Source organism: Lactuca serriola, chromosome 6 (assembly GCF_051521515.1).
Source record: "Lactuca serriola cultivar US96UC23 chromosome 6, Lser_US96UC23_V15, whole genome shotgun sequence".
Classification (NCBI taxonomy): domain Eukaryota; kingdom Viridiplantae; phylum Streptophyta; class Magnoliopsida; order Asterales; family Asteraceae; genus Lactuca; species Lactuca serriola.
The window spans coordinates 59,696,948-59,769,036 of NC_136413.1; the positions used below are offsets into that span (position 1 = coordinate 59,696,948).

At 34.9% G+C, this 72,089-nt stretch overlaps 4 protein-coding genes across 9 annotated transcripts; 1 reads left to right on the plus strand and 3 right to left on the minus strand.

The window, feature by feature from the left end:
• Window positions 1–3,899: 3,899 nt before the first annotated feature.
• LOC145059402 (ATPase complex subunit) lies at window positions 3,900–5,669 on the minus strand. Of its 3 annotated transcripts, none has more exons than XM_079007251.1 (7): window positions 5,421–5,669; window positions 5,197–5,237; window positions 5,029–5,092; window positions 4,758–4,946; window positions 4,567–4,638; window positions 4,261–4,439; window positions 3,900–4,159 (listed from the first exon to the last, which is right to left on the minus strand). In XM_079007251.1, the coding sequence occupies exons 1-7, from the start codon at window positions 5,562–5,564 to the stop codon at window positions 4,042–4,044; spliced, it is 807 nt and encodes a 268-aa protein (XP_078863377.1). In that variant the 5' UTR covers window positions 5,565–5,669; the 3' UTR covers window positions 3,900–4,041. The 3 variants fall into 3 exon arrangements, with proteins under 3 accessions (XP_078863377.1, XP_078863378.1, XP_078863379.1); XM_079007252.1 differs by having other exon boundaries at window positions 5,197–5,315; window positions 5,421–5,561; XM_079007253.1 differs by having other exon boundaries at window positions 5,029–5,097; window positions 5,421–5,515.
• Window positions 5,670–8,008: 2,339 nt separating this feature from the next.
• On the minus strand, window positions 8,009–14,598 carry VPS41 (vacuolar protein sorting 41). The gene is made up of 19 exons (XM_079006515.1): window positions 14,163–14,598; window positions 13,229–13,498; window positions 12,970–13,149; window positions 11,851–12,111; window positions 11,623–11,755; window positions 11,469–11,559; window positions 11,205–11,307; window positions 10,937–11,040; window positions 10,756–10,849; window positions 10,528–10,683; window positions 10,382–10,444; window positions 10,236–10,301; window positions 9,941–10,141; window positions 9,395–9,472; window positions 9,187–9,306; window positions 9,025–9,105; window positions 8,860–8,945; window positions 8,695–8,776; window positions 8,009–8,613 (listed from the first exon to the last, which is right to left on the minus strand). The coding sequence occupies exons 1-19, from the start codon at window positions 14,418–14,420 to the stop codon at window positions 8,203–8,205; spliced, it is 2,838 nt and encodes a 945-aa protein (XP_078862641.1). The 5' UTR covers window positions 14,421–14,598; the 3' UTR covers window positions 8,009–8,202.
• A 14,895-nt stretch (window positions 14,599–29,493) lies between these two features.
• LOC145058631 (uncharacterized) lies at window positions 29,494–35,906 on the plus strand. Of its 4 annotated transcripts, XM_079006516.1 has the most exons (25): window positions 29,497–29,954; window positions 30,192–30,362; window positions 30,451–30,525; window positions 30,606–30,684; window positions 30,781–30,845; window positions 30,935–31,024; window positions 31,124–31,213; window positions 31,310–31,396; window positions 31,478–31,561; window positions 31,655–31,774; window positions 31,884–31,915; window positions 32,007–32,139; window positions 32,219–32,719; window positions 32,802–33,322; window positions 33,570–33,633; window positions 33,747–33,852; window positions 33,944–34,128; window positions 34,205–34,330; window positions 34,479–34,549; window positions 34,651–34,713; window positions 34,788–34,860; window positions 34,942–35,061; window positions 35,162–35,239; window positions 35,347–35,397; window positions 35,513–35,906. In XM_079006516.1, exons 1-25 carry the CDS (start codon window positions 29,706–29,708, stop codon window positions 35,630–35,632), a joined length of 3,354 nt encoding a protein of 1,117 aa, XP_078862642.1. In that variant the 5' UTR covers window positions 29,497–29,705; the 3' UTR covers window positions 35,633–35,906. The 4 variants fall into 4 exon arrangements, 3 of the variants coding, with proteins under 3 accessions (XP_078862644.1, XP_078862643.1, XP_078862642.1); XR_013686442.1 differs by lacking the exons at window positions 34,788–34,860; window positions 34,942–35,061; window positions 35,162–35,239; window positions 35,347–35,397; window positions 35,513–35,906 and having other exon boundaries at window positions 29,494–29,954; window positions 34,430–34,549; XM_079006518.1 differs by lacking the exons at window positions 34,651–34,713; window positions 34,788–34,860; window positions 34,942–35,061; ... (1 more) ...; window positions 35,347–35,397; window positions 35,513–35,906 and having other exon boundaries at window positions 29,494–29,954; window positions 34,421–34,552.
• Window positions 35,907–46,846: 10,940 nt separating this feature from the next.
• Window positions 46,847–50,266, minus strand: LOC145058632 (serine carboxypeptidase-like 51). The gene is made up of 13 exons (XM_079006519.1): window positions 49,705–50,266; window positions 49,505–49,599; window positions 49,300–49,407; window positions 48,977–49,217; window positions 48,665–48,708; window positions 48,513–48,580; window positions 48,335–48,440; window positions 48,008–48,210; window positions 47,842–47,911; window positions 47,702–47,752; window positions 47,563–47,615; window positions 47,340–47,472; window positions 46,847–47,130 (listed from the first exon to the last, which is right to left on the minus strand). The coding sequence occupies exons 1-13, from the start codon at window positions 49,838–49,840 to the stop codon at window positions 47,056–47,058; spliced, it is 1,383 nt and encodes a 460-aa protein (XP_078862645.1). The 5' UTR covers window positions 49,841–50,266; the 3' UTR covers window positions 46,847–47,055.
• Between the last annotated feature and the right edge of the window lie 21,823 nt (window positions 50,267–72,089).

Below are 72,089 nucleotides of genomic sequence, written 5' to 3' on the forward strand. Positions count from 1 at the left end.
AATAGAAATCAAAACCATGAAATGGCATTGCCACTCTTTAGCGACATTAACTGTCGCTGCTGTAGGAATTGCCTGAATAAATACACACACACACACAAAAAAAAAAAAAAAAAAAAAAAAAAAAGCCATATCAAATTTTTGTTGGGTTATAGTAATACCTTTAAAGAAATCATTTTGATGAACCTTGAATAGAAGTACATACGTATCTTAGAAAAACAGTTGAATACAACCCATCTCAAACAAGCATATCCTTCCGAACAAAGATAGTTCCTTAAAAGAATATGAGATATTATTTCAAATCAGCCCATCCAAAAATCAAAATGTTTATTATTATCATTAATATATATTAATATCATCCTTATTAGTATTAGTATTTTTGTTCATATTTTTATTACTTGTATTTGCATCATGTATTATCATCGTTAGCATTAACTACTCAATTTTAAAGGTAATAAAAACTGACACTACATAAAATAAAAACTAACACTACATAAAATAAACGGATTTGGTAAAAGATTTCAACCAGTTTTAATAAACTAAAATAAGTTGCCATGCATATTTTTACTCATAATATCTTCATATTTGTATTTTTTTACCTATATCAACAACTTTACTTTATTTTTACCCATAATAACCTTGGTTTAAAAAAGTGTGCATCAGGCGCGATGCGCAGCTAAAAGTGCGTCAGCATGCTGTTGCGATGCGAAGTCCATGTTGCGAGGTGATGCGTGCGCATCCAAGCGCATCACGCTTCTGTGCATCCCGATGCATCCTGGACAGGCCCAATTTATTTGAAAATTTTATATAAAATCCAACTAAAAAAGCCCATGCATTGTTTAATTAAACTAATCGGCCCTACTTTTATGTACCCTAGATTATGAGATAACGTGTAGCCGTGTACAATACTCCTAACCCATACCCATGCATACGTTCTTCTTCTCTCTTTTCTCTTGCGACTGAATCTTCTTCTTCTCCCTTTCTTCTGTCTTTCTTTATCAGTGATCTGATCGACATCTTCTTAGATCATCACTCGTTAGTTCATCACTCACCTCTGTTTTATTCTACACTTCTACTCTTCTATAATGGATACTCGATCTAACATTGATCCGGCAAGAAGATATGTGTAACAGCCCGGAATCTCAGGTATTGTTAAATTATGTTTTTGGGGTGATTTAAGAGGGGACTCGGCGAGTTGGAGCCTAGACTCGCCGAGTAGGGTCGCAGACTTGGTCGCGGGTTCGCGACTGGACTCGACGAGTCCAGATATGGACTCGGCGAGTCTACGCTGTTTAGCGAAAACCCTAACCGTTCAGGTTTGGGACGTATAAAAAGGACTCATTGGCCGTCATTGTTCATTTTAGCCTTCTGAGAGGAACCCTAAATCGATTGTGTGCATCTGGAGCAAGGATTATAGGCCATTGTTAATTATAGAAGAGTGGTTGTGCAAGGAAGAGAAGGGATTGGCTAAAGGAGCAGAAAGGGAGTCATATTCTGAGGATTGGGGACACAGAGGATACATCACCCAGGTAAGAATTCGAGTATACTCTGCTATGTTGATGTGATTATGGAATTAGGGTTTATGGAACCCTTTTGTGAATAGATTGAATGTTACCCTAGTCCTCTAAACGATTGTAACCCTGTATTGGGACCTATGGAGGTCCAGAATGTCCCATGTCTGTGCATTTCGGGAATTGATGAAGGTTTTGGATTGGAATCCTTATGCCTTAGGTCAAAATGCAAATTATGAATCATATGGTGTATCATGAGCACTGAAATGAGGACTTTACGTGATGGATCAGCCTAGGAAGGCCAGACCTAGGAATGGTCGAAGCAGTTCTGACCTTAGGATGCAGTTTGAGCGGTTGCATGGCATGGACTCGCCGAGTCCGATGAACAGACTCGGCGAGTAGCTTGAAGATTAACTGGGACTCGTCGAGTTGTTCTTCAGACTCGGCGAGTTGAGTCGGGGTGGCCCCGCGATTCTTCCAGGAGTAACTCGTCGGGTCAAGGAGGATACTCGACGAGTAGATAGGGAATCTCAGAGAGTTGGAGGACGTCTAGACTCGCCGAGTCGCCATGGCACTCGCCGAGTCCGGTCGAGTTGACCGTTGACCGTTGACCGTTGACCAGAGTTGACCTAAGTCTGACTTCTTAGGGATAGTCACACTTAGAAGATATAAGTGTTAATGAGAGATGTGTGATGTTATAGGGAGGTTGTAGCTCGTCGGATTGTGCACGAGTGATTTCAGGATTTGCTAGCTTCCAGCATTCACGAGGTGAGTCTTCTCACTATACTGTACCCGGAAGGGTTTGACTGTGTGACCGGAAGGTCAGATATGATATGTGCTATGTATGTTATATGTGGTAAGCTGTTTGTTATATGTGCTATGTATGTTATGGGCCGGAAGGCGATTATATTATGGGCCGGAAGGCAATATGTTATGGGCCGGAAGGCAATATGTTGTGTGATGGACCGGAAGGTCGGCGTGGGTAGGACCGGAAGGTTTACCCAGCAGGGACGGAAGTCCCCTGAGACACATGGACCGGAAGGTCAGGGCCTGGAAAGGCGTATGTGCGTAAGTTGTATATTGGGGAACTCACTAAGCATTTATGCTTACAATTGTTATGTATATGTTTCAGGTACTAGCGAGGACCGTGGGAAGGCGCTGGCGTGATCGATACACACTGAAGGATGTTTTTATGATCTTGGGGTTTAGACAGTTTGTATTTGACATGACACTTAAATTAGTTATGCCTTGTTTTGAATGAAAATACTCTATTTTTTTAAAATGAAAAATTTATTTGAAAATTTGCGTTGTTACAATATGGTACCCAAGACCCTAAGATTAGAAACAACTTCACATGCACTTTCTGCACAAAAGTTGTTAAGGGAAGAGGATATTGGCTTGTTTGGTGATGAGGATGAAGATATGGTGCTTGAGGTTGATGATTATGATGATGATGATGAGTGATGGAAATGATATTAGGGTCTAGTAGTTTCATTTTGCACAATTAGACTATTAGTTATTTAGTTATTAATATTTGCTATTATGCAGTATGCACTACTTTTAGGGTCTGTTAGTTTCATTTTGCATTACTAATAGACTATTAGTTATTTAGTTATCAATATTTGCTACTATGCACTACTATTTATATATATTTATGGTGTTTTAGTATATTGGTAATCATGCATAACACATTATGTTTCACTAATGACTACTTGTGCACCTCATCTACGTGATGCACGTGCATTCGCATTGCGCATCACGCATCGCACTTCGGGACCCTTATCGCATCGGAGCGCATCTCGCTTTTTAAAACCAAGATAATAACAACACACTTACATTTCACTACCAATATAGGTAAATGTACTTTGTTATACATTCCTATCATCCCTTAAAATTGTAACTATAATGGACAAACAAATTAAGCATGTCACTATTTTTGTAAAAGTGATGTAACTATGTTGATATTATGGAACTACATATTGCTATTATCAGTAAAAAAAATAAGTATTCAACTATTATGGGTAAAAAATGCAAGTACATTGTAATTATGGGTTAAAAAAATAAATACATTAACCATATCGGTAAAAAGAGTAAAGCAAGTTATTACTCCCGATTATTTACCCAATATTTATCTATTAACCATAATAACAAAGAAATGAAATTACAGACAATTTAAAAGATTACAATTGTTTACATTTTGATTTCATAGATCAACCAAACACACTCGATCAATTTCATTCATTTCAAACAAATATTCTACAAAACAACCACCCTCGCATATCATCAATAATTTATTTATTTTTTTGCTTAAATTTGTTATTTAAAGAGAAAACAGAAACATAATGTAACACAAGTGATAAAGAAAATTATGATCAAAAGTACAAGACTTAATTTGAGATGCAATATGACTCTTATTATCAAGGCCTTGTATCAAACAGTTTAATCCACACTTCTCAAATCTCATGAATGATGATAAATAAATCCTCAAAAAAAAACAAAACTTTTTGTAACATTGCTGACCTGGCATTTAGCATCATTCTTCTTTCAGCAAAAGTGAAGTGCATGATAGAAGTGAAGACAACTCGTCTTCTGTTGCCAATCCAAAACCTTGCCAACGTATTCTACCAAATTTGTCCACCAAGAATATATAACTGTTGACCATTAATAAAAACAAGATTTTATTTAATGACATGTGATATTTTTTTATAAACCTAAGTTATAAGATACATGAAAATGAAGAAAAGATTGATACCCAGTTAGAAGGTTGAGTATTTTGAGCTCTTTTCTGAAGTAATAATGGTCACCAAAAGCATATGCTATTTCTCTCTTCAATAAACCATCACTTTCATGGCGTTTTGGCTTTTTTAACATGCGTAGTAATAGTGTCTTTATAGGGGCGAGAGATAAAAACCATGATTCAATGAAGGAGATCTGAAAACAAATATAAGAAGCTAAGATATGGAAGGTGTTAATTAAGTCCCAAAAAATGGAATTTAGAAGACATGCAACACCATTCATATGAAAGGACATATACTACTATTATAATCTAATATAATACCTCATATAATTGAACTTTCTCTGAGTCCCTAAAAGCTTCAACAAAAGGAAAACTCCAAGAATCAGTCATTGCCTGTAAAAAGATGGTGTTTCAGTTCTTATTCAGCTACCCAAATGGAAAAAACATCATGATATTATTTCTCATTGTGGTTCCTTTTACTAAATGAATGAGGAAGGCAATGGCATTAGAACCTGTGAAGTTGCACGGAATGAAAGACACATCAATGTTGCTTTTGGGGTATCAGTCTTCATTGATTCATTGATAGTTCCAAAATTAGTGATGGGTAGTTTGAAACGTTTTCCATTTGAGTAATTTACTTCTAGCTGAGGAAACTTCAAAGCTTCCATTGCTGGAATAATAATCTTATTTGCCATGGCAATCTGCAAATCATGATCAAAATCACGTTTATTCAAGTAAACAACTCATCTTTCTGCTTCAATAATCTATTACAACTTGTCTTACCTTACCACCATGTTGTTTGAGTTCAGCCATATCAGCAAAATATCCCCTATTCATTTCATCTTTACTGCCCTAAATCGCACAAATTTCAACAAAAATTCAACCACAGCTTACACGATAATCCACTGAAGAATCAACTACAGTTATGCAACAACAAATCGTCATACTTACAGCCGAGCACGCTCTTTCTCGATCGCGTCCTTATTTCCAAGCTGCATTCAAATTAGGCTTCGTTATGGATTACAACATGGTAACCCTAACAGTATAAGAAATCGAATGCACAGCAATTGCTGCTCAACAATACCAAAAATCAAGCTCATGTAGCACGATTACACGACTTCATAATGTCTAGGATCTGGTTTCAGCGAAAACTAAATTCAAATTAATTTACTTACCTGATAGAAATCGAGGAACCGATTGGAGGTGAAACGCGTGGGGATGTTTGCTGGTAAAAACATTTTATCTTCTTGTGTGAACAACAGCCGTGAACTGAGAGCAACCGCCGATCTCGAAGAAGTCAACTGCTTCAACTTCAACATCTTCCCTACAGCTCCGTCACCGGTGAGGTGTATGAATCAGTGTGTTGGGGAGAATGTATAATACGAGTAATCGGCGGAGGGTTTTGAGTCTTGCGGATTTCTAGCTGAAGGGTCGGGTCGGGTTCGCTTTGAAGTAGGATAAGCAAACTACCTAATATAATCGAATTGGACCGAACTAGAACCGGATATGCAAATGGATTTGGTTTGCGGTTGTTTGAGTTTTATTTTTCGGTTTTTGGTTTTCTTGATTCCGGGTCGGTCTGGTTCCAAACCAATCTCATTCGAATACAAAGGAAACAAAATATAAAATCGAAACGAACCAGAATCGGAATCGTATAAAAAGTTTCGGTTAAATTTCCATTTTCAATTTCGGGTTGGTTAGGTCTGGTTATAGAACCGATCACATCTTGATACAAAGAAAATTAAATATACAACCGAACTAAATCGGAACCGAAAACATATGGAAAACGAATATGTAAATCGGTTCGGTTCTCAGTTCCTTGAATTTTTATTTTTCGGTTTTGAGTTGGTTCAGTCATGTTTTACGACCGAACTCATCTCAATACAAAGGAAGTTAAATATAGAACTGAACCGAACCTAAATCGGAACTATATAGGAATCGGATATTTAAATCAGTTTGGTTCTCGGTTCCTTGAATTTTCATTTCTCAGTGTCGATTTTTTTTTATTCGTAACCAGAATCTGTCTCTAGATTAAATTTTGAAACAGTTGAATACTGACATAATATGGATAAATGACCTGCTTTTTTGACATTTGTTAAAATGAACACTAATAATCAAATTATCATTAATTTTGAAACATTCCAAATTTCAACCCAAACTTTTAATTTTTAAATAAAAAAACAATTATAAATCCATTTCTCAAAGCATATCAAAACCAACATTTGTTCCAAAACATGCCACAATATTTTCAAAATCATAGTAATAATAAAAATAGTGAAATCATATAAGTGGAAATATCTAAAAACATATTCATGGATGTGATACAACCATGTCGCACCCTTCTCCTACTACCAGAACAACCTGAGAACACTGAAATTCAACGAGTAAACACACAGCTTGGTGAGTGCCCGAAGATACCACATACCTAAAAAAATATTATATTTTAACCATAATCATGTCTGCTATAAGCCCAACTATAGTCTTTCATGCTATAGTCCAACTATAGTCTTTTCTGCTATAGTCTAATTATAGTCTTTCATGATATAGTCCAACAATAGCCTTGTCCGCTATAGTCCACAACTATAGTCCAATTTTAGTCTTGCATGGTATAGTCTAATTGTAGTCTTGCATGTTACAGTCCAACTATAGTATTTCATACAAAAGTTACAAAGACAGTCTATCAAGCAAAGACATCTAATGTCTTACTCTTACATAGTATAGTGAAAAAACTCACATAAGTCTAGTAAGAAAAAATTCAATAACAGCCTCAACAACCATAAGAGTTAGTACCAATCACCTACCACTAATCAAAGACCAAACATCAATCTTGTAACATCCAAATTTCCAAACCAAATTTTTCGTTTTAAAATATAGAAAGCATCTCAAGAAAATCGCAAGTGTCAAAACACACACACACACACACAAAAAAAAAACGACAAAAAAATGTCAAATCAAAGGGTTTTATTTATGATAATTCAATGGGGTATGCAAAGCAATATCTCTATATGCACCCCCAAAATTTTCCTTTCTACCCTCTTTTTTCATATTTTTCTCCTTTTTGTAAATAATGATTGAGAGAAAAATGGGATATAAATAATAGTACAGAAAACAATAACATTTTTTTGTTATCTATTTAAAAAGTAATAATTTGAAGGGTTGAGTTATGAAAAATGGGATATCAATAATAGTACCCTTGTATATGTTGTATAAATGTGATCTTCTATTCATGTCCAAGAGTGATAGATAGGACTTCTTTGTTTGACTGATGTTGAGGTAATGGGATTCAACAAGCACCAAGAGCCAATGTGATCCCAAATAGTTTTGGCAAATTTGCAAGATACAAAAGGTGATCTGTAGATCCACGTAGTAGACAAAGTGTAGAGTTTATGTCCACTCCACGTTTTGAGAGTGCTATACATGTTGTGATATTATTAAGAGCAGCCCTCCAACCAAATCAGTTTTAATTTAATATTTAATGGTCACCTAATTGTTCCAATCAATAACATAAGAATCCATAATGCATCTTTTTAACTCTTATCGTTTTTCTCAATGAGTTGGATAAGAACTCACCCTGATATTTTGACCTTGAATTTCATCAACTTCAAGTGAACATGATAAAAAATTGACTCTTATCACTCATAAAAACTTGGAATCTACACAAAAATCACAATTATTTCTTGAATATGAACATCAAGTTACTTGTTTAGTTGCAAATACACATTTAACCTGTTATTCAAAAAAAATCAAAAGATGAGTTACACTGTTGACATGAATTTTACTTGTATAAAATTCCTTTCTAATGTTGGGAACTCAAGTATTACACCCACAAACACCTCACCATCTTCTCACTCAACTTCAACTACAAAAAACCCTCATTTCCAATAACACCAATACATATAATAATAAATAATATACAAACACAAACTTTCTTTATAAATAAATAAATAAAACAGATTATCAACCAGCAGCAGCCGTGGTACACAAAACGCATCGCATCCGGGACCCAGCCGAAGGGATATCTTGGTCATTTTCATCGTCAATATAATCACCATTTTCATACGAGTCACTAGATTGTTTGTTGGTGGTAATAGAATTGGTGGAGTCAATGAGACAGTTTAAGTGGTAGGCATGACAACAAAAGAATACAATGACTGATGTCTGAATGGGTAAAGGCTCAAAACATATGCAACACCTTCCGTCTGCTCGTGTTTTTGACTTTGTCTCCATGGTTTTTAGGACGGGGGGTCGATCCATTGGATTGCTGTCCTGAGGGTTCGTGTTTGACCGGGTCCCGCTTTCTGCATCGGTTAGGTATATTGCACGTCTTGCTTCTTTGTAATATTTGACTAAAAGGTTGACTATATCCGCCTGTGAATTATAATCATGTTAATGAGAATGAGATAGATTATATTATGGAATAAGTTAGGAAATTGTAGTATAAAATAATACCTTGAGTATATCGTTACAACCATGTCTTAGAGATGTTTCAGTTCTGTAATCTGTGATGATTTTGACTAAACGGTCCCTCAGCCTGAAATTGAAATAAATAAATATTAAGAAACAAGAGATTGAGCTACCAAAAACACGAAGCAATGGTTATAGTTTAATACTAACCGAGGGATCTCCAAGCCATTGGGTACAATATTCACAATATAAAGAGGATCAAGATTACCAACAGTATGCTCTAACAAAACACCAACCTGCCAACCAAAAAAACATAATAAAAACATTTCTTCAAAAAGATTATTTAACTATGGTTAAAAAAAAACAAATTACTACCATTTCAGGTTTATCAAGACATTGTCTAATAAGTTCTTCCCATAGGTCATCATCATGCTGCATACTGACAAATTCTACAGCCTGTAAAAAATTATGTTAGAAAGAAAGCCATTTAAACCCATAAAGATAGAAACTTCTTTTTCTTTTTTCTTTTTTTTTTACCTCTTTTATGTCCCCTTGTTTGTCGATAATAACAGCAAGGGCTTGTTTTGCATTTCCCATTCTTCCAAGGATGAAAACTTGCTCGCTTAGTAGATTTTTCTTAAGACAAACTTCATATGCCTAATTCGAGAAGATGATGTCAGCATCAATAAATAAATAAATAAAAACCCTGAAAATTTATAAATTCAGAATCGATAATTTCACAAACCTTTTCAAGCATGTAATGTTGACTACTCCGAAGGAAAGGAAGCAGCATTTTTATATCATATTCCGCATAGAGCTCAACCTGTTTTTCAGGATGCATTTGACAATGAGTAACTTACAAATTTGGTCCCTCAGTTTAGCACAATTTTGCAGTTTTGGTCCCAAAAGGAATTAGTTTGCAATCTTGGTCCTTAATTTGAATTTACATACCTTGTTCCAATTAAATGACTATATCTCCCTTTATCCCATTTATTATAAACATTTGTCATTTATTAAGGTAAATTACATTTTTGGTCCCAGGGTATAGCAGATTTTTTCAATTTTGGTCCTTATTTGAGGTTTTTGTAACATTTTTGGTCCCTGATCCAAGTAAAATGACTACACTTTCGGGACCAAAATTGCAAAAAACAGTTATACTCTGGGACCAAAAATAGTCATTTTACTTAAAACAGCAACCAAAATTTTTACAAGAACCTCAATAAGGACCAAAATCACAAAAGAATACTTTTTTGGGACAACAAGTGTGAAATGACTATATTGCCCTTTATACCTGCATGTCATGAAAGTCTCTACCAGCATGAGGGTTGGCTTCAAATAGCGCATGTAAATACTCATGAAGAAAGTATCTGGAATCCACTTGTTTTTTTGCAGCAAGAAGTTGGGAAACAACTTCAGCAGGGGTAATTAAGTCCCTGTGCTGGATTAACATTGAAACTGTACGTTTATGATCAATCGACATTAGGTGGGCCACCTGTAAATAACACATGGCGGATTCACAAATGAGACTACCAAACAAAAGAACACAGAACAAGGGCAATTTTGTAATTAGCCATGACACAACACACCTTCTCAGGAATGGCATCGTGCAAGTTATGCTTCTCGATAAACTCAAACAGATCTGGCTTCATAAGCTGAAAAAAACAGAATTTGATAAATTAAGAAAGCAAATTAAAAGCCAAATTAAAGAAAGAATGGATAAGTGAGTGCTTACATCAGCATAAAGTGTAAAAGCTTTCTCATACTGCCCATCAATTTCATACAAAACCGCCAGTGCCTAAACAAAGTGGAAGATTAAGTATGTTTAATATAGCTCAAATAATGACACGTGGCGAAAAATTACTGGTGTTCACAGTTCACCTCTTTGAGTTCATTAGTCATGGATGAGGTGTTAAGTTGGGGCTCTATAGCTGCAATTATAGGAACTGCTGAGTATATTGCAGGTGGCCATGTTTTCACAGCAGACAGAAGATCTTTATGGGAAGATGGAATAGTTGCTAGAGCTACAAGAGCAACCTGCAATTTTTTTTATTTATAAAAAATAAACCATCAAAGTAATCAATAATTATTATTTAATATAAAGCTTACCTCATAAGCAGTATCACGAAGGACTGGATTCTCTGTTGGGATGTATGGGACTAACACAGGGAGTTGGCGTAGATGAGCAAAATGGAAAACCCATCTGTGAAAAGTTGGAAAACATTTTAATTTTTCTTTTTCCTTTTTTAGACTTCAGTTTCTAGAATATTCTAGAAGAAACATTTCCTACCTCTCCCATGCAGCTGCAGAACCTCGCAACACTTTGGGACATAAAGAAGCTGCTTCTGCATATTTCCTTTCTACAATTAAATGATCAAGATACCTCGACCCCACCTAATAAAATAGTTTACAAGTTACAATCTATAATTTGTGTACTTCATTTTTTATCCATAATAGTAACATATTTACTTTATTTGTTAGATAATGCTATTATCAGTAAAGATATGTTGCTATTTCTTTTACTCTTAAAAGATTAAAAAGAAAGTAAAACAAAATACCTCATCAAGAAGCTCACTACGCCCCTGCCCAGCTTCAACTGCTTCTAAAGCTTTCTCATGCCATCCATGTTGAAGAAGCCAATTAATATGATCTTCTGCATCTCTGTCATTCACATGCATGTCATTCATTTGTAATTGAAAAATTATTGTATGTGTACTTCAGTCTTCATATATGAGATTGATTATGTGAATTTGTTTCCACTATCAATCAAGATGATTGTTAATCAATTTGTTTCCACAAAATTGAAAAAGTGTTGGAGATACCTAGGTTTGGCAATAACTACATCTTTTGGGGATACAACATAGTATAAAGGTTCATCACCAGCTGCCCATTGTCCCCCTGCATAGCTGCTACCTACATCCAAATTTATAAATATCTTATGATATATATAAAAAATAAGTAGAAATGAACATGTACCTGTAAAAGGAACATGAGCAAGAGAATAATCTTTCGCCTTGTAATGCTCAAACCCAAGTACAGGTAATGCATCTGTCGCCAGCTCATCATTGTTCCATGTCACTACATGCACTTCTGGTCTTTGTGCATTCCCCTGTTTTGATTGTAAGAATGTTGCGATTATGGGTTAAAAATATAAAGAATCAATCTTGAAATCATTGCAGAATGAGAAAAAGGTGAAAGAAATACTTGTCGTGAAGGAACACTGCTGCTAAATTCCTTTTCTCCATCTTCTTCACCGGGTATATAAGCAAGAACAACCAATGAGTCACCAAATGGGGCAACTCCCGATATGAAATAACTTGTTTGAAAAGATGCCACAATATCAACTTGGTTCATGTTGGAAGTTGTGATTTGTCTATATGACCCATTCACACCTCTTGCCTGATTAGTTTTTATTGATGCAATCTTTATAGCTGTCCCCCAGCCAATAACAAGAAGGGCATCATCCTGTATAATATCATAAAACAGGGTTTAAATGTTGCAAAATGCAAATATTCCACCTCTTAGATCTAAATGTGATAGTGTTAGATGTGAAATTTGCTAAGTCATGTGTAGAACTAGAATCACCTTCTGAAGTAGTGTTCAGAAGGCTAGGCTATAAGAGTTATAGAATGTTCAAAAAAGTAAATCTTCTGAAGTGCTTCTGAAGTTCAAAGATCAGAGATTTGGACTCTACACTTAGGGGTTGTTTCTTTTTACTAAATGGGCTTAATGGGTTAAGCACTTAAGATATACATGACTGTTTCTTTTTTACTTAGTCTACTCTAGACCATATGACTTAATGGGTTAAGCAAAAAAAAAAACCTGGCTTTATGTATTACGACACCAACCCTTTACCTATTTGCCCTTCTTTTTTCCTCCCAACTACTCATGTGAAAAACAATGAACATTGTTATATTTGATGAATATTGTTATATTTGGTGAATATTGTGATATTGTTTTTTGGAATACGAGGGTTAAATGGTCATCTAGTCTCATTCAGACAGTTTATTCAGAAATGCATCACCCATTCAGCCACTTTACCCACACAGGACAGTCAGGACTTAATGGGAAAAAGGCCCAAAGAGATTCGTGGAACTATCAAGACACATGTTTCATTATGTTTTTAGCAAATTGCAAGCACAACTATTGTGACAAAATACTCTCTGTAATCCTCTCATGTATCAATATATGTGGGCCAACATCTTGGATACTAATTTCACTGTATGAATTGGGTCTTTTTGTTCATCTACATTCTTAATTCAGCATCTAGCCATTTAAATCTACTGGAACAACACTATCACCAACCAATATTTTATCAGTTACCTGCCAAACTAAGTGGGGAAGTAGAAGCTCAGGGCGTGGGCTTCCTCTTGGTCTTTCAATAAATGTAACACGTTGATCATTAGCAGCATCATAAACTTTTACTCCAGCATCATTAGCCCATGCAATTAAACTTGTTCTCCATTTCACAGCATGGATAGGACCTTCCCCAGAATGTAAAACCTACACAAAATGATGTATTTTGTTTTATTTTCTTTGTAAATATGAAAAGTATACCATACAAAAAGGCATGAAAAAATACCTGATCACGGTATCCTAACCATTTTTTTGTATTGAAATATAAGTTTCCAGCCAAACCACCAGTAACAAATCGCCTGGATGCTTTCCTTGCATAATCTGGGTCAATTGCAATGGCTTTCATCGGGCGATGATACTCAAATTTCTGTTTCTCATCTGTGAATAGACTTATAATCACAACAGACCCATCATCTGAACAGCTTCCAATGAATTCACCATCTAGGTCAAAGCAAAGATCATTGACAGCAGCAGTATGAGCCCGAAATTCCTTAACCTGACAAGAACATTAGATACTACTCTTTCAAACTTCAAACTTGTTACTCTTACTAAAGAAAGCCATCACATAGTTTATGGAGATTGGATACAGAGGAAATGATACAAATGTGAATAACAATTAGCTCACACAGCTTTGGCAACTCAAAAAAACTCTATGAATGCAATCACAATCCCACAAAACAAGGGGCAAAGAATTTTTTTATGAAATTATCCTTATATGTTAGGTAATTCTGCCTTATTCTTTATGTGACTTAATGCCCTAATTCATTGATAAAATCATATCACCTGAAAAGCTTCCATCCAAATGAAAAAAGTCAACAAGGACTCTTTTCAATTGTGAACAGATGTTGTATTTGATCCACACAATGAGGAAATGATCTGATTTAAGCAAACGGTGCTTTCGATAGAAGAAGCAAAAGGCATCTAAAACTAGTCGTTCGTTCCCACTACCACGTTCATATGGAAAAAAGAGAAATGCCAAAACACTACTGAACATAACAGCAACTGAGCTGCAGATCTCGTATCAAACTACCAATCGATTGAATTTCCCTAATTGAACATACAGTGTAATTGATTTCAAACCTAGAAGACCTCCAACAGTAAACAGGTAACAGAACACAAAGAACTGACGTGATCGGGTGAAACAAAACACAAAAATTTACCTGATTCCCAAGGAAATCGAGAATATGAACGGTACCGCCATGAGTACCAAGAGCGATCATCCGTTCCGCAACCGCGACACAAGATGCGGCGTCACTCGATAAAAGAGAAGGCACGTTGCCTCCCATTCTCTGATACTTAAGCCTCGGCTCATCTTCCTCCTCCTCCTCTTGTTCCTCCTTGTCCTCTTCTGTATCTTCTTCGCCTTCTTCTCTTTCATCGTCGCCTTCGGTTCCGTTCTCTGATGGTTTCGGAGACATGTTCGTAGCTGTAGAGAGAGAAAGAAAGAGATGAGAGAGGGTAATTGATTGAGTGTAGTGCGGGGTTCGGTTTATGTTTGAGGTCTGTGGACCAGATTGGGATCGTTTGTGTTTGGAGGGTTGCGAGTTTGGAGTGTCAGAAAGAAGAGAATCTTTGAAATAAACCGTGGGAGCCCTTTCCCCTACATTCTTGTTCTTGTTGGGGATTCACAAATATATACTTCTTTAATAATAGTAGTTATCTTTCCCTAAAAGGATTATAATTTGTCTAAAAACTTTCACCCATAAATAATTTGTCTAAAAATTTTCACCCATAAACGTGGATTTTCTTTTCTTATATGTTTCTTATCATATAATTAGGTCATCATTATCATGTTAAACTCATGTTGTCTACTTGTGACTTCCATCTATCTTATTCTTTTATAAACAAGTTCTCCGTGTTGATAAGTAAAAACTTATATTTGTCCATATTATTGTTTTTCAACATTGATTATACTTTGTAAGTTAAAGGTTTTTGTCATGCATATCAAAACGCTACCCCCCCCCCCCCAAAAAAAAAAAAAAAAAATCCCCCAGACGCTTTCAGTGTCGTATTCATCGAATCCTCGTAAACCAAACGCAAACTAACCATATATTTCTATAGCTATATTTATACAGTCTTATAATCGAGATCATCCAAATAAATATGGTTATAGATAGATCTTATTCTTGCACTATATTCATTTGAAACTTGCAAGACTTTTCAACTTTTAAGTAATCAATCACAACGATTCAATAGTTTTTAACTTATTATTTTAATTGATAATTGCTACACCTACAACTCAATGGTTTTTTAGCTTATAATACTTTTACTTATGACATATAATTTTTTAATATAAGAGTAATATATAAATCAGTAAATCACATGTGTATATTAGATTCTAGCTTGGAGAATGAGCAAAAATGATGTTGGACAAAATTAATTCACTTCAATGTTTTAATCAAATCTGACTACTCAATGCTCCGATTTATATGATTGAAGTTGTTGCGGAAAGAAGCTAAATTTACCTATAATTTTCATGTTTTGCATTTTTGCTAAATTTGTCATTATTATAGTCAAATCAACGTTTAAGTTGGGCTATAGAAAAAAAAATGATGTGTAACACCCATTTTCCAAAATAGATTTGTTGAGGACTCATATGGATCAAAAGTAAAGTTTTTGGAAGAACCTTGTGTCACGACGTGGAGAATGGAATACCACGTCGTGACATACCAATTTCAAGAACACGTGTCTGGATGGTCGTCACGGCGTGGCAAGAGGAAGGCCACGACGTGGTAGCTAATGCAACCTAAGCCCATGATTTTTAGGCTTTTCTCCATGTTTAAGCACCTAAACTCAAGGTTTAGGGCATCCTCTTCAGCCTCCAACCCTTCCATGTGAAACCTTGGCCTCTATGCATAATTAAAGGCTTGATTTCTTGATTTAGAGCTTAATCCTTGGATTTTGGTGAAGCTTGGGGAAAAAAGAGGTTTATCTTGGTGCAAGGGAACAATAAGTAAGCTTGAATCCAACATTCTCTTCAGAATTTTGAGTTGTTGGAGGTAACCTTGACACTTCTTCTTCTAAATTTAAGTTTGAGATCATGATTGGGTGGTTTTTGTCCATTCCATGGATGCTCTTGGATTTTGAGGAACTACAGGGTTTGGTAGGGCTCTTTTATGATCAATATGTTCTGTAGAATAAGAAAAAGGAGCCATGTTGGAGTCATATTGTAACGTCTCAAAAATAAGACCCAAAAAAATCATTTTAAAATTTATAAAACAGTAACCCAAAACATTGTCATACAACCAAGATGGATCAAAGTGTATCACTATATCATAAAAATATTAAAGTAATCATATGAATGCGGAATAAAATAGTGTGTGCATTGCAATCACCCCAAGCTCTTCCGCTTCGCACCAGAAGTACCTGAAACATAAACTGAAAACTGTAAGCATGAAGTTTAGTGTGTTTCCCCCAGATACCACATACCACACATATCAAACATATAACAGGCCCCACCTTAACTAGCATAACGGGCCCCGCCCACTGAGTATAACAAGCATCACCCTAACTCGCATAACGGACACCGCTCACTAAGTATAATGTGCCTCGCCCTAACTCGCATGGCGGGCCCTACCCACTGAGTATAACAGGTGTGACAACCCGAAATTTCCATTCTGTACAAACTATATCACTTCGATAGAAGTTATAGCAGTTACAGTTAATTTTCAGACTTTTTCGCGTAAGTTTGAGTAATTCAGGGTTTACACTTCAGGAAATATCAGGAGAGTGGGTGCACTAGGGTTTTGTGCAACAATGTTATTCCAACACTCTATTATATTAGAGATCATTTCAGGAATAAAAATATTTTCTGCCAAAAATATATCAGGACTATAAATAGAATTATGAACCAAATTCATTCATTATTCACATTTCCTACTAGAGAAAAGTCATTTTCTCTCTCACGGATCTTCGGGTTTTTTATCCCAAATCGTGAGTACCTCTTTCTAGTAGTGTTAGAAAGCTTTATATGTAGTTATAACATGATTTAGAAGGCTAAATCACTAGATTTAGGAGTTTACTCCCCAAGGTGTTCTTGGGCGGTAAACTCCCGAAACAAAGCCGAGACTGACCCTTGTGTTATGCTACTGCCTTAGACTCATTTATATGTGTGTTAGGGACATGAAATCAACCAAGAACCACCCAAGTTTGGGAGTTCACGGCCCAAGAGTTTCTTAGGCTGTAAACTCCAAATTCAAGCATCAAATGGTGCTTTTATGGCACCTAAAGCCTTGGACTTTTACCTAGACTTGTTCCCAATAAATCAAGGGCCTTAAACACATAAGAATCACCTTTCAAATTGAGTTTACGGCCATGACATGGTTCATAGGCCGTAAACTCCTTAAAGGGGCACCAAAGTGTGCCTAATGCCTTCATATGCTTTAGATAAAAAGTCTAGAACCTATCCTTCATATGCAAGAGACTTGAAAACAACAAAAACACCATTCCAAGGGAGTTTACGGCCGTAAAATCCAAAGGAAATGGCCTTGGGGCCGTAAACTCCTCTAGGGAGTGTTTCTAGGCCTTAAACCCTTTCAAGAATTGAACCACCAAGTTGGAATAATTCTAGGAATCATTTGGAACTTCAAAACACACAATACACCCATGTTTGGGAGTTTACGGCCGTAAACTCAAGAGTTTACAACCGTAAACTCCATGTGTATTGGTATATGAGGAGTAAACTCATATATGGGATCCTTTGGAACCCTAAACACAAGTGCCTTGTCCCACAATAGCTTAGATGCAATCCTTAGGGCTTAAAACACTTATATAAAGTGTTTATCATGTCTAGGATGTCTTAACTTTATCAATTAGTAATTTGAGAGTAATTGAGTGCATATATGTGTGATTATATGTTCATTAGGATCGTAGTGTGGGTACAAGTCCTCGCTTGACACCTAGCAATCCTACACCGTCTAGTTCATCCGAACCACCAACTACAGGTGAGTTCATACCCCTTAATCAATGTTTTAAATGATTTTAAATACTTTAATGGGGGGATACAAGTAGAAAACAGTATGTTATTAAATCAATCTTATGTATTTTATAACTGTGTTTTCACTCAGTAGATTTTCACATATTTCAAAAGGTGTTACATGAAATGGTTTTCTATCTTAAAATACCTTGATAACAAAAGTATTAGTTTTGAAATGTTTATTAAAATGACATAAAGTCATTCTTAATTATTGTTCAAAACTCCTAGATATCTTGCAAAACCATTATTTTTACCTTCTTGAACGAAACTACACTTATACGCATATGTTCTTATATATGTATTGATGTTATAGTTTCCATCCTTCGTTCAGTTTCCCACACCCTGGTGTATTGAGGGTGCATAAATCTACTTGAACAACCAATTACTTTCCAGTAAATTATCATAGGGATAATTTGAAGATATCAAACATTATTACTACTACAAGGAATCACACAAGAGTCAGTTCATTCATGAGTCGATACCAATACCTTACATGATACATGAGTACATGTACTTAGGATTACATGATACATGAATATGTTTACATATACTTACCTGTTACATGAATACCATACAGAAACACTGTTACTTAGGTGCATTATCATGTATTTACTTACCTGGATACTTGTACTTAGAACTACGAGGATGATTTATTAGTATTTACTGTGTAAATTATCTTTCCTATCCCAGTTCAATGGGATAATTCGGCGAGACTTACCATTCTGAACCCCACTGATTAGCACCAGTGGTCGATGAATGTCTACGGATGTTTAAGGTTGTTACTTACTTAGTAGTCAGTGACGGGACTAACCATCCCTCTGTCCAACTGTTGCAACAGTGGATGAGATGTGAATCTTCGGAGGATCATTAGGTTAACGATCGATATTAGGAGATCGATGTCGGGACTAACCCTCCCTCCACCCTGCTGCCGCTACAGAGGATGAGGGGACACTCTTCGGATGTCCATAGGGTCTATCTTTCGCTTCGGCGATGTCGTGTTTGTCCTGGTAACCCGAGACAATAACACTTACATGATTATATTTTTCCTGTTTACTTTATTTTGTGATACTTTCACATAAACGAGGAGTTAGACTAAGTACTCTAGTACTAGTCAATAGAAAGGAAAAGCTATCATATTACTTACAAAACATTCGGGTCTTGGTAGAAGACTACACTTCATTCTTATAGAACATTCGGGTCCTGGTAGAAGACTACATAGTCATAACAAAACATTCGGGTCTTGGTAGAAGACTACACTTCATACTTATAGAACATTCGGGTCTTGGTAGAAGACTACATAGTCATAACAAAACATTCGGGTCTTGGTAGAAGACTACACTTCATACTTATAGAAAATAAGGGATTTTCTAGGGTTTTTCATACTTACATCAACATTTTCATTTAAAGGTTTACATGGCCTTCATGATAGATTTTTCATAAGCAAGACAATGACACTTAATTAATTATGAATTCACCAGCTTTAAAGTTGATACTCTCTTCAAAATAACTTGTGTTCCCAGGTCAACAGTAGACAGGTACGATGGCCAGGTTTTGAGAAGACGGAGCAGACAAGACTCGTCTTTTATTTTGGTTGTATATTTTTGGTGTCTTACTACAATGAAAGAACACACATGTATTAAAACTCTACTTGTAATGCAATGGATGATGTTGTTGCTTGTTTATTATATTACACTGTTGTGATACTGTACATGACGTCCTCCACCCCTGAACGTTTCCGCCGTTCGTGGTTTTGGGGTGTGACAACAGGCCTTGCCCTAACTCACACAATGGGCCCCACCCAGCATACAAACATACAAGTATAACAAGTAATAGCATACATAATAACCATTAGTGTAGGTCGGATCCGATTATTGATTGATGATTATTTTGGTGATTAATAGTGCGGGGATTTTAGTGGGCCAACAGCCAGAGATTCTTTCTGTGAGATTCGGCAGTGCGAGGTGAGTTTCTTTACTGTGTTTAGCGGGTCGAAGGCACCAATGTCGGCCCATAGTTTGTCATGTAGGGTGCTAGATGCCTACGTGACTCTTGCATGTGTATGTGCTCGTATGCTTACTGGGCGGGGCCTAATGGTTATTCTATATGCTAGTATCTTGTTATGCTTATATGATTTGTATGTGGGCGGGGCCCGTTATACGAGTTTGGGTGGGGCCCGTTATATGAGTTTGGACGGTCTCGTTACGCGAGTGTGGGCAGGGTCCGATACACGCATTGGGCAGGGCCCATTATATGAGTTTGGGGGGGGGGGGGTGTTATTTTGGTTAGGATCTATTTTTGATGGTTGTGAAAATGTTGTATGTGTTTTGTGTATAGATAAGAAAAGAATGATGTAAGAAATGAGAGTTAAAAATTTGGTATATAGGTAAAAAATATTGTTTAAAAAATTAGCCGTTGAACGGCTATTTCCATTCCAAATCGAGAGAGGTGTCCTGATTGGACGTTTGGTTTCGTGGTACGCACCACAACCAATAACGAGCACACCCGACCACGAATGGTCGGAATTGTATGCATGTCGGGATTTCGTGGCCACGTCGACAACGGTGGCTTTCGTCCAATGTATATCGTATGATTTTATAAGTTTTGGGATGAATCGTGTTAGTTAAGGTTTGGATATAACAACGGAGAATTTGTTATAAAAAGTATTATAATATTAATAGATATTGAGTGAATGTATCAAAAAGTTGAAAAAGGGTTTTTATTTTGTTTCTTCTATATTGTTATTCAACATGTAAAGTAAGATGAATGATAAAGATAAGAAGGAAATAAAAATATAACAAATTGAAATTACACATTAAACATGTGACTTACAACCACGTAAATAAGGTTATAAAGTTCAAAAAGTGTATTTTCCAAGCTGATACGTAGTTGCTGAGCATTATTTTATGTGTTTTGCTTTTTATGTCGTGAATATTAAATATTTTGTAGGATTGTACGAAAATTTTGGTATCATATGGGATGGATAAGTTTGGGGTTACCATTTATTCGAGTTTATACAGAAAAATCTTATTATTTTAATAAATTTTTAGATAAAATCTTAAATGTTTTAAACAAAAAAGGCATATTATTTTGGAAAAATCATATAATTTGTTATTTTTATTAAAATAAAAAAAAAATCGTTAATTTTGCAAAATTTTAAATAATCGAGATTTTTTTGTTTTTTAAAAAAGAAAACTAAGATTTTATAAAAAAAATTCAAAATAATAAGAATTTACTGTATTAGACCCTGACTTATTAGGTACATCATGTTCAATGTATTTTTTTTTTGGCAAACCAAGAGTGGATTATTCCTTTTGTAAATTTGAGGTATTTTTTTTTTTGGCAAACCAAGAATGGATCGTTTCCTTTTTAAATTTAATATTCACTCCAAGTCTCAAAGTTCATCATAGCACATTGGTTACATACATCAAAGGTAACTTAAAGAAGAAAAATTATATATATATATATATATATATATATATATATATATATATATATATATATATATATATATATATATATATATATATATATATATATATATATATATATATCCCTATTCTAATAAAAGAATAGTTTTATTCTTCTTTTGACATGTGTCACCATATTAGGCTTCATAATTAATGCATATTTTATTTTTCTTTTGTCATGTATCACTCTATTATGTCTCCTAATTAATGCATGCCACTTGCTAACCTATTAAATCTCCATTTCAAATTTAAAATTTTTCACTCTAATTACATTAAATTAATAACATTAAAATGCAAATTAAATAAAATTAACACAAATTATAAAGTGATATAATTTAAAGCAATGATTATAAATTTATATAACTAAAAAATCTCTTAATTAATAATTTATTTAAAATAAGTGATTAATAATTTTGAGTTTTTAGTATTAAAGTTTAATTAAGTTTGTAACCGTGGTTCCCACGGGTTATAAACTAGGATACTAATAAAAGAGTAGTTCTTTTGTCATGTGTCACCATTTTAAGCTTTGTAATTAATATTATGTCACTTGTCAATCTATTGATTCTCCTTTTAAATTTCCAAATTCAAAATTTAAATTTCTCATTTTAATTACATTAAATAATAACATTTGAATAAAAAATAAAATAAAATTTATACAAATTATAATAAAATAAAATTTATACAAATTATAAGATGATATAATTTTACATATTTATTTGAATCAACGGTTCTAATTTTATATATTACTAAAAAAGTATATCTTAATTAATAAGTTATTTAAAATAATTATTTAATAGTTTTGAATTTTTACTTACAAAGTTTAGTTATTTTGTAACCGTGGTTCCCACAGGTTATAAACTAGTATATATATATATATATATATATATATATATAGAGAGAGAGAGAGAGAGAGAGATTCAAACGTGGATTGACATCTATTGTGTGGTCGTGTGGACAATGCTATTCTGTGAAAATGACAAAGAAAATAAGTTGTTTGATAATATGAATACGTTCAATCTTACATAACTATTATCATTAACACGCATTCTCACTAATTAAATCGTCTATAACGTTATTATAGACTTTTTTATTATTATTCTCATTCTGTCAGAATGTTGTCAGAATGTTTATTTAGTCGTATTCTGTCAGAATGAAAATGAGTTAAAAACGATGTTTGAGAACAAAAATGAATAAGAATTAGTGAGAATGCATGAAAATGACGATATTTTTGTAAGGTTTAACGTATTCGCATTACTTATTCTCTTAGTAATTCTCATAGAATAATATTGTCCACACGTTATCACTATAATTGTTTATCCACATTATAACCTAGCCCAATATATATATATATATATATATATATATATATATATATATATATATATATATATATTCATCATCCTATCTATATTAAATGGTATAAGTGTCTTAAAATATCATTTATTTTATTAAATGTGATACTTGTCATCAATTAAAATGGATCAGAAAAAAAAATTAAAAAGATATTTCATTTCTCTTTAGAAATTTCTATGAATCAATGAGTGGCAAATAACTGAGTGACAAATAACAACAACAATGATTTGATTAATTCCAATTTATTTATAAACACTTATTAGACGATTGTAAATATGCATAAGGGTAGTTTAGTAATTTTGTAGATATAAAGCTGTAACCACTTGTTCTAGTAGTTTTTTTTGTACATATACAATAGCAGTTATCATTTTTTTTTTCAATCAATGAGAAGTTTTTGTTTCCATCTCTTCTCTCTATCTCTAAATACAAAAACACTCAAATCAAGGATGATTCAAGTATTTGAATTCATAAATTGGAGTTATAGATCAAATTTCACCATTGATAGGGAATAGAAGCTTCAAAATAACACTTAAATTTAAATACATGTAAAAATCTTGTATAAGAATTTTGAAGCTATACAAATGATATAATAAAGGAAACTAAATAGAAATTAAGATTGAAATTTGATGTGAGGTTTTTATACTAAAATATTTAAGTTTTAAATTTACAAAACATTTATCTAACACATCTTAAACAACACTCACACATATAGTTAAGGATGTCAACAGAGGTAAACGGGACGGGTAGTGCACACCCCCGCCCCCCACCCAAAAAAAAAAAAAATTCTAGCCTTCTTATCCCAGCCCCCGCCCCTGAATCCCCCTTATTACCCCTGCCCCTGCCCCCGTTCCCCTACCACCGATTGATTTTGAGCTGCATTTTTTTGGGCTAAAAGAATTTGTTGTTTGGGCTAATTGGAGCTATTTTTAGGTAAAAAAATATTTATTTATAGAAAAATTTTATATGTTAAAAAAAGTTATAGCATTTTAAAAATATTATACTAACTTAGAAACATGTTTTTTGTTGAATTTTGGAAGCTCAAAATCATGTTATTGTTTATTATATTTATATAATTAATATATGTAAATATATGTAGAATCTATTAACGTGGGCCCCATGGGGTTTCGGGACAGGACTGTCCATCCCCGCCCCTCGTCCTCTAAATTAAAATGGGTGTTAATCTTGCCCCCGTCTCCGATTTTTTTTAATAAATACCCCCAAACGGGACGGGACCCCCACAGGAACGGGGTCCCATGAGACTTTTTGACATCACTACATATAGTAAATTTGATCGGATATAGTATAGTTGTCGTAAATAAAGGTGTCAAATTCTCGGGGAACATGTATGAATGATAACATATTATTTAACTGAAACAAAAAATATTAAGGGGGGGGGGTTGTTTAATTGAAATCTTAAACAATCAATCTGAACTATCGAACATAATAAATTAAAGATAATGATTTTTAAAGCGTTTCCACTTAAACTTCAAATCCCTATTTCCTATGGTGAATAGTTGATAGTGTAATGAAATATAAAGCGTTTACCAATTAGACTAGCAATTATCGATTTGTTTGTTGCCATTGAAAATGTCAAAATCGATTCAAAGAGTTCTTCTATTAATAATGGTGAGAGGCTCACTATAATAATTATTTTAGAAGAATAGCACATCCCTTAGTCTTCTCTGTTGATTTTGTTTGGCTCCATTTTTTTTTTTCATTTTTCTCTTCGCCTTGTCTACAGTGGCGGACGTAGACATTTTTACTAGCAGTGCACAAAAAAAAATTCGTCCAAATATGATAACATAGTTTTTTTTTAAAGTAATAGTACACTAAACCGATTATTACATCTTAATATTTAAATTTGACATTTGCGAGTACACATTTTTTGGAAAAAAAAAATTATCTTCCTGTTGATGGTTCAGTCACAGCTTCACATAGAGGCAGAGATGAGCTATCTTTTTTTTTTCTTGTTTTGTAGGATTGTTCTCATGGCTACATCCATAATTAGAGAATTGGTTATTGGGTTTAAGTGGGTTGTGAGCTAACTTGGTGGTGGGCTTACCTAGCCTTAAAGATTAGATTTGCACCTATAATTTTTTGTAGACATCAGGTGCATCTATATATAAAAAAATTACACTTGTGGAAAAAATTGGAGCAATGGCCCGGGACCCCAATTTGCTCCATACATGTCCGCCACTGCTTGTCTACACGATATGTCAATTTATTTTCCTATACTAACATAATAATGTATATAAAATCGGGCCCTAGAAATTTGGAGGCCCTGAGCGACACACCAAGCTGCCCACCCATTGGCACGACCGTGCATATACTTTCTTCAATAATTCTTTAACAATTCTTCAACATACCACATCTGCAACTCTTAACAAATGGTTGTTTTTTCATAACTAAGAAGGTTTCTTTTCTGCACACTTTTTTAGGATGTGAAAATCTCGTATTTATAGGAAAAATAACTTGATGGCGTTAAACCTTCATCTTTGCATTGTTAACAATTATATTTGAAGATTATTCCTGAAGTAAAAGCTTGTTTCCGATTGCAATCCCTTATCCTTAGCGGCACTAACCCCATCTTTTTATGGTATCTTTGAAATCTCCCTATCTCCCTATTCTAATAAAAGAATAGTTTTATTCTCTTTTTGACATGTGTCACCCTATTAATCATTCTAATTAATGCATATTTTATAATTCTTTTGTCACGTGTCACCATATTATGTCTTTTAATTAATTAATGAATGTCACTTGTCAACCTATTGATATTTCATTTCAAATTTCAAATTTTAAATTTTTCACTTTAATTACATTAAATTAATAATATTAAAATAAAAATTATAAAATGATATAATTTTACATATTTATTTAAATCAACGATTATAATTTTATATAACTAAAAAAATCTCTTAACTAATAATTTATTTAAAATAACTGATTAATAATTTTAAGTTTTACTATAAAAATTTAATTAATTTTGTAACCGTGGTTTCCACCAGTTATAAATTAGTTCTTCAATATCTAGATTTGTGCAGGGGAGTACATGCGAAAATATATATTTTCAATGACGTAAACCTACTAAAATGCATTGAGACATGCAAAAATGTCCTACAATTTTTTGGCTAAATAAACGTAGATAAGGATAAATAACTATCCGACTTGAGAAGATCTTCATCGTTGTTAACCATTGTCTTCATCGTTGTCAACCATTGTCTTCAAAGAGAATTTGGTAGTAATTTGCAAAAGTGAAGTGGGAAACATGAAGACTTTTTTTTAATAACCACCTTTGATCTATAAGATTTTTGCAGCCCATTACTCATTTTCGTAGTGAACCATAAAATTTCCATAGTCAACGTCTCAAAACGACATCGTTTTGTAAAAATAATATAGGCGATGTCATTTTTCACATATCGTCATATGAGAAAATCATGACTATTTTGGTCAATTTTTATTTTTGTGGAAAATGTTGGGGAAAAAAATATGTTTTGGTTATTTTTTTTAAATAATAAAGGATGCATTTAATAAAGTTAAATTAAGAAAAAAAAAGTTTAGTTAAACAATATTTGATTTACTTGATATTACGACAAACAATTAGGGGTGAACATTTGGACCGGACCGGACCGGCTCTTGGACCGGACCGGTTATGGAGAAAATTGTGGACCATGGACCGGACCGGATGCATCGTGTCCGTGTCCGTGTCCGGGTCCGGGTTTTCCGGTTTTTTGACACGTTTGGACCGGTACAACTTTAATTGCATAGAATATAAATAATGTAAATTGATGTATAAAATTATAACTTGCAAAATTAATTTTCCAAATAAAAGTAACTAACATATAATTCAAGTTCACCAACAAAAGTTAACAATTTTAACACAAACATACAAAAGTAATACCGTAGCAACAAAAATCATAATTGAAACTTTAAAATCAATCAAAATAACAAACTTCATAAACTCATAATCTAATCTTCCATTGGCTTCTTCCCCATATCATTGTCATCAATATGTAACATATTTAAAGCTTGTGCAATCTCTACATAAACACAAATGAAAATGTTGTTAGTATTTAATAAAAAGTAATAATTGTATAAAAAAAAGAACAAAGCTTGTAATTTTTTTACCCAAAGCTATATCATCATCGTTCAAGATGTCATCAACGTTGTCAATTATCGGATTTATAGACTTTCTCACCCAATCTTGGGTGCATAACAAAGCTTCAACTATCAACGTCGATAAACTAGTCCGATACTCACTTACAACTCTACCACATGTGCTAAACGCGGACTCGGACGCTACACTTGAGATTTGTATTGCCAATATGTCTAACAACAAAGAATTAAATTGTAACAACATTAATTTATAAGGAAATTATGAAAGACTAAAAAAAAGTAATCACCTTTCGCCATCCGAGCAATTGTTGGGAACCTAATTGCGTTTACTCTCCACCACCCGAGAATTGAGAAATCTTTTTTATAATTAACTATATTCTCTTTCAAATAAGTTCGTAACTCGTTATCCGTTAGATCCGAGTTGCTACCTCCCGTACAAAGAAAATCACCGAAAAAATCGTTATCATCATCAACATCAATGACTATTTGACTCGCTTCTTGTTGAGATGATCCACCACTGTCAAATCGTTCCAAGTAGGCCATAAATAAATTTTTCATCCTATTCTCAACCTCTCGGGCCATTTGACGTGCTTTTATGTCCATGCTCGCGGGGGTCAATGCTGGTTCCATGTACCCGATCATTTTTTTAAAAGCATGTAACAAAAAAAGTGATTTGGTGGTAGGATCAAGTAAAACTGCAAAGTACATAAAATCGTTCATCTTGTTGTATGCACCCCAATACTTGTCGTATTTCGTCCTCATATCTTTTACCATATCGAGAAACATTGGTTTGGTTGACCACTTTCTTAGATGTATGTCCACATCTAAGACTTCCCGGATAAAAAGATTTACCAAAGGTTTTGATGTAGACGAAACAAGCTCTGTTTTTGTTTTGAATTTTTCAAAGAATTTCACCATTTCGGTTACAACTTCAAAGTCATAATTTTCCCGTACTCTACCGAGATCCCTTTCATATGATTTATCTGTTAAAGATACATAAACAAACAAAATTATAGTCTAAAACGTCACAGATTACAAAATCTTAATAATTTTGATGAAAAGCTGATATATAACTTAAAAATAAATACTACCTCTTATGCCAAATTCCGTAAATGCCTCTCGTAACTGATATGCGGACTTCAATAACTCGAAAGTCGAGTTCCATCGGGTAGGAGTGTCACCACATAGAAACTTCTTCGTTTGTAAGCCACAATCTTTCATCGCCTTCTTGAACTTGTTTATTCTTTGTGGTGACAATCTAATGTACCGTACCGCCTTTTGGATACAATCAACATGATAGTTTTGATATTTTAGTCCATCCTTTACGATAAGATTTAAAATGTGGGCCATACACCTAACTTGGAAATGCTTTCCACCCTCGTAAAGATTGGGCAACTTTTTGACTAAAAAGTCAATTGTCTTGTCGTTTGTAGCGGCGTTGTCCAAGGTAATGGTCATGACATTTTTCATTCCGATCGCAATCCCTTATCCTTAGCGGCACTAACCCCATCTTTTTATGGTATCTTTGAAATCTCCCTATCTCCCTATTCTAATAAAAGAATAGTTTTATTCTCTTTTTGACATGTGTCACCCTATTAATCATTCTAATTAATGCATATTTTATAATTCTTTTGTCACGTGTCACCATATTATGTCTTTTAATTAATTAATGAATGTCACTTGTCAACCTATTGATATTTCATTTCAAATTTCAAATTTTAAATTTTTCACTTTAATTACATTAAATTAATAATATTAAAATAAAAATTATAAAATGATATAATTTTACATATTTATTTAAATCAACGATTATAATTTTATATAACTAAAAAAATCTCTTAACTAATAATTTATTTAAAATAACTGATTAATAATTTTAAGTTTTACTATAAAAATTTAATTAATTTTGTAACCGTAGTTTCCACCAGTTATAAATTAGTTCTTCAATATCTAGATTTGTGCAGGGGAGTACATGCGAAAATATATATTTTCAACGACGTAAACCTACTAAAATGCATTGAGACATGCAAAAATGTCCTACAATTTTTTGGCTAAATAAACGTAGATAAGGATAAATAACTATCCGACTTGAGAAGATCTTCATCGTTGTCAACCATTGTCTTCAAAGAGAATTTGGTAGTAATTTGCGAAAGTGAAGTGGGAAAAATGAAGACTTTTTTTTTTTAATAACCACCTTTGATCTATAAGATTTTTGCAGCCCATTACTCATTTTCGTAGTGAACCATAAAATTTTCATAGTCAACGTCTCAAAACGACATCGTTTTGTAAAAATAATATAGGCAATGTCATTTTTCACATATCGTCATATGAGAAAATCATGACTATTTTGGTCAATTTTTATTTTTGTGGAAAATGTTGGGGAAAAAAATATGTTTTGGTTATTTTTTTTTAAATAATAAAGGATGCATTTAATAAAGTTAAATTAAGAAAAAAAAAAGTTTAGTTAAACAATATTTGATTTACTTGATATTACGACAAACAATATTTATTTGGAAAAAGATGTAGAAAGAGGCATGCATAGAAATGTAGAATGACAGCGACATGAAGGTCAACTGAGTTTGTCAGACTCACAGATATGCGAAAACAAAAACAAACCGAATCAAACCAAACGATAAACAGTTTCTACACAAAAACAAACAAATCGACATAGACACAGACACAGTAACCCGTCTGCTCCGACAAAACTTTGATCTCACTTTTCTCTAAACCCTCAACCATTCACCGATCTCAACAAATGGGGTTTCAAATGCACCTCGCCAGAGCCCCGATTTGAAATGCAGCCAAGTAATTTCCACGCATCACCATTGGCGTTGATTCCAATTGCTTTCAATCATGCCAATTTGAATCCTGAAGGTTTCGAGCTTTCTAGGTTTTTCTTCTTGGGTTCGCTTCTATTCTCTCAAGGAGGAGCCGGTGATTGCGGTGGAGGTATGGATTTATCAAAGGTTGGTGAGAAGGTTCTCAGTTCAGTCCGCTCCGCTAGATCCATCGGCTTCCTCCCTTCCACGTCCGATCGCCCCGAGGTAATTCAAGACCTGTAGTGCTTATTTTCACACATTTCGTACGTAACATACTTTCAGATCACTCGTTTCGTATTGTGTGATGTGAGTATCTGTAAGAATTGATCTGTTTCTCGTTTTCAGACATTCATATTTAATGATAAATCTAGTATTGCATCGCATTTAGAGTTTGTTGATGTCAATTAGGTATTTCGTATCTGCAATATGATTAGATGCAATGCAATACATTTTTTCTTTCAGATTCCACCTCGGGCTGCAACTGCAGCAACTTTAGCCCGTGCACTTGCTTCAATCCCTCCCCATCATAGGCAAAGTCTCTCTTCAAGTTCTGAAGAACTGAGTTCAATATATGGAAGCAGGCTTCCTCGTGGTCCAGTTGTGGAGGAGCTTGAAGAAGAATTTTATGAAGAGGTTTAACATCTTTGAGTTTAAGGGTGGGTTAGGGATGTTATTTAAAATGTCTTGCATTGGCTAAGAACTACTGAATTTATGTGTCTAGATGTTTGATCCTGTTCGCCACACTTTAGAGAAGCTTCCACCAGAAGAAAATGAGCTCACATATTTTGAAGCTAAGGTAATATTATGATTTGTTTCCTCCATATATCTAGATTCTGTTGATGTTTATCATTTGAATCTATAATTTCTTGCTTATAGGCTGCTCTTAGGTTATTACAGCTGGATAAAGTAACAGAAAGTCTGTCACGCCAAGTGATGGATCACCATGAAGTAATGGGTAAGAATAAGATGAATAAAATCATAAATTCACCTTCCATTGTTTATTATAAAACCTTCTATTGAACAAGATTCTAATAGTTTTCCATTTCATCAGTGAAAGGAATGCATTTGGTAAAGGAGTTGGAGAAAGACATGAAGGTTGCAAACATCATTTGCATGGTAAGCAGGTGATGGTGTTTGCATTTATATGCCATAATCTAATTCAGTTCAACCATTAACTCATTATGCATGTAAACTTGTATTTGCAGAATGGAAGAAGACACTTAACTTCTTCAAGAAACGAAGTATCAAGGGATCTTATTGTTCACACAAATTCTAGAAGGAAACAAGCTCTTTTGGTATCACCCATCCTCTAAGTCCCCTAACATCATTACTTTTTGTTATATTAATTAACATACACATGTTTCTGATATATTCACACCCCACAAAAATTTCAGGACATACTCCCAGTTTTAGCAGAGCTTCGTCATGCACAAGACATGCAAGTAGCACTTGAAACCCATGTCAATGAAGGGAACTTCTTTAAGGTCACAAACTGCTTTTTCTATATCATGATAATTTTTCCACTTCAAACATGCAAAAACCATTATATATATAAATATCTCTATTGGTTCAATCTACAGGCATTCCAAGTCTTGCCTGAGTATCTTCAACTTCTTGATGGTTTCTCAGAGCTTTTGGTCATACAAGAAATGAGTCGTGGTGTTGAGGTAAGAATCTTCTAGCCACTAAAATAGATGCTATTTCAGTTTCTTGTGTCTTTGTTTAAAAATATCTTCTTGTGGACTCAGGTATGGTTGGGTAAAGCTTTACAGAAATTGGATTCACTTTTGTTGGGAGTATGCAGAGACTTCAAAGAAACAAGCTTTGTAACTGTATGACATTGCTTCATTAGTTATAATTTAGAGTTGTAAAAAGAGCTCTTCTTATAATTGTTTGTTATGTCACTCTCATTGTGATATTGATAGGTGGTTGATGCTTATGCATTAATTGGTGATGTTTCTGGTCTTGCTGAAAAGATACAAAGCTTCTTTATGCAGGAAGTTATATCTGAAACTCATGGAGTCCTGAAAAATATAGTGCTAGAGGTACTTTTACGTTTATACCCCTAAGTAGCAGATATAAATCTATAATAAGACAATCTTTCCAAAAAGCATTTTATCATTCATAACTGTTATAACAACTCGAATGTGGCAGGATTTAAACACTGCTGACATTCATAACACTAGGTATCATTTTCATTTGTTTGATTTATTTAAAGATGCCTATCATTTTTGTTTTCAAATATTTTAATAAAATATGTTTTTGTTTGTAAATTAGGTTTACATATAGTGATCTATGCACTCGGGTACCTGAATCTAAGTTTAGGGAGTGTTTGTTAGCAACACTAGCTGTTCCCTTTCAAGTGATGTGCTCATATCATGCAATCATGAATTTCAGTTCAAATAGTAAGGTATAAAACTATAAATATAATTCATTCATTTTTTTTCTTCACTTTCTTAATTTGCTATTAATTTAAATTCATATTACAGGTTCCATTGGGGCATTTATCACCTACTATGCACAAACAACACGAACGCACAAATTCTTTCAAGAATCTCCAACGTGCTGATTCTATTCCCAAGGAAGACAATGATTCTTTAACTCTCTCAATGTCCAATTCCGTTTCAGAACCTACAGACCGGAATGGAATCACCAATTCCATGGAATCAAGGGACGATGGAAGTGGAGCTTCAAGCAGTGGATCTTCATGGTTTCAGCTTCGTAGTGATGCCACTACATTTGTTTCACAAACATTACTAAGAGGTCGAAGGAATCTTTGGCAACTTACAACAAGTCGTTTGTCAGTTCTTCTTTCTTCTGATGCAGTGGGGTCCACTAGCATTCATCAGTTTTTAAAAAATTATGAAGATCTCAATACCTTCATTTTAGCTGGTGAAGCTTTCTGTGGAGCTGAAGCTATTGAATTTAGGCACAGAGTGAAAGCTATTTGTGAAAGCTACTACATGTGTTTTCATCGCCAAAATATATATGTAAGTTTACATATTCAGCTTACATGTATTTATCCTTTATATGTCATTAAAAGATTTATTTTTTTAATTTTTTAATTTTCAGGCTCTAAAAATGGTATTGGAAAAGGAGAGTTGGTTTATCATCCCACCAGAGACAATCCAAACAGTTAGTTTTGCAGGGCTTGTTGGTGATGGAGCTGCATTGATTATTCAAACTGCTTCTACTAATACTTCATCATCTTCCCAAAAACCACCAGATTTGGCAAAAATCAACACTAAACAGAGTGGATTTTCTCATTGGATTAATACTGGAGATCCATTTTCTCCAAAAATTGCTTCCAAGAAGTTTGATGATTCTTTATCAGTATTTCCAGACTCACCCAAGGGAAATTTCAGTGAGGGATGTTATAGGAACAGTTTATCTGTTGATAACAGTGATGTGAATCATAGCAATGGTCATGGTGATCTTGAAGATGAAAATGAAGATCTTCATGCAGATTTTATTGATGAAGATAGTCAACTTCCAAGTAGGATTTCAAAGCCGAATCGTTCAAGAAATCAGTCTTCACCTTGGAGTAATGAAGAGATGGAAGCACACACAGGATCTTCAATATGTGTCTTGAGGTTAGTGATTTTTATAAACTTTTGAATCAGAGAAATAATGAAATGAAAAGAAAAAGTTCTTGAAGGAATTGATTCCTTTCATTTTGTTAATTTTCATTCCTTGGGTGATGTTTTTTTCTTTCAATGAATAATTGCAAATGTAACTTTTTTTTTGATAAATCTTTTTTCTATAATTTATATTTAAATAATATATAGAATAGTGCTTAAACTATAACTATACTGAAGTTTGTTTTACATGCAATAATAGGGTGATGGATAAATATGCAAGGCTAATGCAAAGATTAGATATAGTCAATGCTGAGTTTTTTAAGGTACACAATATCATTATATCACTATATCTTTTCATGTTTATCTTTTCAAATTTTATTCACACCATGCTAAACAGTTATATATATATATATTTTTTAATTTCCAATTTTCTCAGGGAATATGCCAACATTTTGGGATATTTTTTCATTTCGTTTTTCTAAGCTTTGGTCAAGTAAACACCAATCCCAGTGGTAATAAAGGATTACACGACACTCTTAATCGTAAGTATATATTTTTTTTACCTAACCTTTTTATTAATCTATCATATTCTATTCTGAATCTTTCTATTGTTAACTTTTTATAAAATTTCAGTTCGGTTGAAAACAGCCCTATCAAGAATACGACGTGACTGCGATCAGTGGATAAAATCTCCACCTCATTCATTCTCAACCTCTTCATCTACACATTTAAACATGCCATTATCCCATTCAGACAACTCACACAATGGCATGTCTTCAAATCTTAATCATATAACCAACACCTCTTTTGGCCTCAAGGTATAATAATAATTCTTGTATTTATTTCAATTAATTAATTAAACTATTAACATTTAATTAAAATTTCATGTTGCAGGAAAGATGTGCAGGGGCTGACACTATATCTCTTGTGGCTCGAGTATTGCATAAATCCAAGGCTCATTTTCAATCAATTCTTCAGCAGAATAATGCAGTGATTGTTGAAGACTTCTATGTGCATTTGGTACTACACTTGAGTTACTTGATTATAAAAAGATTCAAAAATTTAATGTACTTATTTTTTTAGATATGTAAAGATGTTATAAAACTTCAGTTGCAATAGGAAAAAGGTGAAAACACAAACTGAAGCATACTTCTCAAAATATGATCAGGTTGGTTCAGTGCCAGATCTTATAGAGCAAATTCATAGAACAACTGCAAGATTACTTCTTCACATTAGTGGGTAAGTAAGTAAGATGATAATATAATGATATTTGTGTAATTTTGTCCTTTTCTTTATCTATAAATTTCATACGTGGAGTTTAATTGGGTCCCACTTGGCAGATATGCTGATCGAATTGCTAATGCTAAATGGGAAGTGAAAGAACTTGGAATGGAACACAACGGGTGATTATTTTTAATTTTTAGCACCGAATATTTAAAAACATCACTTCTTAAGTTAAATCATTATTGGTTATTAGGTATGTTGATTTGTTGTTGGGAGAATTTAAGCACTACAAGACAAGGCTCGCTCATGGAGGCATTCATAAGGAGGTAAAGTATTTGTGTAAATTATTAGAAACTTTTTTTTTTTTTTTATAATAAATTAATAGAAAGTATTTTGTGTAAAAACAGGTGCAAGATACATTAATAGGATATGGACTTGAAAATCTTTCTGAAACAGTCGTTGAAGGGCTATCAAAGGTGAAGAGGTGTACTGATGAGGGTCGAGCTCTCATGTCATTGGATTTTCAGGTTCTCCTTTATTTATTTATTTATTTATTTTTAAAATATAAATATTTGTTTCTGAGAATTTATGTTAAAAACTGAGGGTACGTATGTGTTGTTTATTCAGGTTTTGATCACTGGTCTACAGCATTTTCTCACGATTAATGTTAAGCCGAAATTACAAAGAGTTGAAACTTTTATTAAGGTAACAAAAGACTGTGATTTGATATTTTGATTAAGTAATTTTGGCATTATTAAATTTCATAAAAAAATATATGGGAATAATATGTGATGTGGTTTATGTTATAACAGGCATTTTATCTCCCAGAAACCGAATATGTGCATTGGGCTCGTGCTCATCCAGTAAGATATTTTTATATTTTATTACCTCAACTTGTTCACAATTTAATTTTTATAAATGATATTTTGCATTATTATTATTATAATATTATACAATGGTATTTGTGATTGTGTATAGGAATACACGAAAAGCCAAATGACAGGGCTAATAAACCTTGTGGCCACCATGAAAGGTTGGAAAAGGAAGACCAAATCAGAGATTCTAGAAAAAATTGAGGCAGGATCATCAGGTTTATAGCTACTAATTTTATTTCTCTCACTCTATATGAAGGTTAGCCTTCAAAAACCTTCATTTCTTAACATATGTATCCCATTTTTGCTATATGATTTGTTGTGTGTGTGTGTGTGTGTGGGTGTGTATAAATTTAACCATAACTCAAGGTGCTATATCTTTTATCTCTTATTTGTAATGTAGCACCTTCTTGAGTGATTCCACAGTTATTTTTATTTAAACTTTACAATGTAACCACAAATTTTGAATGAAACCACGAGGCGTACCGGGTTGTATTTTATTTTTTGCTTCCATCTAGGCTTGCATGAATAATGGATAATGGTGTTGTATGTATGAATTGGTCTGTTTTGGTTTTCTAGACTAAATACACCGTTTAGATAAGACTAAGTGACCATTTTATCTTTTGATTTTAGAAAAACAAATTTCATAATATTTTTCAATTTTAACTATATTCATCATTTTCAATGTGAGAGAAGTTAGGATGAAAAAAAGAAGTGCGGATAGGTAAAGAGCTGGTGAGCCAATTTTTTCTTTGGACATTATCCATTAAGTCAAAAAGACACAAACATGTATAAGTGGCTAGATTAGGTCAACAAGAAACAACCATGTATGATTGTTTGGATCAAGTGCTTAATCCATTTTAAGTTTATTACATCAAGAAAAAAAGTCTCCAAGTATTTTATCTGTTTAAAAGTATGCATTCTATTTATTCCCATCCAATTATTTATGCATGCAAAGAGTAACATGTCTACATAGATGTTAAGTGGGTGTTTGGTAAAGCTTAAAAGAAGGATGTATAAGTTAAAAATAGTGTTTGGATAAATGGTTTTATAAAAGTAACTAATAGTTGTCCCATACCAGAATTAAATCATTTTTGATAAGTTATTTCCCACTAACTTATCAAAAACTCTCTAATACTTTTTTTAAAACCTCTGTTTTGGTATTGTTATAAGCTTATAAGCCAATAAGTTACAAAATACTTATTATTTTAAATAAGCACTCCTAAACACCCCTTAAATAAAAGAGCTATTCACAAAAACGACATGTGGAACTGTGAAAGCCTCTTAAACGAAGATGATTACTTTTCAACTTTTTATATGAAACGATCATAAGTATCGCAAGAAAGTACCTTGCAAGGTACCAATTCAATGTACACATTGTGGCAAAGTTTCCTCACAAGGTCCTCGTGAACTTATGTTAATTCAGAAGTAGTCAATTTCCTCGTAAAATGATGACTCTTATATGTTATAAGATGACCTTTTCTTGAAAATGACAACTCTTATATGTTAAACAACATTTTCTCAAACCAACATGTCGATATTATTGATAAAAAAAACATACGATGAAGACGACAATTTACCTAAACATTGTGTACAAGTAAGTTGATTACTGCGCTTTTGAGCCAACACTTAATCCATGAATTCATAAGTTTTTATTTTTATTTAGCGAGTAGAAGAAAGCCAACAAGCCACTTAAAATAACCACTAGCCGAAAAGGACGAGTTTAATAAATCCTTAATGACCCAAGAGAAGGTTAAAAAACAGTTTATAAGTTATTCTATCATTTGTAGCTAACCAAAGATAAAGTAACGATAAATTGCAAGACATGATCTTGCAAGATAAGACCAAAAACAACCTATAAGGATGTGATTTTGCACACATGACCGTATCAAAAGGTAGGGTAGCATGGACGATAGCCCAAAGCCTTCAAATTTTCGGGGGCCATTTTTATGTATCTATTTAATATTATTTAAGAAAAAAGAGCATTTGGTATTAAGTCGTCTTAGGAGGCAAAAAAAAGCCTCATTTTTTTATTCTATCTAGGATCTCAGATCGGCTTGAGTCGGCATTGCTTGCACGAACACGACATTTCATCAATATGATCATCTATAGAATCTTATGTAGTTTACCTTTTTCCACATAAATAGTTCATTCTCTAGTAGGTGCATAGTTTGTTCGGTCTTCATCAACTATCAACTTACTTGCAAAGACTTGGTTTATTGCATTAAATTATGTAGCAGTTCATTCTCTAGAATTTTTTTTACAAAACGTTTGTTCAGAATTAACCAATCACAAATAGTAAAGTATTCATGAATCATGCTATTGTTTTGTTTTTTTGATATATGCCTATTGTACATATTCATAATAAAGAGATATTCACTAAAATAACCATATTCATGACATGTTTAAGGCTCGTGAATACAACGATTTATTATACATCCACTTACTATATTTATGGCATACTTATTGAGTATTTTGAGACTTGCAACTTGCAAGCAACTCATTTTTATTACATATTCAATCACCTAACATATTTATGATATTACATATCTATTGATTGCCCATGAAAGATTCACGATGTACATTACTTTATGTTGGCTTAATGCTTTATAAATTGAACATCCCCAAAGCAAATTCACAAGCTTGTTATAATGTTCTTATTTTCATTTTGGTGTGTGTTGAGCAACCTCATGTGTCAGACTTCTTTTGTTCATCCTCCACAAAATGGGTTCGGGTGGTTAATTTGATCATTTTATGCGAGTTATTATTATAGTTGTAATATTTATTTTGAGGAAGGACAAATGATCTGATGATGACATTCAAGATCATATATACACATAAATCAAGGTTCTAAAAATTTCGTCATGATGCGTCATTGCTCCAAGGTTTGTATCTGCCGTCAAACTTTACCAAAACACTGCATTAAGTTATATATATGTATAAAAATGAATAATAGTTGAAAATACATATAAAAATATTAATTATATATAAAATTATTGTCTTAAGTAATAATTTACAAACGACATCGTTCGCCGAAATTTAAAAAAGCTTCAATCTTGACATTATCACCAAGTCACACATTCCATTATTTAGAACTTTGACACAAATTGACATATTGTTTATGAAACGAGATCATGCATGTACTTCATGGTTTGATCATAAACAGTCGAAAGTTTTAATGGACTTCGTGAACTCGCAAGGTGATTTCGAGATTGTCTGATTATACCGATTAGACATAAAATACGTTGGCCAAATGAATGATACCCCCACGAACACCACAAATTTAATTATTTGCTTGTGTCAAAAAAAGCTTCGTTGTGTAGTTATTAAGAAAATTGATGGTAATTTTGTGAGAAAATATAAAAAAAATAATTATCTTGATACAATAGGCATTCAAATACAATGTTTAGAGTAAATTACGGGTTTGGTCCTACACGGGTTTGGTTTGGTTGTTACCACTTACCATCAATCATCAACAGGTATTTGGTAAATGTGTAAAATGACTATATTGTCCTTAAACCAAATTGAGAAAAACCGTTAACTAAAGGGCTAAATTTGTTATATAAGCATATTCGTATCCAAATTAAAATACTATAAACTGAAGGGGATAAACTTGTAATTTGATCATATTCATCATCTCATTCCTCTTTCCCTCTTCAATAATAGGCAGCCGACCGCCTCCATCAATGGACACCGACTTCACCTACCATCGCCGCCAATCTCCTTTTCCCACCATTGCTTCCATCTCCACAAAACCTCTGCCACCTCTTATCATTCCTTTTCTACGGGTTATGTTGGTGGTTGGTGGTGGTGCTTGGCGGAGATGAAGAGGATGTGGGGAGGGGTTTGATAAATATAACATTTTCAGTGGTGGGGATGGGTTCCAGTGTTGGAGTCTTAGGTACCACTATCGACTTCAAGGGTGGGCATAGGGTAGTGGGTAATTGATTTAATATTTAAAATAAATATAACAAAAAAAAAAGACAAAATTAGAAAAAAAAAAAAAAAACCATATTTTTGTGATTTTACATGTAACTAACAAAGGGCATTAACGGGTAACTGACTAAGAGACCAATCAATAAATCCATAGTAATTGAATTTGAAATCATGCAAATTATTGATACCGATTTTTTAAAACCTGGATTAAAAATGCATATGAATGCCAACCACATAAACTAAAAGTGGAATTTATTTATTTACTAGTATAATATTTAAGTAAATAGCTTTAAATAAAAAGGTCCCTCGATATTGATAAGGTACTTTACCAACCGTATCAAATGCTACAGAGGGTTGGTCATGGGGTCCATGAAAACAGAGACAGAGACAGTCAATTTAATGAATGACAAATGGGATTATTGCGAGTCAGACATCTGTGCGTTTAGATGTTGTAGGTTTTCGTTAAGGCGTGTCATTTTTTACTATGTTACTTTTTATCACAAAAAAGGCGTGGTATCATATATTTTTTTAACAATTTAATTTAAATAAAAAATTTTAATTTTATTAATTTAAATAATAAAAATACATAGTCGAATTAAAAAAACAACCAAAAAAATAAAAAACACAAAGAAATTTAAAATAAGTTCACACATAAAATAACTAAAACATACTACATAAAGTCTTCATTCGAAAACTTGTCTCCATCGTCATCCTGAGCAGTGGCGGACGCAGACTGTTTTAATAGGGGTATCCCTCGTACTTCAAGACGGTGCACCTAATAAAAAAAATACACTGCATACCGGAAATTGAGCAGTGACCTGGGACCCCCAAATCCCAATGCACCACTAATGTCCGCCACTGGGGATCCAATTGGAGATCAATATTTTAAATCTCGTAAATGTGTTTTACCAAGTCCATGTAAAAATTGTGAAATGCTTCAGTGCTATGTATCTCCGCTTTCCTATCCATGTATTCATTGCCACCGATCTTTATTGGTGTGTCTCGGGGATGGTTTCATGCACGTCATACGTACATATCGCTATTTCTTCACCTTTAATAATGATATTATGCAATATGATACATGCATACTTGACTTCTTGAAGTTTTGCCTCCTCCATAAAAAGTGTTGGTTTTTTAGTATGTACCGACATTTCTTAAGCGCTCCAAAGGCTCGCTCGACAACCTTCGTAGCTCTCTCTTGAGCCATTTTGAATTTTTTTCGTCTAGATCATTTGGACATGAAAATGATTTAACAAAAATAAAAATACTCAAGATAGATCCCATTAACAAGATAATAACCATACTTATATGGTGTTCCATGCATTTGAAAAGACAAATATGGTGTTGAACCGTCATATATGTTATTGAATATGGGTGAACAATTAAGAACGTTGATGCTGCTAATCGAATCGAGAGAACCAAAAAAAGCATTTCAAATCCACAGATCCTATGACGCCACCACTTCAAGTATCACCGTTAGGGGACCATGATTACGGGGACCATGATTACCTCGCATAAATTGCCCATGGTGTGACGTAGGGCAGTTTTTCCATGCCTAATGAAGACAATCTAAACTTCTTAACATTCCATAAAACCATGTACACTAGCATGATGGGCTTGCAATTACAGGATGTCATTGTGTGTATGCTTACGTAAGTATTTTGGAACGTAAATCCGAATCACATATGTGAAAAAAGTGGAGACTATCTCGTGCAATCCTAGCGAACATCCTAAAACTCTCATCCCACGCATCAGGAGGGATGTCATATGCTAATTGACGAAGTGCGGTTGTGCATCTTTGTAAGGGAGTGAAACCGAGTGTACCTATAGCATCGGAACATTATTGGAAATAACTACACTCCATTGTCAAATCTTCGACTATACGTAGATATAAAGGTTTGAGCATTATGAACTGCCTTCAAAAATAGTAGCCCTGAAAATTTGCATGCTCGTCAAAGTAGTATTGCATCAACCGTTGGTGAGCTGATTCACGATTTCTCTAAATATATCTTCGTGATCACTGTTGAAAACTTTCAGCTTCTTTATTGCATAATTTAACATCTGGATCCTCGAGGTATGAAATTTAAAGTAACATATGAGTTTTGTGTTGGCCATAACGTGGTGGAAGTATCACCACAATGTGGCATGGCCGCATGAGACGCGTATCTCATTTAGGTGTCACACCGTGAGATTATAGTGGTCACGACATGGCATCTAGGCATGGTGAAAACCCTAATTTTTGCGGGTTTGATCCTTATTTAAGGGATGTGATGGCTAGGGTTTTCACACCCTCAGCCTCCATCACCCCCTTTCACCCTTATAGAAGCCCTAGCATCCATTATTGAAGATCTTGAGTTTTGTTGGTGTTTTGAAGGAGAAGGAAGCACACTTGGGGTATAAATCTAGCTTGCAAGCCTCATCGTTATCTTTTATCTTATATTATGGACCTTTGTAAGTGTTGAAGATCCAAACTTTATTGTTCTATGTTTCTAGATCTAGGTTTTTGTCCCTTATCTTCAAGTATGACTTAGTTGGAATGGTATGATTCCATAAAGTTAGCAACTTTATGGGTCCTTGAGGTCCCTTGATGAATATAAGGTTCATATATGAAGTTTGCTAGTGTATTGAGCCCCATATATGAGATTCTTGGTGTTATTTCTCCATTTTGACCTAGCTTGAGCTCTATACTTGTATTGGACATGCATGGTTGAAAAGCATCGATATTTTGATGATATTGGACGTTAGGAAGCCTTCTGAAAAGGAATGAATGGATGGCTTAATGGATTGAGAGCTGAATCCATTAAGTTGAGAAAGCCTAGTTTTCACGATGTGACAGTTTGCTCGCCACGACGTGGCAACTAGAGGTTTCCTGACTATTTTGGACGAAATCTATCACGACTTGGAGGCATGACCATCACAACGTGACAACATAATTAAATCGTGAATGAGTTGGATCGTGACCGAGATTTCGATCGATCCTGAGTTGTTCTCCACAACGTGACCATGGATTGATTAGAACGTGGAAGCATGCTGAAGTCATCGTTGACTGTTGACTTTTGGTCAAATTGCTAGTTCTAGAATGTAGACTATGGTGTGACCTTGTGTGATTTAATAAGTGGGCTGTAGTACCTGTTTCATGACATTGAAAGGCAAGTCTTCTCACTATACTATGTAGGTTGCTAGAATGTCTGTGACTCTTGCATGAAAGATTGTGGTTGGATCACAACACTTGTATGAAAGAATGTAGTTGGATCACAATACCTGTATGAAAGACTGTGGTTAGATCACATCACTTGTTTGTCTTTGTGACTTGCATGGAAGACCATGGTTGGATCATGGCATAAAGGCTATGGTTGGGCTGTAGTCTGGAAGTGACTCTAAGACTATGGTTAGATCATAGCATTCACATGGGTTGAAACACACCCCTAGGGATGCCCCCCCTGATATATATGGTATGTTGTATTTTGGGGAACTCACTAAGCTTTGTGCTTATAGTTTATGTTTCAAATATTTCTGGTGCTTTTGGTTCCATAGGGAAAGGCCCGCGACTTGATCGCACCGCATCCCCTGATGTTTATTTCTGCATTATCTATTTTGATTACTCTGATATTTTAGAATACATTAAACATTGTCCGACTTTGAATGATTGTTTGTATGATTTTTATGGTTTGAAAATGAAAATTTTTACTAGTATTTTAATATATTTGGAACGTTACACATATAGCGTCATAAGTTTTCTACGCTATTTGAGCAGAACTGGCGATGACTTTAAGCATAAATTGAAATTCTTTAGAAGGCGAAGATGATGATATTTTCTAGTGATTTTTGAGAAAAATAAATATAGAAAGATAGAAGAATTGTATTTAGGTTTGGTAAAATAAGGGTTGTGAGGTTTTAAAATTTTCAAAATTTGATCATTCAAACCTGGGAAGAAGGAAAAGTAGAGTAAAAGAAGCGAGAGAGAAGGTGCGAAAGAAATCTACCGCATGTGGCAAACCACGCCTGAAACCACAGGGTGGGTGCGATGTTCCCCCCGCCACCGTGGCAAAAGGTGTGGCCAAACCATACCCACACCCTTTGGTTTAACTAATCATATTTAAAGCATCTCTTATTGGAAGCTTATTTTATGACCTATTACTATTTGCTTTAAATTATTTATGACTTATTACATTGGAGCAATAAGATTATTTGCTTTTTTTTTTCTATCGACCACTCAATATATATTGAGTGATCAATATACTTTCATGTTTAGTTTATTTAAGCCCTTGATCGGTCAATTTTACTTGATTATATTCATTTTTTTATAATTATAATTGACATAATTTATGAATGGACCTGCTTTGATGATATTTTTATGATGTGTTTCAGGGTAAAAAGCGATGTAAAAAACGTTAAAAAATGAGCTTACGGAAGTTGGAGTGCAAGACATTAAAGATAGAAGTTTTTTAGTGAAAAGTGGAGTTTCTTCAAAAATTATGACTAATTTTTTTTCAAAATAATTTGTAATCATAATTTTAGAGTAAATTACATTTTTTCGGTTTTGACATATTTTTGGAAAAGTTGATACAAAATGTAGTTAATGGTATATGATTTGGGCTTATTTATGTTCTATCATGTATTTAAAAGGCTCACGGTATGGGTGGGGTGTTATAACACCCAAACTTTGCTACCTCGCATGTCAACACAACACTATTATGCTATAACATGAAGTAGGGGTGACGTTTCCATGTTATAATATGACGTAGCGAGAGAGAGAGAGAGAGAGAGTATGTACATCCAATAGTTTTTTCCATATCAATATGTTATAACACCAACATGCCTTAACATAACATGAGGCTGAAATGGTATTCATTTGCTCTTAACGACTTACAGACGTTATAGTATGCCATATATGACTCTCAACACCTCTTAAGAGGTCCATACCTACTAGCTTAAAATTGGTCTAAGATGTTTCTAAAATATTAATATATTAAAAGGGAAAATGAGTTATATAGGTAACTATGTTTCAAAATCGTTCAAAAAATACCATTCAAGTTTGGTGTGTCCAAAAAACACTATCCAAGTAAAGCATTTGTACAAAAAAACATCAACGGAGTACATTCTTTGTTCAAATTTGACATTGTGGTAACCGACAATTACCGGTAAAAAATAAGTAAAGGAAAAAAAACATGAGGAAATGACTCAAAGGGGTAACTATGTTTCAAAATTGTTCAAAAAACACAATCCAAGTTTGGTATGTTCAAAAAACACCATCCAAGTAAATTTTTTGTATAAAAAATACCAATAAACTATATGTTTTATTTAAATATTACCCACCGGTAACTGACTCTTACAGGTTAAATGATGATTTGACTTAACTGTTATGACATGACATAATAATTATTGACAAAAAATACATGATATATTCCTCCTTTAAAAATCTATTTAGGGTTTCTTCACGAACGAATGAATTCTTCTTCTCCTATAATTTCTCTTCTTCTTCTAAAGTGATGATCTCGAACTCAAGTCCAAAACCCTAATTCTTGACTTAAGGCAAAAAGGGCTCCTTTACCCCTGCCTCAATGGGCCTCCCTCCCCCTAAGGCCCAAATCCATAAAAAGCCCAAAAAGGCATCCAAGCCCAACCACAAGGCCTCTAAGCCCCAATATGGCCCAAGAACCCCCAACATGGCCTTAAGCCCAAAAAATGACCTGCTACAATCAGGTGGGACCGAGGCCTAACTTAAACAAGTCCATGCATACGCCCAACATATGCTGAAGCCTCTGCGATATGGATTTTGAGCCAATACACCCGACGTACTCCTAGCGTACGCCCAACATACTCGACTAGGATCAAGAACCGCCAATCTTCCGAAGGCCATAACTTCTTCATCATAAGTCTGATTATATAGTCATTTTTTTTTATGCCTAAATCAAACTTGTTTAAGTTAGGCCTAAATCGGATTGCAGCAACATATGTTGGGCGTATGCATGGACTTGTTTAAGTTAGGCCTCGAATCCTCTTGATTGTAGCAGGTCATTTTTTGGGCTTAATGACATGTTGGGGGGTTTTGGGCCATATTGGGCCTTAGAGGCCTTGTAGTTGGGCTTGGATTTCTTTTTGGGCTTTTTATGGATTTGGGCCTTAGGGGGAGGGAGGCCCATTGAGGTAGGGGTAAAGGAGCCTTTTTTGCGTTAAGTCAAGAATTAGGGTTTTAGACTTGAGTTTGAGATCATCACTTTAGAAGAAGAAGAACAATTTTAGGATAAGAAGTCATTCGTTCATGAAGAAACCCTAAATCGATATTTAAAGGAGGAATATATCATTTATTGTTTTGTCTATAATTATTATGCAATGTCATAATAGTTAAGCCAGGTCATCATTTAACCTGTAAGAGCCAGTTACCGGTGGGTAATATTTGAACAAAACATATAAGTTTGTTGGTGTTTTTTGTATAAAAAGTTTACTTGGATGATGCTTTTTGAACAATTTAATTTGAAACATAGTTACCCATTTGAGTCATTTCCTCTTGTTTTATTTCCTTTACTTATTTTTTTACCGGTAATTGCCGGTTACTACAAGGTCAAATTTGAACAAAGAATGCACTTCGTTGGTGTTTTTTGTACAAATGCTTTACTTGAATGGTGTTTTTTGGACACACCAAACTTGAATGATATTTTTTGAATGATTTTGAAACATAGTTACCCATATAAAGTCATTTTCACATATTAAAATGGACAAAACATAGGTAACTATGTTATTTCACGTGTATCTAATGGAAGAGCTTAGATGATAGTTAGAAGGACCAAAACTGATTAATTTGGAAACCAGGGTGGTGATGGTATCAATTTTTCAAAACTATGACCAAGCATACAACAGGAACCAAAACTATCATTTACTTACTTTTTTTATTTTATTTTATTTTATTTTATTTTATTTTATAAAATTACAAGTAAAACAGGAATGAATATGATTTTAAATAATTTGTATAGATATTCTAATACTTTTACATTAACATGTCATATGTGGGTTTTATGCACATTGCAAATTCCTGTTTTAACTTCTTAAGTAATATACTACTTTTAATATATAACATAGTATCAAAATACAATCCAACAATTTAAATAAAGAAAAACAAATCACTATTTTCTATAAACAATTTTATACTTGAAATAGATAAAAGAGAACATTAAAATATTGGTTACTAATACTTTATGTATGAAGAAGTATTACTTGAAATAATAATTAATCTAAAGTACAAATCATATCATATAATGAATTTTGATATGAATGAATTTTGGATGTTGACCTACCATGTGTTCAGCTCCAAGGATCCAGTAGAAAATAGATTTTATAAGATTTGGTGAACCCTTTAATTACTTCTTGTCCCCACAATATATTAGATATACCCACGTTTCTATTAAAAGTTAAATACAAGTCTTTATTTTAATACACCAACAATCGTTGTAATCTTATATATAAATAACAGTAATCATTTAAAAAAAATTAAGATAAAGAAGCCATCTTAAGTAAATGTATAAAATGCAGAAATAAATAATAAATAATAATACATACTTATCTCAAGTTCATTTCAAAAGTCACAATTCTTCAATTTTGTACGATTTCTAGCTTCAACATTCAATTAACAATAAAAATTAGTAACCTTTTCCTAATTTTGTGTTTTTTAACTACTTTCCGATTTATTATTTTCCATTTTTCTCTACAAATCATCATTTACTTTGTAGACACAGAGGAATGAGTTATGCTTCCCACCATTTCTAATGCTACACATGGTTGATCTACAGGCACCTGAAAATTGAAATAAAAAAAAATGAAAAATTCAAACGTAAAAAAGATCTTGAGTATTAAAGTTTATGAAATGACCCTTCTGTCACAGGGAAATCACAAAAATGGTCCCACAATTTATTGATTCAAATAATATCTCGATATAGTGATGTGTAGAATTATAACAAGAATATTAAAAGAAAACTTAGAGGGGGTGTAAGTGTAAAACTTACAAAGTGACCAGCTTCAAGAATCCAATAAAAGTGTAAATTTCTGTAAGATTTGGTGAACCCTTTTGTAATTCTATTATCTCCACAATATATTGGAGTTCTATCAAGGTTCAAGAATGTCTTTAGCCCTTCCCACCTTTTCATTCAAACAAAACACAAGGGTAAAATAGTAATTCCACATTAGATTAAGTATAAACACCACGAGAATAGTAAGATTCAAACTTACTTGAGCTTCTCAACCCATGCTTCGGTTCCCTTTGTTGCACATATAACATCAAGCTAAAAAAAATTCCCACCAAAATGACAACAATAATAAAGATTCCCAAATTAATCAAAATTTAATAAAAAAGGAAAATAGATCTTACTTGACCATTATATATAGTCACGTTGACTCCCTTATTCAAGAGTTCATCAACCTAATTAACAAAATAAATGAAACCCATGTTAAAAAATTGATTTTTTTTCCAAAATTTAAAATCTTGTTTTTGATTTATAAAAATCTTGCCTCGTTTATTCTTGGTCGCATGAAATCGCCTTCTAAATATGCAAAAACAAGATTCGATTGTCCTCCCCATCTGTAATCGATATCATTAGATTAAAAACATTCTTTATGGAATATATTTATATTAAAATATTAAATTCAATAAAAGAAAACATAAAAAGAAACTCACTCCACATTATTTGGGATAATCCCAAGTTTCTTTCTAATGGCACCATTCATCAAGTAACCAAGGCCACCATTTCCACCTGGAGATTTCTTCAATGAATCAAGATATCTTGAGTACCTCTTCTTTGGGGTTATTTTCGTCATTAGCTCTGATGCTGACATGGACAATGGATCCATCTCCGAATCCAACATGAAATTGTAAAAATCCTACACATAACCCAAAAAAAATCGTTTTTTATTGAAAAAAATGTGTAAAACCGAAAAACTGCCCAAAATATAATGGTTTTGTTGTAATTTGTCCTTTTTTACAAGGGTAAAAAGTGAAACATACAACGGAGTTGCTATTGGCACTAATCACTTCTTCAAGATCACTCCATGTTTCTGTAGCATCTCTCAGTTTCCCATTTGCAATTTGCTGCTTTATTTTCTCAACTAGACTGTTGTTTCATGACATGAATTTGTCAGAAAAAAAGAAAATACAATCAAATCTAAAGAAATAATGAAGTCACCTGTTTGATTGTGTCAAGCCATTGTCGCCTATCCTTGAAACATCCTTCAGAAGAGGACCCCACGATACCTAATAATTCCAATTTCAAAAGTTTTTGAAAATTTAAAATCATGTTTAATATGTTCATAATCATATTTGTTCAAAGTAAAGTACCACAAAATCTTCAGGTGAAATCCAACTATCTCCCAACGCAATTCCTACACATAAATCACCAAATCGACTTCATGACATTTATGCAAGAAAGTTATTCTTAAAAAACCCTTTTTTGCATCTATATTTACACCGTTTGTCCAAAAATCACTCATTGTAAAAAGGGGTAGTGCTATTTTTGGTACTTTCACAAGAAAGATGGTTAATTTGAAGTGAAAACTACATACGAAGGTCGAAAAAATTAATCAAAATACAACAAAAGAAGTAAACTTTTTTGGGAAATCTTGAAAAAATATGGTGTGTAATTGTGTATACCTCCAAGAATGAGATTTAACTTTTTATCTTCAATGGCTTTGAGAGCAGATAATCCAAGAGTGACTGCATATTTACCACCATAAGACTCTGCTACTATATAAAGAGGACTCTTTTGAAGAGTTTCATTTCTATTAAATATTTCAATCAACAATGTCGTTAAATCAGTTGCAGCCTCTTCATCAGTTTTCACCAATAACTCTCGATCTTCAACAAAACTGTATCCAGTCCCAACTGGATTATCCTAATTTCCCACAAAAAAAGAATATAAACAATATTAAAAAAAACAAAACAATAGTTCAAGAAAATGTATCATAATTGCTTACCACAAACAATAGATCTGCCTTTCTTAGCCATGTAGAGTTTCTTGGCTTCAAGAAAGAGTCTAATGGGCCCACTTCTTCAAAATTTCCAGTTCCAACTCCTGAAGCACCCTGAAAAACACATACAAAGATCAAAAACACATTTTTGAAAAACAAAACATGTTTTCACTTTTCACATTTGAATGAAGTCAAGAACACAAGTACTTACAGGTCCACCTTGTAACCAAAGAATTATAGGCCATGGGTTGTTTGAATCTTGAGTTCTATAAGGACTTTTATAATACCACCAGAACATATGAGCTTCTGTGTTTAAAAACACCATAAAAAATGCACAAGAATGTCAAAAGATTGGATTTTTGAAAATGGGTTAAACAAAAAGAATTGAAGTATTGAAGCTTAGTCGCTTACTAGGTCTAACTTCGACGTAACCCCATTGTTCTGATCCATCTGAGGTCCCTGCAGCCATGGCGAATCCTCCATGGAAAAGCGGAAGAATGAAGAAGAAGAACACAGCTAATAAAGCGACAAAATGGGATTTCCCCATTTCAAGAGAATCTGAAAGAATCGCAATCGAATTCGGATTTCAGAGATAGATATTTAACTGTTTCTTTTTATATGAAAGAAACTCTCGCAATTATTGAGGAAGATGGGTGACGTTTATTTAAGTCGACAAGAGTACACCAGTAAGAACAAAAAACGTGGACGATGGGTTACGATTCATAGTCATATTTATATCCGAAAAAACTCTATTAATTTGGCTGATAAATTAGTGTTTTTTCAAGGGTTTGGTAATCAAAAAGTTTAAGCGTAAAGTGAATTTATGAGAAAGGGATAAGATTGGTGAAGAAGATGGAGTGTAAAGAATGGTCAATTGCTGTCAAGAAAGAGACTTTACTGAACTATTCCTCTGATCAAATGCCTTCTACTACTCACGAACCATAAATATACCTTCTGCACTTGATCACAAAAACAGAAAAATCCCACCAGAAATTACTGGTCCATGATTGTTACCTTGTAGTTTGATTGCTTTATTGATAAAACCCTTCCTTTTCTTTTACTCCAATAAAAATGATGACATACGGCATACACTATATACATACATATATTCTATGAATCCATATATATTTTATTAATTACTTAAATATATACGTTATTATTAAATATACTAGTTGTGAAACCCGTATATTATACGGGTTGATTAAAACAAAATGTTAAATAGAAATGATGAGAAGTTTATTTGAATTTGAAATAAATAAAAATTATGAGAAAAAAAACATGCAAAAAATAAATAAATAAAAATTATTGTTTAGTTATCAGACCCGTAAACTAAACAGGTTAATTATAACAAAATGTTAAACACAAATGTTTAAACTGTAAATTTATTTGAAATTGAAATTGAAATTTAAAATTTAAAATTTGAAATTAATATCATTATGGTAGGTTTAATTTATGGAAACTAATTAGTAATATATTAGAAATGGAAAATGAAATAAATGACAAGTGGAAAATAAATATATCTCTAAATTATAACAAAATGACATGTGGCAAATTGAATGAGAGAAGGCCATGTGGCAAAATCATTCTTATTTATTAGGGTAGATAGTTTATATATTTTTTAAATCCGGTTTATGCCTAATTCTAATAAATCTATAGAATCTTTATCTTAATCTAATAGGCATTCATGACCTAAGATATATAGTTTATATATTTTTTAAATCCGGTTTATGCCTAATTCTAATAAATCTATAGAATCTTTATCTTAATCTAATAGGTATTCATGACCTATCAAGATCAAGGGGAATTCGTCAAACAAGTTACATTCTACACACTCAAATAAGTAATAACCTTAAACTTTTCTTATTTTGTTCTTGATTATTCATTCGTACATATACTGACTATATCATCGGAGTGTATTCTCGGGTTCTGACCCGAGAATATTGCTAACCGATTCATTTTAGGTGATGCCAGATCCAAGATCAGAACTACGTTCCAACCTCATACTATATTACGAATCCATGTATTCATCATTGGCACCATCATTTGGACCTCAGACAAACAACCTCGAACTCGTTTTTTCTACGACCTTTTCAAATATGTGTGTCTTCGTTCCAAAAAAAATGAAGTACAACCCATATAGTATAACGACAACTTAGTTGTTACGTGGATGATAATTCCATCGTTACTAGAGGTGGAGTAGGCGGCACAAGTGGTGGTATGCCACCAACGGTGTCAAAGTGGTATGGGGCATATACTCCTTCCACTAACTGCAAAGGTTACTAAGGCAATTGATGCCTCATAACCTTCAAAGGTTTTGGCGTAGCTTCTCTACTTGTCGTTGCCTCTGTGATCGCCGACTTCGGAACCCTTAGTGGCCCCGACATCTACTCGGTTTCTAATTTTCTACAATACCATCATCCGATAGTTTATAGTAGAACAATTCCCCAAATATGTTGCACACAATCATTATTCATAATGATGGTCGACATGTGTGTTCAATTCCTTGAGTTTTGACAATAGCGATTCTCCTTCTAAGAATCTAAGGCTTCGTTTAATTACAGAAAAATAGGGTGTTCTATGCAAAAAATTTCTAAGAAAAATGAGAACTTTGAAAACTTGTTTAGTTAACATTTTTTTTGTAGGTGGTAGCGTGGGTGTTATGAGGGTGAGTAGGGTCGGTGTAGGTGAAAAGGATGACGGGTGAAATGACAATCAGTCCTAATATGTTTTCTATGCTAACGATTAACCAAATTATAACATTCGGTTTTGAGAAATGTTTTATTTTTAATTTAAAATTCGACTTTGGGAGTCTCCACGATGTGGGTTTGCTTACCCTCAACCTCCACCACCATCTTTTACTCAGAAGAAACCATAATTCCTTTTTCTCCTTTGTTGAAGCTTTCTTGAGTGCATTTGAGAGATCTTGAAGGAAGAAGCAAGAAGGAGTAATCCAATAATCAGCAAGAAAGTCCAGACTTCCCTTCCTAACTTGATTATGGACCCTTGTAAGTGTTCAACGCTCCACTTTTTTGATAATAAGTTGCTAGATCTTGGATTTTACCCCATTTTCTTTATTATCTTGTTATTTGGGATGGTGAGATTTCATAAAATTTGCAACTTTATGAATATCTGGATAATTCGGAGTAGTTCATGGTTTGGATCTGAAGTTTGGTTGGTTGTTTGAGACATGCATAAGTTTTTTTTGCCATAAATCCCATTTTGACCAAAGTTGAGACCAAGACATACATGTCTAAAAATCACCAATATTTAAGTTGGTTTTAGTGTTATAAGCTCTTTTGGAGCAAATGGGTTTGAGACTTAAGGGATTAAGTGCTTCTTGGTTAAGCCCATGCCATGGTTGTGCTTTATGGACCTACGACATGAGATCTAGACCCCTTGGTGAGTCTCAAGGGATAAAGTTGGAAACTTTATCCATTTAGACAATAATAATGATCAGATTTGGACTTTGGAACCTTTGGTATTGGAGGATTCGTCTTAACCCATTAAGACACTTTGAACCCAGTGCTCACAGTGTGGCGAATGGGGAAACACATATGTTTTTCCGTTTGGGGTCCATGACGTGTCCAAGGATGGCCACAACGTGGCGAGTCAACTTTGACCGCTGAATTTAACTTTTAACTTGCATTGACTTTTGGTCAAACTCTTAGTTTTGGAAGGAAAGCTAAGGATGTACTTTGTACGACTGTATAGGTGGTTGATAGCATCTCTATTCGCGGCAGTAGGAGCAGTAGCGGTTGATCATCATTTGTTAGGTGAGTCTCTTTACTATACTCGTGGGCAAAGGCACTAATTCCGACCTACTAGATTACGATTGTAGGATGATAGTTGTCTTTGTAACACTTGTTGATATGCTTGTATGTGCTTGTTGTCTTTGTGACTCTTGCTGATATGGTTGTATGCTTAGTTGTAACGGATGAAATACATCCAGTACTGCTTGAAAGATACCGAAGGGGGGTGAAATAGACCCAATACTAGTTGAAAGATACCAAAAGGGGTGAAATAGACCAAGTTGGATTGAAAGATACTGAAGGGGGTGAAATACACACAATACCGGTTGAAAGATACCGAAGGGGGTGAAATAGACTCAATTTAATTTCAAGCTGTTATGTATGTTTGGTATATGGTATTTTGGGGAAACTCATTAAGCTTTGTCCTTACAATTTTATGTTTATGGATTCATGTACTTTTGGCTCGAAAAGGAAGGGTCCGACATCATCGCATCGTATCCACCAGCATTCCGCATTTTATGACATGATTTGTACTATGATAATTATTTTTATACATTATCACTTTCTGGTGGATTTTGGAATGAATGAATGATATTTCTATTAGTTTAAAAATAAAAATTTTACATAGTAATTTTTGGGATGTTACAAGTTGGTATCATAGTCTTGGTTTGAGAGATTCTGGCACACTCTCAAGTGTGTCTGAACTCAAACTAAGGAATTAGTAATCTTTTTGGAAGAAAATGGATTTTCCAAATAGATTTTTTTATAAAGAAAAGGGGGTGTGATGCGTGCAAATAGACCTGACAATGAAGCGGGTTTTGACTCTGATGCCATCCAAACCCGTAAGAATTATATGGTTTTGGAGCGTAGTTTTTGATTCGTTTACCCGTTAACGATCCAAACCCGTTAACCCTTTTATTAAATGGGTCGGGTATGGATCATCACCGATTCGCTCCATTTATAACCCGCCCCATATAAATTTTAGAATTATACATTTATATTTTGTACATCTTAACGTTTAATTTTAATTCCAATCAAAAGTCCAAAGGGCAAAGGCCAAAGAAAAAAACGCTTTTACATAGGAATCGATAAGTCAGTTTCTAAACTTATAGACTTTTATCAAGAATCATAATGTCATTCAATTTATATTCATCAAAAAATCGTCATGTCCATTTCTAATTCAATTAATCATCTTTTAACATGAAAAAAGTTGGCAATTGCTATTCGCTATCACTACACCCGATACTCATAAATCAATTCAAAGTTGTTGCAATAGTGATTTTTAATTCTGATTGAAATTCTTCGAGTATGTAATGTCATTTTCTAAATCAATTTTTTTATTTAAAAAATGTTATTTTAAGTATTAAGATATAGTATACATTTTTTTATTTAAGACATTTTATTTTAGGAATTAGTTAAAATGTGTTTGATTATTTAAAAAACCTTTGGGTTACGGGGCGGGTTTGAATATTCGTTGATTCGGTGGATAAGGGTATGGGTCTGATTATTTAAAACCCTGCGGGTTACGGAGCGGGTTTGGATCGGATTTTGAAATTTGTTAAAAGGGTTTGGATCAAGGCCGATTCGCTCCAAACCCGCTCCATTGCCAGGCCTACGTGCAATCAGCCGCGCTCAAGTAAGTATTTCCAAAAATACCCATACATGTTTATTATTCGGTATATGTATATATGTATAACATGCTACATTAGGGCTAAGGATCTGCTTAGACTTGTATTATAGGATGCTAGGAGAGTAGGAGGGATGCCTTGTGTGTCGGTTGTATGACACTCTAGAACTACATGCTAGTATAGATTTCAGATGATCAAATAGAGTGACCTGGCTAAGTAGTGCTCTAGTTTAGAACTTAATGCTCAAATACTGCTTGCTTTACGCTTTTAGGGACTCCACTGGCGCCAACTAATTATTAAGCGAATACCTTAAATTAAATGTTGTGGGGATTAGATAATTTTTGAAGGTGAGGTTCAAACCTATCATACAACTATTGTTTGAGTCCAACCGTTGTAGGGTGGGACCTAGCAGTCGGAAATTTTTTTGGTGTCGGTAACATGTAATGTATTCGTGAGGTTGTTAGAAGGTATTAGAGGGAGTCTCTTCTGCAACTAATGGCAGAGACTGGTGTGAGAGGAACCCTAGAAAAGCTTAGGAAATGTTTTAGTGCATAGGGCGCTCTATATCGGGATTAAGGTAATTGATAGTAGGGAAGTGAATTGGAGGAGTCGATACAATTCTTGAGGAAGGTATAGATAGGTGTCGAAGGTAGTATTAGGCCCATACTACTGAAAGCACATGATGTATACCCAAGACAAGGAAGACATTGATGATTTCAATAAACTTTGAGAGTGTGAACCTCTCCGTGCACGTACTAATTGTTTATATATTGTGTTTCAGCATGGTGATGACACATGGTGGAGTAGGAGGTTCGGGATCTAGATATGGTTCGGGTTCGGGCATGGGCACTGAACCAACTGATGAGGGACTACACAAGTTCATCTCATCCGAGATTACAAAAGGCATCCTTGATGCGACGTCGGTGATGTTCAAATCGATAAAGGAGGGTATCATTGAGTTGATGGAGGAGCGCTTCCAGACCTTCAGAGTCGAGTTGGCTGCAGGCAACATGAAGCCCGCATGCTCTCCTTCAAGGATTTCAAGGGATGCAGGGTGTAACATCCTGTCAATGAGGTATTTCCAAATTTAACCCTTAAGTATGAAGGTTTATGGTATTTAGCCCTTATGTATGAGCAATCTTGCAAAATGGCCCATAGTCGCATTTTTTTAGTTTCAGGTCGAGGTCTAGTACGTTGGGCGTATATGCGGAGGTTTAGTACACATGGCGTACATTACGTACGTAGGGCGTACGTGCGAGGTTCTCAAACCCTAAATTTAAGGGTTTGAACCCCATTTAAATATCTTTATGGCCTCCAACCTCATCTCTCATTAGCCTCCAACACCTCTATTCGATTCTATCAAACCTTAGCCACTTGTTTGAGCATTCTTGTCCATGCATGTGTTTGATTGTCTTAATAGGTTAAGAGGGTGGGGTTTCTAGCATTTAGAACTTATTGGCCATGCTAAGACCATAAAGTTGGAGACTTTATGGTTAAGGATGATATTTGGGTCTTAGATCTGCATTTGGGTCGTGATAGCTTAACTAATAAGCTCTTAACTCATTAAGTGGTGAATCGATTGCATATGTTGGCGTACTATTTGGTATGCTGCGGGTACGCAGTTTGATCCCCGACTCCTAGGACAATGAGTATGCCCCGCATACATCCGAAGTACGCCTCACATATGAGGTCTGGGTCGACTCGGCTGAGTTGAATCGACTGATTTTGGTGATTTAACCGATTTTGACCAACAATGTTTTGGGAAGTTATTAATAATCTAGAATATGAAATGTTTTGATTATTAGGAGTCGGGTAGAGTTGGTTGTTGGAGCAGAGATTCATTCAGATTGTATATTGACTGAGAGGTGAGTTTTCCTCACTATACTTATGGGTCGAAGGCACCAAGGTTGGCCCATTGGATTAAATATCATGGTTGTTGTATGTTATTATGCTGAGATATGTGTTTATTGGTTATGTGATTAGACTGGTAGATCTGCAGGACTACCTGTGCTTGTTGTTATTGACTGATAATGTTATGTATCGATATGTTATGGTTTACTGGGTTGAGGCAGACTAGCTGAGACTGAAGGACAAGATACCCAGGGCAGTCCAGATAGACTGAAGGCCTACAGATGGTCCAATCATGAAGGCCCAGAGAGTGGTCTAGATAGGCTAAAGGCCTGGTGAGGTGGTTCAATCATGCTGAAGGCTCTGAATGCATGATATTGTTTGTTATGTTATGTGGTGGTACTTTGGGGGAACTCACTAAGCGTTGACTTACAGTTTTAGTTTTGTTTCAGGTACTTTTGAGGACCGTGGAAAGGCGAAGGCATGATCGTGCACATCCTTCGGTTTTATGTTATTTGGATTTTTTAAAAACACTTTAGGAACAATGGTTTTGTAAACATTATAGATTGAATTATTGTTTTTGAGAAGTTAAAATTTGTTGTGATTTTTTAGATGTTACAAGTTGGTATCAGAGCCTTGGTTTGAGCGAATTGGAGGAGCATTCATGTGAATCCAGACTCAAACTAAGGAATTACAAAAGTTTTAAAATTGTTTTAAGAAGGGACCAAGGAAGGTGTAACACCCAAAGTCTGGACGGCCAAGAAAGGAAAGAAAAACCCTAATTTTAAGGGACGACTTGGCGAGTCCAAGGAGGAACTCGGCGAGTCCGAGCGGGATTCGGGTCGAGGAGTAAGTGACCGACTCGGCGACTCGGCAAGTCTGGTCTGTACGAGGAAAACCCTAAATTCGGGACTTGGAGCCTATTTAAACGTCTCATTCTCTCCCCTAGGGTTCCTTTACTGCCTCTCTCACCTAGAACATCGAACCCTAAGTCTCCATTGTTGTGCATTCAAGCTTCCAAGCCATTTTTGGGTGATTTGAAGGAAGAAGAAAGAGGGGAATCATTGAAGCTTCAAGGATTGACCTTAGATCTGAAGTTTGGGGAGCCTTTCTGAGGTATTGAAGGTATTAAGTCGTTTCCTTCCTTTAGATCTTCTATGGTTGTGAGATTTGGGGCTTTTTAAGCCATAGTTAGTCATCCATTCGAGTTAGAAGCCGGATCTGGAGTTGCCACTTCAGATCTAAGCATATTTTGGTCCTGAGAAGCATAAAGTATCTACCCATGAGTTGATTATGGAGCCTCTTTGCCTTAAACCCTAGTTTATGGTGTGTTTTTCCTAGATCTCCTTCTCTACACATAAAATTTGCAACTTTACATGAGGAATAGGCTTCGGAAGGGTAGATCTACAATTTGGAGTCCATGCATGACTCAAAAGTCCTCTGCATGTATGTAGATCTGAATGGACTCAGCGAGTCCTTTGAGTGGACTCGGCGAGTAGCATGAAGATGAGTAGGAACTTGACGAGTGGGATGAACAACTCGTCGAGTCGGATGAAGTTGGGCAGGAAATCGGCGAGTTTGAAGAACAACTCGGCGAATCTGTTGAAGGTTGCCTTGGACTCGGCGAGTCTGTTCTTGGACTCGGTGAGTCAAGTAGCGAAACCCCAAACCCTTCGAGTTGAGACTCGAATCAGTGAGTCGAGTGGAGACTCGGTGAGTCGGACAGGTCAGAACTCGGGAATCGGTAGACTCGGCGAGTCGAGTCGCGAATGGAAGGACTCTGAACATATGAACTCGGTGAGTCAGTAGGGTGACTCGACGAGTAGGGTTGACCTGGAAGGTTGACCACGACCAGGACCTTGGCTTTGACCAGAGTTGACTTGGTTGTCTTTCGGAGGCAAGTTAGGCTAAGCGTTGCATTGATATTGATAGCTCGGGGAGCTAGTGGAGCAGGAGTTCAGAGAGTTGCCGGGCAGCAGCTAGTGGGACCATCAGTGAGTTCAGCCAGTGCAGGTGAGTTTCCCTTTTGTGTGAATGGGTCTACGGCCACAATGCCGGCCCATGTAGTATGAGTAGAAGACCCGGGGGTTAGCCCTAGGCACAGTATGCTAGTATGATATTCAGGACATGGTCCAAGGACAGCGAGTGGGTGCCCAAGGAATGGTTTATGTGATAGTTTATACTTGTTGTTTGTGTGATACTTGTATGTGCCTGGTAGGGAAGTGAGTGTGGGCGAGGTCCTGTATCTCACCAATAGCAGAGTGTGGATGGTATTCCACATCTCATTAGCAACGGATTAGGGGCGAGGCCCAAGTTAGGGAAAGAGTGAGTGTGGGCTGGGCCCATATCTCACTATCAGTAGGAGCATGGACGGGGTTCCACGACTCATCAGTAGCAAGACAAGGGCGAGGCCCAGGACAGGCGAGGCCTTTGGGCAGGATCCGTTAGTATGTGTTTAGCTTATGTGTTGTGATATGTTTATGTGCTATTATATGTTAGCGGGCGAGGCCCTATGACAGGCGAGGCCTAAGTGAAACAAATATGTATCCGAACGGGGCTCGAAGCCAGGCGGGGCCTGGAGCGGCGGGGCCGTTGTAGCGGGCGAGGCCTAGAATAGCGGGTGTGGCCCAGTATGTGCAGTATGTGGTTGTGCATGGTATGTGGTAGGGTGGGGAACTCACTAAGCTTCGTGCTTACGATTTTCAGTTTTGGTTTCAGGTACTTTCGGTAGCGGAGGAAAGAGCTCGGGGTGATCACATGGCACACACAATAGATTAGACAGCCTGGGAATGTTTTACTCTGATAACGAACATGTGTTTTGGAAACTAATACTCTGATTATGTTTTGAATCGATAATTTTGCTTAAAGTAATGTTTTATTAAAAGAAATTTTTAGTGTTGAATTTTGGGACGTTACAAAAGGATGTGATTTGTACGATCAGCCGAAGCCAGAAAGGATACCCCAAGTTACCATACTATTATTTGATATGATGTTTATATTAGAACAACATGCTAGTGATAGGCTAGGGATCTTCAGGAATAGCATGATAGAATTGTCTGATATATGATGCCCGATAGCCTAGGTTTATTTCTTTTATGGAATTGACATCATTACTATAGTTGCTCACTGTATGCATCATAGTTGGACGTAACTAAGATTTTATAGTCTAGGAATGTTTGGTTTAGCCTTATTTCTTGTTCATGTCTGATGAAGGGCTTAGGGTAGAATTAAGTATTCGATTGTCTATAGGATCCAATGTTATGTATGATTAGCATACTAAAGTGCTACTGGGTTGGTGGAAGTTTCATGGGTTATTATTTGTGTGAGCATAAAGTTAGAGGAGAAATGTTTATCCACTCTTAAGAGGGCGATGATAGGATGTATGCATATCCTAGTTGTTGTATTTATTCGGGTGACTATGATGATCTTTGAGACAAATACGGGTAGGTGTGGAAGGTAGTATGGGCCCATACTACTAAAAGCATAGGACGTGTATGCATTAAAGGAAGTCACAAACCCCAAGGGTTTGTCTGTCTAGAATGGTTATGGTTATATGGATTGTGGAATTCTGATATGCTCTAGTTTATTTTCAGTATGGTGTTCACGTGGGGAGTAGGTTTTGGATATGGAGCGAGTGGCCAGGATGGGTCGAGGATGATTGATGACCAGATTCGAGAGGTCATCGCCAGTAAGGTAGTTGATGCTGTCTAGCGATCTATGTCGTGGATGTTTGGGTCTATGATTGAGCTCTTTGATGATTAATACACTGCTCTTTAGGAGGCTGCCACTGTTGTAGCTACCATAGTTGTTGCTGTTGCTGCGGGGATTGGTGGGGGGAGAGCCTTCCAATACCGGGACTTCGACAGCACAAAGCCCCCAAAGTTAGATGGATTTTAGGACTCGATCATGGCAATGAGGTGGTTATATGATGTGGAAGGATGTTTCTTCACATGTTCTTGTCCTGCTGACCAGAAGGTCGAGTGTGCCCTGAACCTTCTTCGTTTAGGTGTGAAGGATTAGTGGACATTGGTTACTGGCTCGTACACTCATGAGCAGAGGGCTACTATTACCTGGGAGCAGTTTGGTGAGATGTTTCACTCGAGATATGTCCCTTTAGTAGAGAGAGAGAGGATGGCTCAGGAGTATCTGGATTTGAGGCAGGGGACGGAGATGGTGACTAAGATCACCAAGATGTTTACGAAGAGGGCTCTTTTCTGCCCTGAGTTTGTTGCTTATGAGTAGGCTCAGATGACCCGATACTTAAGTATGCTTAAGACGGATATCTGCCAGATTGTGTCCACTCAACAATATGGTTCACTCATTGAGTTACAGGAGGTCGCGAGGAGGTGGGAGATTGAGATGAGGGATGAGCAGTGGAAGCGGGTACCTACTTTCGGAACCGGAACCACCTCGGAACTGTCGGTTCTGGAACTGGAACTGCCTTAGGCGGTTTCGGTTCCGGTTCCTAAAGTCTAGGAACCACCTTAAGCAGTTCTGGTTCCAATTCTCATTTTTACAAAACCGATACCCGCTGTATACCCGCCAGTTCCGGTTCCAATACCGGGTACTCGGAACCGGCAGTTAACTGGAACCGGTACCGACGGGTACCCGCCTTTTTTCTAAAAAATATATATATCTAATTTTTATATTTTGGTGATTTTATATTAAAAAAATAGGGAAAAATACTTATACGTACCTTAGTCGTTTTTAGGGTTTTTGTGATCCTTTCTGACAAAATAACGCCGACACCCTAGACTCTCTTCATCTCGTCACTCTCCCCTCTCAAACCAGTCATCTTCGTCGCTCACATTATCGATTAACTAGAAATACCACATCGATCTCTTTTCAATCGTCATTTGCCCAAGTTTTGCTTTGATTCAATTGTTCAAGGTTTTCTATTAGTGTATCGTTTTTCCGAATTGTAGCGAGTTTATGCTTTATATCCCCCCGCACCCCTAATTTTGCTTCCTGATTGAGTCACCAGAGGACTATTTTTTCATTATTCTCTCCATTTTCGGCGCCAATACCATCGTTAACCGGTATCTATGGTGTTGAACAAGGGATTGAGATCATGCGCTTCAAAGCTGTTTGTCTCTGCCGAGTCATCTGTCGCTAATTCTCATAAAATCCCTTTCCTGATCTCATTTATAAAATTCTAGGTATAACTGCCCCTCGATATAACATTGAATTATGGTATGTGCTAAATTGTTTATATTTCGCAACTCCTTCTTCATTGTCTAATCTGATTGGATATTTTTGAACACCTCCAAAATTTACATATGTATTAAAGTCTATAATGTCTTTATTATAGCATATATTCACCATATACACTGAAGGTTATCTAACTTTGTCATTAAGTATATAAGCTCACCTATATCTTATTTATGCAGTATTCTTGGTGTTGTTGACATCTTTTATCGCTCATTTCCTTTGCAGATGCGGAACAAGGCGAGCATTGTAGGATTGCACGATAAAGGTTTGACCTAAATTCTCCATATATTTTTGATAGAAATAGTCAATGGTAACATGGATACATAACTTTTTTTCAATAAGAATTACTTTAGTGTTCATATGTAAACCTGCAATTCTTGAGTTTGAAGTTTTGAGTTATGAAAAAGAGACTGGTGAACTACTAAGCAGGAACAAGTTAATACTTCTTGAATTATTTATATAGAAATAAAAAGTGTCTACAAAAGCTATCTATTTGTCACAGTTAGTTTTTATTTATATTTTTTACTCTTCAGAACAATGATTTTTGGTGTGTTTGGTGATTATAGTTGATTTCTTTTTCATGTCCAGTTTATTTCCTGTCTATCAATTTTTATTTATAATAAAGTATGTACATCATCATTCCAGGAACCAGTGGCAGCTGTTGTAATTATGGCATGCAATCATGTGAACTATAAACCATTTCCATATTTCATTTTTATTTAGTTCTTTTGAAACTTACCATGGTTCTTTATATAATTGTAGCTTATGAGGGTGTATGATGCTCTTATGTGGTCCCTTGGTAAAGTTCTGAATACTCCAGAGGTATGCGTGTATACATTGGGTTTGCATGCGGAGGACTGAATAATGAGAGTATAATGACCATGTACCCCTTTGTGTGAAAATGTTGTTGAAGAAAAAATGATTAATTATTTCTTTCTTTTGTTTTGTTAGTTCCTTCAATGATAAACCTATAAATGGGGGTGACTATTGGGCCGATTGGAACAAAACTATTTGAGAAAGAGCAAGATAATCTTCTAGCCGACTTAAAAGACATACCAAAGGAGTTATTATGGGACTGGACACTTTTCATATGTTACTTCCGTCTGTGAATATCATTACCTTTCATATCGATTTATATGTTGATATTTTTGATATTTTTAATTATTGGTCTTTTCGATGTTGTTTTATAGTTTGTAGTTTGTTGTTTTTATTGTTGCTATTTTGGATCTTGCTATTGTGCTAAGTTAAAAGTGGGAAATGTTTTTAATAGCTTGTTATTTAAAAGTTCAAACTTTTATAATTGTTTTGGTTTTATATCTTGTATTTATATTGTTTGTATAGGTTAATTTAACATAATTTACATGGCATGTATAAAATAACAAGTTTTAATACTCAAGAAGCCGGGTACCCGGAACCAGAACCGGTTCCGGGAGCGGTTCTAATTTTCTAGGAACCGGTGTAGGCGATTCTGGTTCCAATACCAAAAACTTAAGAACCGCCGGTTCCAGGAGCGGTTCCGGTTCTAGCTAAAATAGGTGGGTACCCGGTTATGCTCATCCCTAATTGAGATGAAGCTCCAGTCGAAGGACTTGATGTAGATCCTTGTGTAGTCGCAGCCTGCAGTAAAGCTGTTCAATCCTGCTGATTCGGGGTCAAAAGGATAAAGGGGAAACACTTGTGGGAAGTTCGGCAAGGTTCATGAGGGTTCTTTCTGATCATCTTCTGGATGCCAGAAATGTGGCAAGGAGGGCCACTTTGCGAGGGATTGTCACCAGCTGGCCAAGTACCGAGTGCCAGGATTTGTTATCATTGTGATCAGGTTGGCCATGTGAAGGTCAACTGTCCGTTGCTCGCCGCCAAGCCAGCGCATGCTCCAATGCTAGCTACTTTAAGGATCACCAATGGATGTCAGGGCAGGGCAGAGCCCCCGATGGTTTGAGGTCGTGCTTTCCATCTTATCGCCGAGGAGGCTAGGGCGGCGCCAGACATCGTTACTGGTATGTTTCTATTTATATTTTTTTGAGTTATTTTATGATATGCCTATGTTTATGATTCTATTAGGTACCTTCTTAGTGAGCTCTTTTCATGCTCTTGTGCTTTTTGACTTTGGTGCGAGTCGATATTTTATATCCCAGGCATTCAATAGTGATGAGTTTTTAGCATTCTAACACTCCTATGGTGTACATGCAACCCTATATACCTTGGATCTATGTTTTCTCTATTATACATGCAAATATCAATTTTCCAAGGTATCATCCTAACTAGCATATTATGGAGTATATACAATATGAAATATAGTTGAATGGCATACGTTTTGTTGTAGCTTGATTCCTTGGACCTTAAAGAGCTTAGTGCCCCAAATGTTGCACCTCAAATGGTTCACACAACACCACCAAAAACATGGAATAACTTGAGAGAAGTATCCTTCACTCAAAATTGGCTAGCCCTTATGTGTCTATCACTAGTCACTCCTTAGTGCCAATTTCATGAGCTATGAGGCTTCTTATATAGTTGCACATTATGGTTACACCATGTAACTCATGACTTTCCATATTCCTCATGATCCATGGGTTTTAACCTCCATGGAGTATCCATGGGTCACCACATGGGTTTAGCCCAATATGAAGAACTATGGATTATAAGCTCACTTTATAAGAATGCATGATTTACCAAATCAATCCCCATTTATTTAATTAGTCTCTTTTGATCACAAAATTAATTCCAAACTAATTCTTAATCAATACTAATTAAATAATATGATTTCATATTAATATATTAGAACTTATAATATATTAATAAATCATAAATATCCTCTTCCAACAAAAGTCTATCCAAATTGTTCCGATGCCATGCAACCCAAATGGACCATGCTACTCGTGGGTCAAGTACATACCAATAATAGTTATGGGCTTAGACACCTAATCCAATAGTCTCCCACTTGGATAAGTCTAATAACTATTATTGCAAGCATGACTCCAACCCAACTAGAAATCGTAGCTCTTAAAAGCCGTTGTTGAACTCTGATCTAGCCAATGACGTGTCCATTAGATAAGGGATCATATTCCTCCATTTTGGATATCATATGGACTGAGAAATGGATTATAATCATTCTCTCTGTCCATCTGTTGTTTCCTGATTTCCGACTTATGACGACCGACTAATTGAACAAATCAAATCAGTCCAGGCTTGGCCAAACACTTAGGAGTGTTATCACTAAATCATCGATGGGCCCATATATATCGCTTTTATCCACATAGGGTAAAAGGAACAGATAAACTTTGACCCGAATGCTCGTTGTACTTACTCATCAAATTACACACAACGATATGTTTTATAACAACCATGTTACTGGTGCGTTTACCTATGTCAATGTGCAATCGACTCGCAACTACAACTCACCCATCTCCGTTTAAAGAATATAAAATATTATCGTCTCATGATCACTCGTGATAAAATCCATGAAGTGATTCAAATGAGCGTGGGTTGAATTCAATACTCGAATCTTATTCCAGGAGTACTCATGAACACTGCAGCCACTTTGTCCTAGACAAACTACAGACCTATTCATGACAGTCTTGCCTCAATACCTACTTCCAAAGTATGACCGACTGTGGACGGTTTGAATAAACTAGTTATTTGGGAAGTCAAAACATGCAAAGTGAAACACAAAAATAATACTAATCCTATATGGCCCAAAAAAATTTGAGTCATATTGATTACTCATTATTCATTGTATAATGTTTAAAATAATCAACTTAATACTTAAAGTTAAAACAATAGTCATGCCATGCTCCAAGCATGCACATTATGTTAGTCTAAACAATAGTTATGCCATGCTCCAAGCATGCACACTATGTTTGTCTATGGTCCTTACTTTGTGAAATAGATCAATTGAAAAACATTTCAATAATGCTCATTTCACCATTTCAAACTCTTATTGCAAGTGTAAGAATTCCAAATTCTTGTCACTGCTAGAAAGTGTTAGATTCTAAACTATCATGCATTGGTTATTTTGTAATTTCTAGGTACCAAAAGTCACAAAGACTTGACCAATGATATTACAAAATATTCCTTTGGAGATTGTTACAGGATAATTCCATGGAAATGAAGTCTCAAATTCAAAGTACATTTCTTTGAATATCCTTCTTGCATAAAAGTTTCTAACATCCTCATCTATTCTTCAACTCCTAATATGGAAACATTCCATATTTTCCATACGACAATTCATTATTAATAGACTCCTGTCTATTCATAATAATGTCAATATGGTCCATCCATTGCTATACTTCAAACTGTACTTTAAGCGACCAATCTTTGGCGAACCTTAGATTGTCCTTAACAGTTGTTTAACCACTTTAGTCATATCCGATTCTATTCCTTTTTCCCTCTTAATGCCCTAGGCATTTGGAAAATTTAGAACACGAGAATATTATAGCTATGCAATCGATCCTATACACGAAGCATATGGGATACGATTCATAATGTCTAACATAAAGACATGATACTTAATCAGTCTTTTGCTATAATTTTTTTTTATTTGCCATGTTCTCACAATTCAAATTATGAAAAGGGATGCCGCAATCATAATCAAAATTTGAGAACGCAATTAACATTTCCATATATAGAATTTCCTTATGTTGAACCATTCCAACATAACATTCATATATATTTGACTAAATATGATAAAAATCTCAATCTAAGCTTTTAGAATTGAAATGAAGTACAATTTCCTCTCCCTTAATTATAGCAAAACACCTTTTCAAACTCTATAACTTGCAAATTGAAACTTTTGTTTTCTATAATTAATATTGCTAACTTGCAACATTTACCATAATTGATTATGCTCCCACTAGCATAATAATTATTATCTTACTAGCATAACACTTATGCTCCTACTAGCTTTGACATGTATTCAAAAATCAGTTGGACTTCTAGAAATCAATACTTATTGATTTTCTTACCAAAGTTCAGATTTCTGATATGAGATGCTTTGATAAGACTTTATCTAGGCTTCTCAAACTCATACACCTTTCCTTAGATAACTCTCATGTGTGTCTAAACTATTTAAGAACTTACAGCAATAAGTCTCCAATGTTTAGACCTTTTTGACATTTCTCACAATTCGGATTATGACAAGGGATGCCGTAATCATAATTGAATTTAAGAATGCAAATACCACAATTTCAATCTTCTTAAATCTACTTAGTGAAAGCATTTCCTCACCATCATTTACATGAATTGGAGAGAAACCTTATGACACTTAGATTTTATCGTGTATGTGTTCCTATCCATGTGAATTTGTCATAACCATAATCACAAGACAATGTTTGTGACAAATCCAAACTCATATGGACTGAACTTGCTCAATCTTAATTTCTTGTCACTTGGCATCACAAGGGTTTGCCATTGCTTCCAAGTTGTTATGAAAACAATTGAGAACTCATAGAACTTACATGCATAGTCAACTTTAACTGGAATGGACATAGAAATAAGGATATGTCAACACTATAGGTTACAAACCTCAAGTCACGTGCTAGGGTTTAACAATAGGTTTACTCTTGATTAGTTCTTGAAACTTGTCAAGATCTTTAAGACTCCCATTGACCTCTTAACATATAAGCTTCTCTTGTCATGACAAATCAAATATTCAAGAATTAGTGCGGATTCTTATCAAGATAAACACTTCACACAATTGGTCTTAGTTTGTATTTGTTTTATCCAAAACATCACAACTTACCAATTTCAAATGTACAAGAGTAGAAAACTTTTACTCTACATTTGATAAGTGTTTTAAACCTTTCTTAAGATTATGTCACTCAAGGTTTCAATCTTGGAGTATGACTCTAAGACTTGTTTTGGAACGAAGTATGACTCATCTTCTTGATTTAACCATTTCAACAATTCACGATTCCTCTTCTTAGCTATACAAATGCACTAAGATGTACTTAGAGGATCAATCGTGATATGGTTTCCCATAATCATTAAGATGATCATAAAACACAATACTAAAGTACTCTCCCATCTCTTCAGATTGGAGAAACTTTTATTTTTCTGCCTAATTTGATTCTTCTTATTTGTTCTGTCATACACTGAAACTTTTCCAATATTCAGAATTTTACTTAAACTTGTAAGCATAACCATGTTTACTAAACTTTAGTAAATCATGACGAAATAATCTTATCAATCTTTGTGGTGGACCTTGACCAGTGCACAAGAATGTGTACTCAATCCCTTAGTACTTCACTTGACTCACATATACATGTGATCAAGGAATTAGTCTTAATTTCCCAAAGACATAAGTTCTCATTCACCACACACTACAAGCTGCATGATTCCAAGTTTCTGTCCAATTGAAAGGTGATGAGAATCTTTCCTTATTTGGCAAATTCTTGACACCACCACAAATGAAAGAATCAAATTCATATTGCTAACATAGAAATACACAAATATCAATTTTCACAAATGCCATTGGAAGGATATATAAAAAAAATAAAAATAATTTATTTATTTATAAAAGATGCGGAAAAACTTTTCCTTACAATGCAATTCCAAATGAAAACTAGTACATATTTCTAAGCAATCTGTCACAACTCTTAAGCAGCGGCTCAAAAGTCCAAACCATGCGATTGAAATCCATCTTCGCGACCAGATTCAACATATTCTTCCTTTAAGTTTCCTTCTCTTTGCTTCGATTCTACAAAACATCAAGATGCGACGTAGTCACATCATGTATTAAGAATCAACAATTAGGAACTTAATAGAGTTGGATAGTAGACTTACCTGAAGCAGAGTCAAACTTTTCACATTAAGCAGAGTCAAACTCGCCGAGTTCGCCAGAAATCCACCTCTTAACACATTAAGCACTTAATCCATGAGGATACGAGTCCAAAACATAGACCTGACTTCCTTGAGCTGGAAAAGCACGTAAAGTTGCCAAATTTACGTTCATGCATGTCTAAATGAAGCTCTTAAGCTTGGAATGGACTTAATAGTTGACTTAATGCATGCATGACACCAAAATCCTCATAAATTTTGCACCTTTAAGCTCAAGGGTACCAAAATCAACTCAAATCTGAAGGAACAATCGCTAAAATGACTTTACTCCATTATCATCCCCAAAAAAGAGGCCAAAACACAACAAAACCCAAAATAAGGAGATCTAATCATCCATAAGTCAAGGTATGAACTTGATACCTTAAAGTGACTGTAAGAAATGAAGTGATTCTGGATCCAAGACTTCCTTCTCCAGGCTAGAAACTTCAAGATCTTCTAATTCCTTTCCAATGCACAAAAAGAACACCAAACATCCTTCCAAGGCTCCAAAAACTTTATAATGGAGGCTACAACTCAATTTAGGGTTTGGACAATTATGGAGGCTGATAAGGAGGCTAGAAAAATGACTTAAGGACCTTAAGTAGGGTGCAAGACCCTAAAAATTAGGGTTCCCCTTCCTAGCTTCCAACTCGTCGAGTTGAGGCTCCCCAACTCATTGAGTTGGTTCATTAAACCCTTGCGATCCATCCATCTTCAACACGACGAGTTGGTCCCTCAATCTCGTCGAGTTGACCTAGATATAGTTTTATTCTCAACAATTTCTCTTCAAGATTTCAAATGTTATATTTTTTAAACATAAAAGTCTCGATTATTTAATATTTTACCCAAACTAACGAAAAAATCTTTTTTTTTTAATTTTATATTTTAACAGGAAATGTCAGATTATGTGATTTTTTCAAAATAATGAGACTTTTCTTTTCAAAAAAAACTTTTAGGACTTTATAAAAATTTTCCCAAAATAATGAGACTTTTCCACATAAACCCCATATTTTTTGTCACTTTTTTTTATAAGAAATGACAAAAATTTCATTTACACGGTATAATATATTCATTCATAAACTCATTCACACATTAGTGTAATAATTCTTACACTAATACAGAGTTTAATATACTATTTCAGTTTTAGTTGAACACAAAACCAAACTTTATCACCATCGCCGCTAACTACCACATGCTGACACCTGCCACCTTTGCCACCGAATTGCCGACTACCATACTTCACAACCCTTTTTAATGCTCATATTGATAGTTTAATACGATTTAATAAAACTATTTACACACCATTCATAGTTTAATACTAATTAACAAAACGTGGATAATATTTATACAACACTAACAAAGTATACATTTTCCATTCACATAGTAATACAAAAAATATATTCACAAAGACTTAAATTACAAAATTTTCATACATTTATCATTCACATAGTAACACAAAAAAGTTATACATTCATACATATTTCACAATTTAATATGAAAATAATAAATAAAAAAATCTTGTATTTACGATTAAAAACTTATATTTTTTATTGAAGCAAACTATCAAACACCTTGTGTGATCTACAAAATGATAATTGGAGTTTAAGATCCAGAAGATATACACATTATATCTGTATAAAAAATCATACATTCATAGCTTAAAAATTATAAAAAAACACGCATTTATATCTTGAAATTTGAAGGCCTCCACAAAAAACATGAAATTAGGGAGTAAACGAACAGATCCGATAGAGATATAATGCAAACCAATAGAGATCCGAAGTGAACCCACATATCTTACAAAGATCTGAACCTAACCAATAGATTAGAGCAAGATCGGGGAAAGATTTTCCAAGTTAACAACAACATATCAGAGTATGAAAATAACAAATCAAATCTAAAATAGATCCAAGATAAACAAATAGACCAGAGCAAGAATGGGGCATGATTTGCTAAAAGTTAACAAGCAGAAACTCATTGTCAGAAGGTATGGAAGAATGAAGATTAGAGAAAACACTAAAAACATGTAACCATAAGTAATTGAATGAGTGTACTTGGGATATCCGTCAGATTTGGAGCATAAAACACGCAAAGCTTTCCAATCTAGCACGAAAATACCGACAGCAACTCAAAACCACATAAAAATGTCGGAAACAAAAGATTGCGTTTTTCAAAACTCATATTCGCTAAGATCCACCTAGATCAAGACGAATATAGACTGGGAATACCACTAAACATAACAAAAATCTATCTGTAACATCCCATTTAAAATAGAATACATAAATAATAAAACCAAAACCTGAGAAGTAATTATTATTATTATTGTATATTATTATAGTCCAAAAATTAAATAATAATTAGTGGGGTGTTGGTTTCGGGAAGCCACATGACAAGATTTGAATCTCCAAGGCTTAAAGTGTAATTTTGGGACATAATTTGTAAAGATTTTCATAAGTCTAGGGGTGTATGATATTATTTGGACTTAATATTTAAGGATTTATGGAAGCAGGTACTAAAGAGTAAGTTCTGGACCTAAGATGAGAAGATTTTGTCAAGGAGGGGTCTTTTAGTAACATCCAGACTTAAATATAGAAAAGAAGGAGAATGAGGGGCTGAATCTGTCATTATGGTAAAAGGTTGATATGTGACGGGAGTATATAACCCGTCACACGCCTCCTCACCCTAACCCTAATCATACATCGGCCTCCATCCCCACTTCCTCTTCACCCTCCAGCCGCCACCCTCTCCCTTCCCCATCGACCGGCTACCGCCATCCTTCCCGCCGGACTCGCTTGATGTTCCAACCAAACAAGACCACCAACGACGCCTGCCATGGCCAGAGATACCGAAGACCGATGAGTGAACCGGGAGCAATAGCCGCTGTGGTCGTTTCCGGTGAAGGTGCGACCACCACAGTTGAGAACCAAGACCGCCAAACGCACCGTTGCTTCGGCATCATGATGTCCGCCAACCCACTCCACTGTTTCATTGCTGCCATCATTACTCCTGCTGCTACCGTTGACGACGAAGCTGGGTTCCCATCTTCAGTTGCCGCCGTTTCGATTCTATGGAAGGCGGAGCCATTGGGGTGCATGGTTGTCATTGTTGCTGACTCGATCGTTCCCCTTATCCTCCTTCTTCCGACCGACGCATAACCACTGTCGTTGGCCGTTAATTGTCGCTGTTAGTCAAGGTTGTGGCCATTGGGGTTGCTGTTGCCATCATCATGCGCCACCAGATGGGTGGCTGGGGTTATCTTGCAAACAGAAGAGTGTGTGTAATTATCTTGGCCGTAGTCACTACAGGGCCGCCACCACTACCATGAGGTGGTGACTGCCACTCTCTACCATTGTCTACCACCACAAGGTGGTTGTGGGTGTAATTATTGGAAGTTTATTTTGGGCCATTGTGTGTGGGTTAGAAACCCTAGTAGGCCCAAAGAGACCCTAATGGGCTAGTGTGTGGGTTAGAAACCCTAATGAGGGTTTGGAAAACCCTAATGTCTTGAAACCTTAATTTCGGGAATTTGAACGAGACCCGCAGTTGA

What these genes read in the sequence shown, in the direction of transcription:
- LOC145059402 (XM_079007251.1), bottom strand. Translation starts at nt 5,564, where the DNA reads ATGTTGAAGTTGAAGCAGTTGACTTCTTCGAGATCGGCGGTTGCTCTC. An exon ending in GGTTCCTCGATTTCTATCAG is followed by an intron (nt 5,238 to 5,420) that starts GTAAGTAAATTA and finishes ATTTGAATGCAG; the next exon opens with CTTGGAAATAAGGACGCGAT. An exon ending in ATACTCAACCTTCTAACTGG is followed by an intron (nt 4,160 to 4,260) that starts GTATCAATCTTT and finishes AATGGTCAACAG; the next exon opens with TTATATATTCTTGGTGGACA.
- VPS41 (XM_079006515.1), bottom strand. Translation starts at nt 14,420, where the DNA reads ATGTCTCCGAAACCATCAGAGAACGGAACCGAAGGCGACGATGAAAGA. An exon ending in TCTGCAGCTGCATGGGAGAG is followed by an intron (nt 10,850 to 10,936) that starts GTAGGAAATGTT and finishes AACTTTTCACAG; the next exon opens with ATGGGTTTTCCATTTTGCTC. An exon ending in CTTTTACACTTTATGCTGAT is followed by an intron (nt 10,302 to 10,381) that starts GTAAGCACTCAC and finishes TGTTTTTTTCAG; the next exon opens with CTTATGAAGCCAGATCTGTT.
- LOC145058631 (XM_079006516.1), top strand. Translation starts at nt 29,706, where the DNA reads ATGCAGCCAAGTAATTTCCACGCATCACCATTGGCGTTGATTCCAATT. An exon ending in TGAAAAATATAGTGCTAGAG is followed by an intron (nt 31,775 to 31,883) that starts GTACTTTTACGT and finishes CGAATGTGGCAG; the next exon opens with GATTTAAACACTGCTGACAT. An exon ending in AAGACTTCTATGTGCATTTG is followed by an intron (nt 34,331 to 34,478) that starts GTACTACACTTG and finishes AAATATGATCAG; the next exon opens with GTTGGTTCAGTGCCAGATCT.
- LOC145058632 (XM_079006519.1), bottom strand. Translation starts at nt 49,840, where the DNA reads ATGGGGAAATCCCATTTTGTCGCTTTATTAGCTGTGTTCTTCTTCTTC. An exon ending in TTACGTCGAAGTTAGACCTA is followed by an intron (nt 49,600 to 49,704) that starts GTAAGCGACTAA and finishes TTTTAAACACAG; the next exon opens with AAGCTCATATGTTCTGGTGG. An exon ending in TTTCACCTGAAGATTTTGTG is followed by an intron (nt 48,581 to 48,664) that starts GTACTTTACTTT and finishes TGGAATTATTAG; the next exon opens with GTATCGTGGGGTCCTCTTCT.